The 61,537-nt window shown below is 38.1% G+C and overlaps 3 protein-coding genes across 3 annotated transcripts; 2 read left to right on the plus strand and 1 right to left on the minus strand.

The window, feature by feature from the left end:
* Positions 1-23,784: 23,784 nt before the first annotated feature.
* LOC122017437 (calcium-dependent protein kinase 2-like) lies at positions 23,785-26,737 on the plus strand. Its single transcript, XM_042575059.1, has 8 exons — positions 23,785-24,613; positions 24,940-25,083; positions 25,164-25,316; positions 25,422-25,537; positions 25,655-25,822; positions 25,905-26,032; positions 26,114-26,213; positions 26,318-26,737. The coding sequence occupies exons 1-8, from the start codon at positions 23,965-23,967 to the stop codon at positions 26,408-26,410; spliced, it is 1,551 nt and encodes a 516-aa protein (XP_042430993.1). The 5' UTR covers positions 23,785-23,964; the 3' UTR covers positions 26,411-26,737.
* Positions 26,738-40,152: 13,415 nt separating this feature from the next.
* On the minus strand, positions 40,153-40,836 carry LOC122013543 (transcription repressor OFP1-like). Its single transcript, XM_042569808.1, has one exon. The coding sequence runs from the start codon at positions 40,834-40,836 to the stop codon at positions 40,153-40,155; it is 684 nt and encodes a 227-aa protein (XP_042425742.1).
* Positions 40,837-43,384: 2,548 nt separating this feature from the next.
* LOC122015829 (5-amino-6-(5-phospho-D-ribitylamino)uracil phosphatase, chloroplastic-like) lies at positions 43,385-51,462 on the plus strand. The gene is made up of 11 exons (XM_042572885.1): positions 43,385-43,545; positions 43,644-43,760; positions 45,455-45,523; positions 45,611-45,715; positions 46,298-46,352; positions 46,898-46,971; positions 49,328-49,411; positions 49,489-49,629; positions 49,722-49,787; positions 49,979-50,088; positions 51,122-51,462. The coding sequence occupies exons 1-11, from the start codon at positions 43,453-43,455 to the stop codon at positions 51,288-51,290; spliced, it is 1,083 nt and encodes a 360-aa protein (XP_042428819.1). The 5' UTR covers positions 43,385-43,452; the 3' UTR covers positions 51,291-51,462.
* The last annotated feature ends 10,075 nt before the right edge of the window (positions 51,463-61,537 follow it).

Raw genomic sequence — 61,537 nt, forward strand, 5'->3', positions numbered from 1 at the left:
ATTGATATTGTATTGGTGTTTAGCCATGTGACTACTTTATTGTCCTTTTTGGTATTTTATTATGTTTAAGTTGTGTCGGCACGTATTGTATCTTTTTGACTACATGGTTATGTTCTTTCTATTCCAGGTCGTGTGAACTGTGTATATAACTGTGTGGTTATGTATGTTCCAGCTGTGTCGACTGTAGCCTTATGACATTGTATACATGTTTCATTTGTCATTGTTACATGAGACAAAATGTCATCATAATCCAAAGTAGAAGCATACTGTTGGTGCAGTTGCCACCAATGGTCAAATCTGTGTTTTGATGAATGACAAATAGGTTAAAGTTAGACGTGTTATGATCTAACCTTGCAATCGAGTGTACATGGTTGACTAACCCTAGTCAGGATGTTTGATTCCTGATGGGTTGAAGTCTAGATATGGGATTCTAGCAAGGGTTGGGATGTACGATTTTCGATGAGTGACGACCAGATGTGTGATTATGGTAAATCGGGATGTTTGATTCCCGATAGGTTGAAGTCTAGATGTGGCATTTTGACAAGGGTCGAGATGTGTGATTTTGGTAGGTCGGATGTGTGATTCCCGATTGGAGAAGACTGGATGTGTGATTCTGGTAGGTCAGGACGTTTAATTCCCGAAGTCCAGATGTGTGATTCTTGAAGTAACTCTACACCTAGTAAGTAGAGATAAGTCACTGGAGAAGAGTGACTAAGTGAGGGTGCATCCCCGTTCGAAGGGGCAGTGCGCATTGGTTCAATTTAGGTTTATTTTAGAAACCTAAATTGAGACCCTGATTAGATCATGGTCTCAGGGAGACAGAGTCTAATTACTACTCCTTATTAGTATTATGCTAATATTATCTTGCAGATTGTTGAACTTGTTGGTTGCTACTGGAATATCGTATCGGTTCCCCTGTACAAAAATTTTGTACAAGTCCTGAACCATTCCTAACAACCTATTATGTTCTTTAGAAATTAAATTTGGAATCGCAAACGAAACTTAACATTATTGATTCCAAATTTAACTTATATGTTTTTAGTGATTTAGACTTGGATCGCAAACGATGTTTAACATTATTGACCCAAATCCACCCATGTTGCAAATTCAATTAAATATTAATTTTAGAGATTAGCTTCCAGGTTAAACATGGCGAGGCACTAGGCCTTCTTGGGTATGGGAGTATCTACCACTTCCTAGAAAAAGCCTTTCAACGAAATTTAATATTTAATTTCCTTATAGTAACCCTAGGTTTAACCAAAAAGAACAATTGAATCACAAATTCGAAAAACAAAAGAAACACAAAATCGATAACCTAGATTCATTAGCCTCTTGTGTTTGGTATTTCAAGATCTAAATAAAAGGATGAACTAGTTATGATACGAAAATTAATAACTAGTTATACCTTTTATAGCTTATAGACCTCATGATCTTCTGCTGTATTCCTCTTCTTATCTCGGACGTCGTGTGGGCGACAATCTATCGAGACGAGAATCCATCCAAGCTTTCTTCTTCTCCAAGCAAGTTTCGGCCACCACAAGAACTCCAAGAGATGAGGTTCGGCCACCACCACCAAGCTCCAATGGATGCTAGAAACAAAGCCTCCTATCTCTCCTTCTTCCTCTAACAAGATCCGACCACCACCAAGCTCCTTGAGATGAGATGACACCAACCACCAAGGAAGAAGAATAGGAGAAGATGAAGGATGAGAGGGTCGGCCACACCACCAAGGAATAGAAGAGGGGAATACTAGATTATGTGTTATAAGGTGAGGCACCTCTACCCTCTCTTTTATATTCCTTGGTCTTGGTAAATAAGGAAAGTTTTATAAATAAAATTTCCTTATATTCCTTGCCAATGTTTAAGAAGGAAAATTTAATTAAAATTTCCTTATCAAACTTCTAATGGTCGGCCCCTACAATCTCCTCCAAACAAGGAAAGTTTTAAACACAAAATTAAAACTTCCTAATTTATTTCTGAAAATTTTTAAAATAAAATTTATCTTTTTAAAAATTCCCTTCATGGTTGGTTATAAAAGGAAACTTTTATAAATTAAAATCTCTCTATTAAAACATGTGGATGATTACAAAAAGGAAAGTTTTCTCCAAAATTAAAATTTTCCTTTTAATATACAAATAAGGAAAGATATCAAATCTTTTCTTAATCTTTTGTAGAAACTATAAAAGGAAAGATTTAAAATTTTAAAACTCTCTTTTAAAATCATGAGGATGGTTAAAAAGGAAAGTTTTATAAAAATTAAAATCTTTCTTTTAACTACAAATAAGGAAAGATTTCAAACCTTTCACTTAATCTTTTGTAGAAAGCTATAAAAGGAAAGATTTAAATTTTAAACTCTCTTTTAAAACCATGACTTCTACATAAGAAAGATTTTTAAAAAATAAAATCTTTTTTAATTTATTTTGGCCAGCCACCTAAGCTTGGGTTCAAGCTAGGGTCGGCCACCAACTCACCTTGGTTTGGTCGACCCTAGCTTGGGCTCCAAGCTAGGCTTTGTCGGCCACCTTAAGGTGGGTAAGAAGGTGGGTATGGGTGGGTACAAGACTTTATAAATAAGAGGCTACGACAGGGACCGAGAGGAGGAATTGGTTTTGGTCTCCCGATGAATTTGAGCTTCTCGTGTTCGTCCTGAACATCTAACTCAAGTTCATCAATAATATCTCATTCTACTAAAGAGTTATTATTGAACTACGGTACTAATCCCATATTACTATATGGGCTCCTTCTTATCATGAGTGTGTTAATCTCCCTGTGTTTAAGATATCGAATGTTCACTAATTAAATGAGTTACTGACAACTCACTTAATTAATATCTAGCTCCAAGAGTAGTACCACTCAACCTTATCATCATGTCGGACTAAATCCACCTGCAGGGTTTACATGACAATCCTTATGAGCTCCTCTTGGGGACATTATTAACCTAGATTACTAGGACACAGTTTCCTTCTATAATCAACAACACACACTATAAATAATATCATTTCCCAACTTATCGGGCCTATTGATTTATCGAACTAAATTACACCCTTTGATAAATTAAAGAAATAAATATTAAGTATATGTGCTTGTTATTATATTAGGATTAAGAGCACACACTTCCATAATAACAGAGGTCTTGTTCTTTTATTCAGTCAGTATAAAAAGAACTTACCTTAAATGGTCATGCTCAATACACTCAGAGTGTACTAATGTAATTTTTATAGTTAAGATAAACTAATACCAAATTACACTACAACTATTCCAATGGTTTGTTCCTTTCCATCTTAGTCGTGAGCTACTGTTTATAATTTATAAGGAATTGATAACATTATCTTCTGTGTGTGACACCACACACCATGTTATCTACAATATAAATTAATTGAATAACTACACTTAGCATATAAATGTAGATATTTGACCAATGTGATTCTTTATTTTAAAATAAATGTTTACAAAAGGCTAGACTTTTAGTATACACTCCAACAGAACTAACACTTTTTGCAGGGTAAAAGAAGCACAAAAGGCCTTGGGTGAACAGTGCCCAAGGCGCCTTCCATACTATGGAAGGCGCCTTTAGTGCCATGGAAGGCGCCTTCCGCAGGATAAAATTTCAAACTTCATCACAGATAAGGAGCGAATGGTTCGGGATTAGATTCCTCACATTGGAGGTGCCTTCAAGGTTATGGAAGACGCCTTCCATGCTCAATAAAAGGATGTTTTGCCCAAGGCTTCAACAATAACTTCCTTACGAGTTTCTATGCATCCGAACGGCTTTCTGACTGCTCAGCTTGCTGCTACTGCCCTGCTATGGCTCTGCTGTTAGGACCTTGATGCCCGCTAAAGGGGGGGGGGGGAGGGGGTGAATAGCGTCTCACCCAAAACGTAGCTTCTTACAATGGTTAGTGTGCACAGCGGAAATACAAGACAAACATTAACAAAAGAAGGCAAACCTAACACGTTGTTTAACGTAGTTCGGTGATGAAGCTCCTACTTCACGGTTGTCTGTAAGGTGGACGATCCCGATCCGTTCGATGGATGACTCCTCAGAAAACCTCTGGCTAGCTCGAGTAGCTCCTTGTGGGCGGAGAAAGCTCGCCACAAACTCGCACAAGCTCTTGATCACTCAAGAAGACTTTGGAGACTCTAATAAGGGTTAACCACCTCTAATTTCATCAACCATGACCAAGCACCCTGAGCTCTCTTAAATAGAGCTCGGGAGGAAACACCTAGCTGTGTTTCCCACCACCAGTCGACTGGTACTAAGTGGAATTCAACCGTTATAAGCTAACGGTCAGCTACCAGTAGACTGATGAAAACACCAGTTGACTGCTATAGTAATGCTACAATATTACTGCAGTAACGCTACAGTGCTGCTATAGTACACACTGGAATTTTACCTTGAGTACAGTCTCTCATACACTCATCCTTGGCCACATAACCTAGACCTAGCCTTCTAGCCTCCTCCATCAGCCTTGAGTTCCTCGGATACCTCTCCATCCTTTACGCATTGCCTTCTAGAGCTTCCATTAGCCTTATCATCATTGTCGGGTCTTCACTGCCAAGAGCCACACTCCGGGACTTCATCCTTTGCCAAGTCACACTTGGACTTATATTGCCAAGACTACATACTTGGACTTACACTACCAAGACTCATCCTTGGACTTTCCTCCTTTGCCAAGATTACCCTTGGACTCTCCTTATTGTACCTATATCATGCACACTCACAATGCAAGTTGTACGCATTGCTTTTTTCGAGGTTTCGAAAAAAAGAGTCTTAGTGGATTGCCCATTAGTGCAATCAAGGATCGCAGGCCTTGGAGTAGAAGTCGATCTAGGCTCCGAACCAAGTAACCGAACCTGTTCTCTACTTTTTCGCTGCAAGACTTTGATTTAAACGAGTAAAAGAAAAGTTTTTAAACGCGCGATAATCACTCCCCCCCTATCGCACTCTTACGATCCTACAAAATTAAATTAAATTAAACTAACGAAGGATAAATTAAATTAACAAAAGTTAAATTAAATTAAATTAAACTTAAACGTAAAATTTAAGTTTACACCTAAATTTAAAATTAACTTAAAAATTAAAATCATATTAAAAATTAACCTAAAATTAAAATAAATTACAATAAATTAAAATTAATATAAATTAACTAAAATAAAGATTAAATTAAATTAAATTAATTATAATTAATCAATAATCAATTACTTCTACTTTTCTATCTTAATTAATATCAATTTGATAACCAAATCCAAAAAGTAATAACTTAATTAATTAATAATTAATTTAAACTTAATTAATTAATAATTAATTAAAACTTAATTAATTAATAATTAATTAAAACTTAATTAATTAATAATTAATTAAAACTTAATTAATTAAAATTAATTAACTCTAAATAATTTTTAACTAAAATAATACCAATGAAATAATCAAATTCAGAATTAAACAATAATTTATTTCACAATAACACTAATAAATATAAAAGAGTCATTATCTCAATAATTAATTTTTTTGAACTTATTAATCTATCACATCTACAAATAATTATAAGCATATTGTTCCTGAAACTAAAACCTTAGGTTAGGGGGAGGATATTTCTTTAAATAATTTTCAAATTATAAGCTAATTTTTTACTTATATTTTCTAAAAATTCTTATCTTCTTAGTACTTAAAAATTTATTTTGGCCTTAGCCCCGAGAAAGCATGATCTCATAGATCTAGGTAACGAGTATTTCACAAATACACTAGGGCTATCTTGATTGTATTTTCAAAAAAACTTAGAATGACGTGAGATACGTAAGCATTTTTCCTGAACTTCAGATGCTTATATCAGTGCATCAACATAAGTCTGGGTGGAAAATACAATAATACATTAATTAAGTTAAGTAGTCATTTTTCAACAAATTTCTAACTGGACATTATTACTTCACTTGACTAACCCAGTGAACACTACAATCTTCTGATAGTTAGGTAGTAACTAACAACTAGACATTTAAAGATAATTTTTAGATGAATATTATTTTTTAAATATCAGGTTCAGGGGAAGGATATTTGAAAACTACTCTCAAAAGAGTTTTATTTCAAATTTTACTTTTTTATTTTTGCAAAGTGTTGGTTTAAAGATTCTTTTGAAACCTTACTGAAATTTACTTTGCAAATGGTTAAAAATAATATCAGTTTCAAAAAATAAAATGAAAATATTTTGAAAATTGCATTGAAAACTGCTTAAAAATACTTTGAAAAATATTTTGAAAGAGGTTTTCGAAATAACTTTGAAAACTTTTGAAAAGTTTTATCAAATGCTTGTAAAGTTTATCTTTGCAAAATGTTTTATTTTTGCAAAATCTAATTTTCAAAATTTTAAAATTTTCCTTTCAAATTACTTTACCTTTGTGAAAATATTACTTGCAATTTTTTCAAAAGATAGCACTTTCTATTTAAAGTGGTTGGTTTTCAAAAACTTATTTTCAAAATTACTATTCAAAAACTTGAAATCATTATTTGAAAACTTGTTTGAAAAACTTAGTTTGCAAAATCTATTCAGTTTGCTAATACTTTATTTAAGTTGTTAAAAAATTTCCAAACATTAGTCAAACAATTGGTTGAAATATTTGTAACTTTTATTTTAAATATTTTGAAAGTTAAGTTGTCAACTTTTATAAACAATAGGAAATTTATGCTTAATGCATTGTATTATTTTTTGATGTATGCCAAAGGGGGAGGATAGTAGGTTAGGTTATAAAAATTAACTCACTTTAATGCCTATTTGTATGTTTTTTTCTAACTTTAATCTAGATTGTCATTACTTCAAAAAGGGGGAGATTGTTGGTGAGGTTGCACTGATAATCAGGTTTTGATGTATGACAGATATGTTAAAGTTAGATGTGTTATTTGTTTAAATCTTTTTACCAAGTGTGCAGGACTTGATGGATTTAGAGGACCGAAACACTAGGCTAAAGTCCAGCTAGGTTGATAGCTAACATGAAGTATAGATTGGTTAAGATCTGACAGAAGGAAGTTCAGATTAGTTGAGATCTAGTAGGGGGTTGACAACTGGCTGAAGTCCATATTGGTTGAAATCTGGCAAAAAGTTCTAGTGGGTCAAGGGGCTTGACATTAAGAAAGTCTGCAAATGATAAGTGAGGTAAGTCACTAGAGGAGAGAGATCCAGTGAGGATATGTCTCGGTGGCACTATAAGCGTGGTCCAGCTTAGAGCCATTTGGGAAGTTTAAGCTGAGACCATGACTAAATCTTAGTCTTGGGAAGACAAGATCTAAGTAATAATTTGATCATATTTTTAATGTGCTAACCTTGTTTTGTAGGATAATTTTTGTGCATGGACTAAGTTTTTGTTGCGGGAAAGAGAAAGGAAAAAAGTGGTCCGGGCGCTCGGAGTTGGGTCGGGCGCTCGGGAAAGGTTCGACGAGGAGCGCCCTAGGTAAGTACCGGGCCAGGCACCCGAGCGGTCCAAGCACCCAAAGTTGCTCCAGGTGCTCGAACCAGTGAAAATTCATCTAGAAGCTGAGTTGGAGCACGAGGAGTGGTCGACCCACGTCAGCGGTCCATACGTCTGGAGGTGGTTCGGGCACCTAGACATGGATAAACTTCAGGAATGAAGTTTTGACGAGAGTTCACCACGTCAGCACAGTCCAGACACCTAGGAGGGGATCCAAGCGCCCGGACAGAGCTATAAAAGGAGACTTCGACCATCAGCTTGAAGACATCAAGCTCTATGACTTTCGTACTCGTGCGTTGCTTCGAAAAGATCTCCAGTATACCTAAAAGGTGCACCAACAACCTACGCTCAAATTTTCAAAGTTGTATTGTCAGTATAATTTAATTCCTGCAATTGTACTTAAGTTTTGTAATTACTTCATGATTATAGTGATTGCCCAACGAAACTACTCAGCGAGTGCGGACCTTGAAATAGGAGTTGTCGAAGGCTCCAAACCAAATAAAACTGCCTGTGGTAGCATTCGCTTTTCTTCTCTGTTCTTTTCTGCCACGTTTATCTTAACTAGTGATTTTTGAAAAGGTGAAGAACGCTATTCACCTCCCCCCCCTAAAATGTCTTTACGATCCAACAAGAGCCTCCCCCTGAATCATATAATTTTTGTTTTGTTTAATTAAGCTTAATCAATTTTTAGTTAAGGTTTAACTAATATATAATTAATTGTAATTTATGTTCACGTTTATAATTTTGAATTAATTAAGTTGGTTAAATTATCCTTCTTTAAAGGAGTGTACTTAAGATTATCTTTAATATTTAACTTTTTATTAATTTTTTATTTCAAATTTTTTAAATTGGTTAAGTTATCTTTGTTTAAAAGATTATTTAAATTTTTATTAGTTTTTAATTTTGAATTAGTATGATTTAATTTTGATTTTATCAATTAGTTTTATCTATAGATTTATCCTTAAGATTTAAATTTTTATTTATTAAATTATTTTTATTTTGGATATAAATTTTTAGATTGACATTATCTAGATTATCAAATATTTTATTAAAAAATTTATTAATTTTATCTAGATACTTCGTCATTTTTATTTAAGTTTAAATTTTTAACATTTTTATTAATTAATTTATGCAAATTTAGATTTGGTGAATTAATTTTATTAGATTTTTTTATTAATTAATCTGTTTAATTTTGAATTTATTAAATTGTTTGAATTGATTTGGTCTATGTTATATTTGACCAAGTCAAAATTGATATCAATCTCATCGAGGTCTTGGTTGACTTGATCAAAATCTAGATTACTTTTTAGTTTTAAATTTTTAATTAATTTTGAATTATACAAATCTAGATTATTATGCATCATACTAAGGTTAATTTCATAATTAACTAAATTATCATACAGATTATTTAAATTACTACTGACAGGAGTATTTTGGTAACTTATACTAACTTTAAGTACAACCCCTAATTTAATAAACTTTTCCGTTGGGTTGGACTAGGGTCTAGATTCGCTTTTGACTTGATCTTATAGTTTTAACAGCTCCTCATGAAGCTTGATCAACTGGGTCAAAAGCTCGTATGCATTCTCAAACTTTTCTAATCTATATAATACATTATTAGGTAAAAAAAGACAAATTAATTCAGTTACCTTTTTGTTCAATTCTGAATCCCAAGAAGCCTTTTTCAATATCAACAAATAGTCAATATTTTTTGCTTCCCAAGAAGCACTCAATTTCTTGTCTCCAGTAGTTGAAAACTTCTTGATCATATGGTGGTGGTTTATTGACATTTCACCCGAGCATTTCTTTGTTCACCATTTTTCAATACTAAAAGGAAAAACTTATAAAGATTCCAAGACTATGTATTGAGGTAAGTAGTATGAGAGATAAAGAAAAATACTTGAATGATGTTGTACCAATTTCAAGAAAAATAATAAAATAAAAAAAATATTATAACAAATTTGTCAAAAAAAGATGATTGTACCCATTCTGACTAATGGTAAAAAATTGAAAAAGGGAAAAAGACATAAGAATATTTTTTAATCAAAAATTATATATATATATATATATAAACTCTGCTCGATTGGTGGTTACACCAATTTAGAGTAAATCTGCTGTGATTCCACTTATAGGATGAGAGAGAGAGAGAGAGAGGAGGGGTGAATCATGTGGTTTTAAACATAGAGTCCTTTTTAAAACTTAATAAGAGTGCAGCTGAAAAAACACGAAAATAGAACAAGCACACAAACTAGGTTGGTTACTTAGTTCGGAGTCTTCGACGACTCTTACTCCAAGACCCAAGTCTCGCGGACTTATTGACGAGTAATCCACTAATGACTTCTTCCAAAACCGCTGGAAGAAGAAATCGAGTACAATAAAAATAAGGATAAGTGTAACAAGCTACCATTTCCTTTAAGCAGTAATTAAGTACAAAAATAAACTTTCGTTACCCAACACTTTTGAAGATAGTCGAATCGAACTTGGCGTTAGACAGCTCTTCAGCAGTTGTCGGGCGTCACAGCGTCATAAAATCTTGTAGAAGAGATGCTTTTGAAGAAAAGGTCGAGCAACCCTTTTAAAGAGGACCGGAGGTGCCTTCAACCTCAAAATATATCCCAAGAACTCCGCTTCTTATCATTGTCGAGGTCTTCTGCGTTATCCGACCGAAGACACCTTCAAAGCCTTCTGAAGCACCTTTAACGCTCAGCTTCAAGGCACCTTCCTAAGCATGGAAGGTGCCTCGGCGCCGTTTTGCACGGGCCTTCGACCAACGCTTCCGAGGCGCTTCTAGCAGCAAAGGAGGAGCCTCAAGTACTGTTAACCCGAAGTTTTTTTGTCCCTTTTTGATCATGTAAAATATGTTAGGCTAATAGTAAAGTATCTAACCTGCAAAACAAGGTTCGTACAATCATAAAATGATAGTATTAATTAGTTTCTGTCTTTCCAAGACTAGGAACTAGTTATGGTCTCAGTTTAGGTTTCTAAAATGGACATAAATTGGACCTAAGCCTAAAACCCTTAATTAGGACTCGTCCTCACTGGAACACTCTCCTCCAGTGACTTACCTTACTTACCATACAGAATTACTTGATTCTGTTTTAGTCCACCAGGTCTTCCTACCAGTTATCAGGTACGTAGATCTAACTGAATTTTAGCTAGCTGTCAGGTCCTACGGACCTAGCCAGACTTTTTGCCAGATATTAGGTCTAGAGCCGTCAATTTGGGTTGGGCCCGTCGGGTTGGCCCGTCCCGCCAAACAATTTAAGCGGGTTGGGTTGGAATTTTATTAACCTAAGTCCGTCGTGGGCCGACCCGCCTAGGCCCGCGACCTCGTGGGTCGGCCCGCTCGGGCTTGGGTTGCCCCGCAGGTTGAAAAACACATGTATGCTAAGTTTTAGGCTAATTTATTATCTTTCTTTGTTATAATTTTGAAATAAAAATAGTATTTTTCATCCAATATAAGTACTCGTTTGTGTTCATTTATATTTAAAATACATGTTTATGTATACATTTAATTGTAGGAAACTTTTTCGAAGTAAAATGTTGAAGATATGAAATATTTTTAATTTTTTTTTAAAATTTTTGATGGGCCCACGGGTTGGCTCGCCAAACCCGCAACCCGCCTTAGAATGGGTTGGGTTGGAAATTTCCCAACCCGTCAAGTTGGCGGGTTGGCCCGCCCCGCCCCGCCAAATGGTTAGCCCGCCACGGGCCGACCCGCCCCGCCATGAGTTGACCCGTTTGACAGCTCTAATCAGGTCACTCTATGATCTATCTGGACTTCTACACCAGCTATCGGGTCCTCCAATCCAACCAGTCAAGTCCTGCACACTTAGTAGAAAGGTTAGATCACACATCACATCTAACTTTAATCCACTTATCATTAATCAAAACTTAAGTTTGACCCAGCCAGTTGTATCCACAAATCCAACTGAATTTCGGCCAGCTGTCAGGTCTCGCGGACCTAGCCAGACTTTTCGCCAGATATCAAGTCACTCCATGATTTATCTGGACTTTTACACCAGCTATCGGGTCCTCTAATCTAGCCTAGTGTCAGACTAGTCAAGTCCTGCACACTTGGTAGAAAGGTTAGATCACACAATATATCTAACTTTAATTTACTTATAATTAATCAAAACTTAGGTTTGACTATTTGTGTCAAAATCACCAACATTAAGAGCGTATCAGAGAGAATCTCGATTTGTTATCACTTCTCCGAGATTGGTGATTCCGGTGATCAATTCCTTGAGTTTGGCATGTAGCTAATCAACTATTTCCCCTTCTTCAAGCTAGAGGTTGCTAAGTCAGTTTCAGAGCAGATCTCATCTTACGAGTTTGGTCTTTGAGGTTCCTTCGTATAGATCCAGAAATTTCTTCCAGAGTTCTTTGGTAGATTTATAGGTGTCAATCCAGTTTACTTCTTGTGGCGGTAGTACGTTAAGCAGATGGAACTTTGCTTTTCTGTTGGCCACAAAGTCGGTCTGTTCCTTCTTGCTCTAGAGATGTTCTTCTTTTTCGTCACTGTGCTGATTTCTGGGTGCTACAATACCATATTTGATAATTAATAAGATATTAAAATTTGTTTTAAAAAATACCTCCATTTTCTTTTTTCAAATGACGAAATCCCCCTTAAACTTTGGTGTATAAATGCTCTCTCCGACCATCTTGTTGCTTCAGTTGGCGATTAGTCTGTCTAAAGCGTACTTTACTTTGAACCACTTATAGATCTCATGTAGGCCAGCTAGAGGGGAGGAGGGGGGTGAATAACCTGCAAATTAGAAATAAAACTTCTCTTGTCATCGATCTTAGCAAGGACACACTTAGTTAAATAAAAAAAAAATACAAACATAAATTAATGAAAAAGGCTAGAATTACTTGGTTATAACTTAAGTTGTTGTTAATCCAAGTTGATAAAAAGCTCCACTAACATTCTCTCTTAAAGTAGGCAGAGTAGTCTCTTACAGTTGTTGAAAGAGCAGAAATAAAGAAAAGAGTTCGAGTATAGTTGTATGTCTTAAACTTCGAAGACCAAAACTCTATTTATAGTCCACTGGTCGCAACTAGCCTTTTTCTAATGTGACACTTACCAAGCGCCTGGACTTGGTCGACTTGATCCACTCTGTAATGACTCTTCAATAGTTTATCGGTTCCCCACCACCTAGACTCGGCCCGAGCATCTAGAGTTTGCTGACTTGGATTCCAGTTCTAATCCTTGCTGCAATGGCGCGAACGACTCACTAACTTTGCTGGTAAAGCTTCGAGCGCTTGGACTTGGTCCGGGCACTTGGACCAAGTGGTCCAGGCGCCTGGATGGAGTCAACTTCTGATGTTGACTTTATCCAGTTGCTTGGGTGATCCTCTGATCGTCTACATTTGTGCTCACCCAAACCCAACTCCGACCTTCTCCTCAAGCAGCTTTTCTCTCCAACTTCTAGTCCCTTGAAAGCATTGTGCACATCCTTCTCGTCTATCGATGTACTTTTCGTCAACTCCTCATACCTCAGATATACCGAGCTCATCAACTCACCTCGTGCCATCCTTCTTGCTCGCTGTGTCTTCCACTCGACTTCTTATATTCCTAAGTCTCTGCACACTTAGACACAAGACATAAAAAATACAAAGCATAACTTAACTTTGTTGATCACATCAAAGCCAACCCGGGGTGCTTACAGTATCTTCATATCTATAGGAGTTTGGGGTGATGACAGGTCTTCGAGTCAATCTCTAGAAATCAAACATATTTCTAGCCAGAGTGGATGACATGACACACATATAGGTCCCGGTTGATTGACTAGAAGGGAGGTGAATAGCCTAAAGAGAATGTTAATAACTTAAAAAGTAAGAAGGCTCATAAATTTAGTTGGTTACAACCTAGGTGATTGTTAATCTAAGACAATTGAAAAGCTCTACTAAAAGACTCCTTCGTGAAGGAGGAGTAGCCTCTTGTAGACTTTGAAAGCTCAGGAATTGCTTAAGCAATAAGTATAAGAGTTGATTTTTAATTTCTAGCTCAAGGGGGGGTTTTATAACCTCATGGATGTTGTTACAGTTATACTGACGTGGCTTGAAGGCGCTTCAGATAAGGTGGAGGTGCCTTCAGTGTGGATAAACCTTTATTCAAACTCTAACAGTCAACTAACGACTTTGGTCGATGGGAGGTGTTGGTGTAATCGACCTAAGTTTGATCGGTATAATCATAGTTTTGATGTGTGTGTGCCAAAGAGTTTAAGTTAGACTTTCATATTGATTTGATATGTGTATTTGAGTCATGAAGGACTTGGTGAAACACACATAGGAGCTTAGTGCGGCTAAGCTTGGGAAACTCATCCTAGGGCTCAGGTCCTTGAGGCGGTGAAGGATGATGTGAAAGGCATCCGAGGGACCACCGAACGAGGAGTAATAGAGTGAAGCCAAGGGAAGCAGACTTCAAGGCAACGCAAAGGATGCATGGAGAGGAGCCGTGGGCTCGAGTGCATCTGAGGGACGAAGGCCGAGGAAGAGAGGTTCATAGGGCAACTCCGGAGATCGAGGATGAGTGTGAGTGTATAATTGGGACCAATCGACTGATGAAAGTTGCAGTTGACTGGTCCAGTCGACTAGGAGTGAACAGAAATATTCTGTTCATTCAGCTAGCATAACCAGTCGACTGGTAAGTGACCGTTGGTATTCTGTGAAGTAGTTGTTGGTTACATCCAACGGTAGCACCAGTCGACTGATGAAAGTGCCAGTCAACTGGTGCACAGGAAATGAGTTAATTAGTGATCAACTCTTTCAACCTATATATAGGAAGCTGGGGCATTGAAGGAGACTACTAATCTTATTGTATACTTCTAGTCTTAGCCTCCAAGCTTCCAAAGCTTATACTTTTCTTCCAAAGCTTATTCTCAACCTTGTAAAGAAGAAGGGTGCCTTGTGAGAGATTTATTAGTGTGTGCACTTATGTGCCAAGACACTCCTTATGTATTTTGTGGATAATTATTTAATAAAGGCAAAAATTTATCATTAATTATTTACTTTTCTGTACGTATATGATTAATGATAAACTCCCACAAATTAATGGGTATATTAATCTGAAAATAGTCCTTGATCGGATAGATATCTAGAGGGGACATGGATATCTAGATCAACGTTGAGTATGACTAGGTCGAGATAGACCGGAGGGATGGATATCCAAGTTGTACTTGGGGGTACCTTGAGTTTAGAGGTACACTGGACACGACCCGCTCAAGAGGAGACCACATATTAAGCATCATTGGTTATTCCTCTTATGAACGAGTGTAACTAATCTTTTGACTTGAGACCTTCATTTATTCTATGCGTGGAGTTATATGCTTTGACGCCGTTAAAAGCAGTCTTTAATCGGATTGTGATTAATACGGTAGTTGGGTGTATGACAAAACGTAGAGAGAATAGTGTTGAGTCAATAGAGGATTCATCGCTCTCTTGGATTAGGAGTTAATATCCTGGCCGCTTGATAGAGATATTAGTGACTCAAAATCCATGGCCATGGGAGGAATGATTTATCATTCAAGAGGAGTCTATTATATCTTGGAAATCAAGTAAAACAATTAATTTGGTAATGATGCATAATGTATCGAATTAATTGGGATGTAGTCTTTAGATGAAGAGATTGAATTACACAGTAATCGGTTCATAGTGGTTTACAGTTTATGACTGATATTAATTTGATCGCGTTGGGTGGCTAAAAACTGTTGCTAGACGGTTACCTTAGTCTGTGTATGGATTTACACTACCTTCGTGTATAAAACCTAGAGGGTCGCACGCATAGCACGTAGACATGAACAATGGTATCGGAAGCTAGTCGAGATCAAGATCAAATATGGATTTATTTGATATAAAGAAGAGAGAATTCGAATAGCCATAATCATGATGATTAATGGAGAATTCGAAGAGTCATCATAATGATAATTAATGAAGAATTTGAAGAGTTATCATAATGAAGGTTATAAATGAAGAATTTATGGAGCATATAACTCTTCATCTTTCTTATTAATGAAGATCATAAATGATGAATTAATTGAAAGCTTAACTCTTCATATTCCTTGGAAGCTATAAATAGTCATCCTCGGAAAGATTCAAGGTAAGGATTTCATTCTCTCCGTTTCTCCTTCGTCAACTTCGTCTTCCACCGGAAGAGATCGGTAGTGCTTCCAAGACTTTGTCGATCCAAGTGGCTCGCACCTAATGGATCGTGTCAAGTTTGTGATCTAGTGCGCGTGGATACCGCTAGAGGAGTCACACGTGGGACTCTTATCTATCTTATTTGTCTGTGATATTATTCACACCTATCGAGGTCTCGAGGTATGTTTTATATAATTTTGTGCAAAACTATATGTACCACGAAAGATCCATGATTAATTATATGTCTTCCGCTGTGCTCCGAACCCAACAGTGGTATCAGAGCGAGGTTCATGGTTGGATCATATAGTACGAAGCCGATTCTTCAAAATTTATTTGAAGAATCAGTGTTTCAAGAGATTTCAAAGAAATCTTAATTTCTTTATTGCAAATTATATGCCGTAACATTTCATGATAGAAATGAATTTTGTCTAAAACCTGTAAAGTAATACGTGTTGCAATTTAGATATAAATTCCTTATGGCATAAGTAGATTAACATGTTAACATCTCCGAGACCTATTTGTCTTAAAAGACTAAGAGGATTAATGGAGATAAATCTCATAATGAGATTGTGCAAATGCACAAGAAGTTAATTATGGTGAGACATTTTTAATAATTATAAAATCCCTTAAATATATTAAAGTCAAGATTTGTTAAATGCCCTCCGCTAATAACTATGATGATAGTTAGAGTTTTTACATAAGTCGGTACAGCTCAACTGTGGGCTCGTGTCAAAACATCTATAATTTATCATGATTATTAGTGGGTTGACTTAACTCAAATTCGTTGACTTGTTTAGCTCAGCTAAGGTTAACTGATTTGAGGGGCAAGTGTTGAGAATATAAGGCTCAACAAGAATATACCGAAAGTCACATAGATTTGTGATTGGCAAGTTAAGGCCTACTTGATGAATGTAGCATGTAGGTACAGCTCAGCTGTGTGCATTTTATATGATTCAGGGTTTCGGTCCTATTAGGAATTGTTACTAACTAATTCCCGATTCTGATAGTGAGGGCTATTGGACTTGAATAAAATAATAGGAGTTATAAAAGACCTTTATTAAATAATTCCACAAATACTAAAACTCTGCTTTAAATTTTAGATGACAAACACAAGTACCTTATCACTACGAAGCATTCTCGAGAAAGAGAATATCCTCCTCGATTCCAACTACCTAGATTGGTATAGGAAACTGAAAATCGTCTTAAGACATGAGAGAAAAGTTTATGTGCTAGAAGACGAACCACTGAAAGAGCCTACACCCGATGCTTCAGAAGAAGATCGGTCATATTATTCACAATATATGGAAGATGCACTGGATGTGCAATGCATCATACTGTCTTCTATGTCTCCCGAGTTGCAGAGACAGCATGAGAACATGAGTGCTAGGGAGATTGATCAACACTTGCGTGAGCTCTTCCAAGAGAGTACGAGAGTAGAGAGGTATGAAACCTCTCGAGCACTATTTCGTACCATGCTGGAGGAAGGAAACCAAGTTGGGTCTCATGTACTCAGGATGATCGGGTACATAGAGAGGCTCGAGAGCTTAGGTTCCAAGTTGGACCAAGACTTGGCTGTTGACCTAATCTTGTCGTCATTACCTCCATCATTTTCTCAGTTTGTGTTGAATTTCAACATGAACAGCATGGACAAGAGTTTGACTGATCTGATGGTAATGTTGAAAACCACTGAGAAGGATATGAAGGTAAATCCTTCACTACATGCAATGATGGTCAGAAAGACCAACAAGCGCTCTGGCACTGGGAAGTTTAATCCTAAGGCTAATGCAGTGAAGAATCCTAAATATCAAGCTCAAAAGAAGCTTAAGAAAGGGATGCAGGTACCCCAATCCGATGAGAAGGAGACCATGTGCTTCCATTGTGGCAAGAAAGGTCACTGGAAGAAAAACTGCTATATTTTCATGAAGAAGAAGGCCAGTGGAGCGGATGCTTCAGGTATTTTTATGATAGAGTGCAATCTTTCTGTTTCTTCATCATGGGTCATAGATTCTGGAAGTAGTTCTCACATTTGTGCGAACATGCAGGGTCTAAGTGACTGCAGACGGTTGTCCAAGGGCGAAATGGACCTACGAGTAGCTAATGGAGCGAGAGTTGCTGCGTTAGCTGTAGGAACATATTCAATAAATTTGCCTAGCGGACTTGTTTTGAACTTAGAAAATTATTATTTTGTTCCTAGTTTCTCAAAGAATATCATTTCGGTGTCAAGTTTAGACACCAAGGGATTTGTATTTCAATTCAATGACAAGTTATGTTCCTTTTATTTGAATAATATATTCTATGGGAATGGTTCATTGAATAATGGTCTTTATGTTCTTAACTTAGATGAACCGATCTATTGTATTGAAAGTAAGAAATAGAAATTACATGACTCAAACTTAACATACCTCTGGCACTGTAGACTTGGTCATATAACCCAGAAACGCATCGCTAGACTACTCAATAATGGGTATTTGGACTCTTTTGAATTAAAGCCCATAGATACATACGAAGCGTGTTTACAAGGAAAAATGACCAAGAAGCCATTCACCAAGATAGGTGAACGGGCAAAGGAACCACTAAAACTCATACATAGTGATGTTTGTGGACCATTGCAAGTTCAGGCTAGAGGAGCGTATACCTACTTCGTGACTTTTATTGACGATTTAAGTAGATATGGATATGTCTACTTAATGAGACATAAGTCTGAAACTCTAGACAAGTTTAAGGAGTTCAAGAATGAGGTAGAAAATCAACTTGGTAAGAAGATTAAGGCCCTTCGGAGTGATCGAGGTGGCGAGTATCTAAGCCAAGAGTTCATTGATTACCTAAAAGAGTGTGGGATAATTTCCCAACTTACACCTCCTAGGACGCCAGAGTGGAATGATGTTTCGGAAAGGAGAAATCGCACACTCATGGATATGGTTAGATCAATGATGAGTCATGCAAGTCTTCTAATGTCATTTTGGGGTTATGCCTTAGAAACAACAGCATACACACTTAACCGAGTTCCTACCAAGACAATAGATAAGACTCCTTATGAGTTATGGTTTGGAAAGAAACCAAATTTGTCTTATCTAAAGATATGGGGTTGTGATGCTTATGTGAAGAATGAAAATTCTAATAAGCTTGCAGCAAGATCCATAAAATGTATGTTTGTAGGTTATCCCAAAGCTACAATGGGATATTATTTTTATCTCCCAAATGAGCACAAAGTTATTGTTGCTCGGTATGCTACTTTCTTGGAAAAGAATTTATTTCTAAAGAAAATAGTGGGAGTAAAGTAAGTCTTGAAGAAATTATAGACTCTACAAACAGGTTGGAAGATGAACAGTTGGACAATGAGACAGTGCCACAAGCATAAGTGTCTCCTTCATCCGGGACTGCTCAAGAAACGCGAGATCAACGTAAGTCTACAAGAATTCACCGAGAGCCAAACAGATATGGTTGGCTGGTAACCCAAGATGAGGAAGTGCTACTCATCGAAGATGATGAACCGTTGACTTACGAGGAAGCAGTTGCTTCAAATGATTCTAAGAAATGGATGGAAGCCATGAAATCTGAAATGGACTCCATGTACACCAACCAAGTTTGAGAGTTGGTTGATGTGCTAATTGGGGTAAAACCCATAGGGTGCAAATGGATCTTCAAGAAAAAGATTGACATGGATAGGAACATAAGTACCTATAAAGCTAGGCTTGTGGCAAAGGGTTTCAATCAACGTCATGGAATTGACTATGATGAAACATTTTCGCCTGTTGCAATGCTTAAGTCCATTAGAATTTTGCTAGCTATAGCAGCTTACAAGGACTACGAGATTTGACAAATGGATGTTAAAACTGCTTTCCTAAATGGAAGGTTACAGGAGGAAGTATATATGGTACAACCTCCCGGTTTTATAAAATTTGAGAACGCCAATAAAGTATGTAAGCTCAAGAAGTCTATTTATGGACTAAAGCAAGCATCTCGGAGTTGGAATCTGCGATTTGACGAAGCCATTAAAGATTTTTCTTTTGTCAAGAATCCAGAAGAACCTTGCGTTTACAAGAAGGTTAGTGGGAGCAAGATTACGTTCCTAGTGTTGTATGTTGATGACATACTTCTTATAGGCAATGACATCCCTAGCCTAAAATCTACCAAGACTTGGTTGGGAGAGTGTTTTTCAATGAAAGATCTTGGAGATGCAACCTATGTCTTAGGTATTAGAATATACCGAGATAGACAAAGCAGGCTACTAGGGTTGAGTCAAGATGTATACATTGATAAAATGTTGAATAGATTTGGTATGCAAGACTCCAAAAGAGGATATTTACCAGTGTCACATGGTGTGCATCTTTCCAAAGCTATGTGTCCAGGAACACATGAGGAAAGAAGTAGAATGGACAAGATACCTTATGCTTCGGCTATAGGGTCCATAATGTATGCTATGATATTCACTCGACCAGATGTCTCGTATGCATTAAGCATGACGAGTAGATATCAGTCAGATCCTGGAGAGGGTCATTGGACTGCGGTAAAGACTATCCTCAAGTATCTTAGAAGAATAAAGAACATGTTTTTAATTTTTGGAGGAGACGAGGAATTAGTCGTCAGAGGATATACTGACGCAAGTTTTCAAACAGATCGAGATGATCTGAAGTCGCAACAAGGATATGTGTTTTGTCTGAATGGTGCAGCTGTTTGCTGGAGGAGTTCCAAGCAGGAGACAGTTGCAGATTCAACAACTGAGTCCGAGTACATAGCAACTTCAGAGATAGCAAAGGAAGCTGTGTGGATCAAGAACTTCATAGCGGAGCTTGAAGTGGTTCCTAGCATTGTTGATCCAGTTGTGTTATACTGTGATAATAATGCGGCCATAGCGCAGGCAAAGGAGCCAAGGTCTCACCAACGATCCAAGCATGTACTAAGGAAGTATCACCTCCTTAGGGAGATTGTTCAAAGGGGTAATGTGTTGGTTAGCAGAGTAGATATCAGCGAGAATATCGTAGACCCATTCACAAAGGCCTTACCTCTACAAAAACATGAGACCCATGTGAGAAGCCTAGGACTGAGAGTCCGTAGTGTTTGGCAATAGTGCAAGTGGGAGATTGTTAGTGTGTGCACTTATGTGCCAAGACACTCCTTATGTATTTTGTGGATAATTATTTAATAAAGGCAAAAATTTATCATTAATTATTTACTTTTCTGTACGTATATGATTAATGATAAACTCCCACAGATTAATGGGTATATTAATCTGAAAATAGTCCTTGATCGGATAGATATCTAGAGGGGACATGGATATCTAGATCAACGTTGAGTATGACTAGGTCGAGATAGACCGGAGGGATGGATATCCAAGTTGTACTTGGGGGTACCTTGAGTTTAGAGGTACACTGGACACGACCCGCTCAAGAGGAGACCACATATTAAGCATCATTGGTTATTCCTCTTATGAACGAGTGTAACTAATCTTTTGACTTGAGACCTTCATTTATTCTATGCGTGGAGTTATATGCTTTGACGCCGTTAAAAGCAGTCTTTAATCGGATTGTGATTAATACGGTAGTTGGGTGTATGACAAAACGTAGAGAGAATAGTGTTGAGTCAATAGAGGATTCATCGCTCTCTTGGATTAGGAGTTAACATCCTGGCCGCTTGATAGAGATATTCGTGACTCAAAATCCATGGCCATGCGAGGAATGATTTATCATTCAAGAGAAGTCTATTATATCTTGGAAATCAAGTAAAACAATTAATTTGGTAATGATGCATAATGTATCGAATTAATTGGGATGTAGGCTTTAGATGAAGAGATTGAATTACACAGTAATCGGTTCATAATGGTTTACAGTTTATGACTGATATTAATTTTATCGCGTTGGGTGGCTAAAAACTGTTGCTAGACGGTTACCTTAGTCTGTGTATGGATCTACACTGCCTTCGTGTATAAAACCTAGAGGGTCGCACGCATAGCACGTAGACATGAACAATGGTATCAGAAGCTAGTCGAGATCAAGATCAAATATGGATTTATTTGATATAAAGAAGAGAGAATTCGAATAGCCATAATCATGATGATTAATGGAGAATTCGAAGAGTCATCATAATGATAATTAATGAAGAATTTGAAGAGTTATCATAATGAATGTTATAAATGAAGAATTTATGGAGCCTATAACTCTTCATCTTTCTTATTAATGAAGATCATAAATGATGAATTAATTGAAAGCTTAACTCTTCGTATTCCTTGGAAGCTATAAATAGTCATCCTCGGAAAGATTCAAGGTAAGGATTTCATTCTCTCCGTTTCTCCTTCGTCAACTTCGTCTTCCACCGAAAGAGATCGGTAGTGCTTCCAAGACTTTGTCGATCCAAGTGGCTCGCACCTAATGGATCGTGTCAAGTTTGTGATCTAGTGCGCGTGGATACTACTAGAGGAGTCACACGTGGGACTCTTATCTATCTTATTTGTCCGTGATATTATTCACACCTATCGAGGTCTCGAGGTATGTTTTATATAATTTTGTGCAAAACTATATGTACCACGAAAGATTCATGATTAATTATATGTCTTTCGCTGCGCTCCGAACCCAACAAGATTTACTCCACCGAGAAGGAGAAAGCTCTAGCCGGTGACGATAAAGGGTTCGTCCACCTCAAGGACAAGCTGTGGAGTAGGAGCAAGCAATCTCTAAACCACGTAAAAGGAAACGTGTTAGAGTTTGTGCTCTTTCCTTGTTGCTTTCATTAGTTAGTTTTATTTCCGCTTGCACAACTAACAATTTGTAGAGAAGCGAAAGTTTGAGGTACCGTCTATTCAACTCTTCTTCTAGCCAGCCAACAATCTCCCAACAAGAGGCACCTCAGTCGATCTAGGGTGCCTCCAAAGGAGGTGCGAGGGTCATGTGGTGGCAAATACACAAGTGTACAGAGACATCATCAAGTAATAAAAGATATCAATTACACGAGTACTAGTTGATTTCACACATTGAATTATCTAGATGTTTGGAGATAGGTTCACAAGCGCTTGGAAACTAGGAATTAAGAGAAGAGAGGGAGAATGAAAGGGAGAGAGAGAGATAGTAGTCAATAGAGAGAGAAGTTAAAGGGAAAGAGTGTGAGTGCAAGTGAACGGAGGGAGAAAGTGAAGTTTAGTTTGGGATAAATCTAGGATCATTAGGATGCTAGTTAATGTCCCTATATATTGATCATCCAACTGACTCCATGCTTATATTCTTGTAGGGTTTCTAACTAAAGTTCAGCATAATCCTATGAAGATCATTCTGGAGAGTTTACTTTCTAACATCATTAAGTAAAGAAGAAACTTTAGAAAGTCTAGTTAAAGGGTTACCCTAGACCCCCCAGTCATACAATTTCTAGAGTTATCTAACGTACTTTTTAATAGCAGATTAATGATATTAAGTAGAAAAAGTAATCCAGAAAGTCTGGTTAAAGGGTTACCCTTTGTTACTAAGAGCTTGTCGGTCATACAATCACTAGATTACATAAATTACTTCTTAATGTTAATATGGGGAACACTCGCAAACTATAATTAACTTCCCTTGTAGGGAATTAATTACCTTCTGTTTCAAGAGGATGACGTAGAAAGTAAGGATACTCTTTGCCATTGAGTTCTCCATTTATATAATCCAAAACACCTTCTCTACGTAGTGAACAAAACTCTACATCTACATGAGTGACCTCACATACATTTCGTCAAACACATACAAGACATAACACACATAGAACATACAAATAACCATATTATAGCACAAGAAAATATTCAAATACATAATTTATATATCACATTATATTATAACTACTTCATACTCCTAGAATCGAATCATCGACTCCATTGAGAAGAATTTACAAATCAAAAATATAATATAAAATATTTTTACAATTCAACATGAGATAGAGAAAAAAAAATACTTATCAAGAGGATTGCCAGTATTTTAGAGTATAATGAAGGTGATAGACTCTGAGATTTCTCTAAGGGGAAAAAATCCTCTTCCTTATCCCCACATCCTAAAACCCCTGGACCGATGGATCCCCTTCATAGGGACTGAAAATGATTGCACGACATGGCTCGTGTCACTGGACACGGGCGTTCGAGAATGTAATAAAAAGTCGTATTGGATTCGGACTCGAGTCGAGTATCCCTGTGGTGCCACCTCAGCAAGCAACGAAGAAGAAGACCAATCCCAGTCCCTTGCTTTTTGTAGAGTTGGTTCCCGTCAATCTCTCCCCGCCTCTGCTCCAACTCACCTCTCTTCCAATCCCATCCATGGCGCCTCTTCTCCCATCAAAATCCTCCCTCTCCCTCTCTTTCCCTCCGCCATGCCTCATCTTCTCCCACCCCTGTAGCCGAGGCGGGCCACCACCCTCCTCATGGGCAATTGCTTCACCAAGGAGCCGGCCGACCAGGCCGCCCCCGAGGTCGTCGCTGCCACCGCGGACTCCGAATCCGAGGTCGCCTCCGCCATCCAGAAGCCCCCCGCCATTCCCCAGGCGAAGCCCGCCGCCCCGATCGGCCCCGTGCTCGGCCGCCCCATGGAGGACGTCCGCACCACCTACTCCCTCGGCAAGGAGCTCGGTCGCGGTCAGTTCGGCGTCACCCACCTCTGCACCCACAAGGCCACCGGAGAGAGGCTAGCCTGCAAGACCATCGCCAAGCGGAAGCTGACCAACAAGGAGGACATCGAGGACGTGAGGAGGGAGGTGCAGATCATGTATCACCTATCCGGCCAGCCCAACATCGTTGAGCTCAAGGGCGCCTACGAGGACAAGCAATCGGTGCACCTCGTCATGGAACTCTGCTCCGGAGGCGAGCTCTTCGATCGCATCATCGCCAAGGGGCACTACACCGAGCGGGCAGCGGCGTCGCTTCTGAGGGTCATCGTCCAGATCGTGCATACCTTCCATTCCATGGGGGTCATCCACAGGGACCTCAAGCCGGAGAACTTCCTCTTGCTCAGCAAGGACGAGGACGCGCCGCTCAAGGCCACCGATTTCGGTCTCTCCGTCTTCTTCAAGCAAGGTTCCATTCCATTTCCGGCCTCTTTGTCCTCTTTTAGTATTTTATCACAATAGGGCCGGCATGTAGACCCCTTCAAGCGTGATCTCTGGATAGGACTGTCAGGCCACCTTCACGCCAAAAACTTGCAGGCCCTTGATGCTTGATCTCTCGAAGTTGCACAAAAGGGTGTCTTTTTTGTTTACATACTAATCTTACGAATTTGTCGATAAATCTTAAGACACAAAGTTTGAATGTTGTATTCATATCCCCCGATTGGCATGTAGGCCTTCTTCATACATTGTAGATCACACGTGAAGGAGCTGATCTGACTTTTATTTCCTGAACAGGAGAGGTGTTCAAAGACATTGTCGGCAGTGCATATTACATAGCACCTGAAGTCCTCAAGCGAAGGTATGGACCAGAAGCTGATATTTGGAGCATAGGAGTGATGCTCTACATTTTCCTCTGTGGCGTCCCACCTTTTTGGGCTGGTATTTCTTCCTTCATTTAACAATTTACAATTTTTTCCCCTTGAGAAAACAAAAGATAATGCCAATATTTGTTCCGACAGAATCTGAACAAGGGATCTTCAATGCTATTCTAAGGGGGCAGATTGATTTCACAAGTGATCCATGGCCTAAGATTTCACCTAGTGCTAAGGATCTTGTCAGGAAGATGTTGAACTTGGATCCCAAGCAGAGGCTAACAGCAGTTGAAGTCCTCAGTATGATTTCTTCTCTCATTTATATTGATGTTATTCTTTCCTTTCTCAAGGAATGAGCATATTTATTTTTGGACTGTCTTAACGGATCATGAACTTGCAATGCAGATCATCCTTGGATCAAAGAAGACGGAGAAGCACCTGACACGCCACTTGATAATGCTGTTATCAACAGACTGAAACAATTCAGAGCAATGAACCAGTTTAAGAAGGCTGCTTTAAGGGTAACCCTACAGTTAACACATTGTATTAACTTAAGGTCCACAGAGTTGCTAGCTAGAATCGCTTTAAAATTGGCATAACTTTTACCTTTTCATGAATTTCTATTACATCACTTGCAGGTGATAGCCGGTTGCTTATCTGAAGAGGAGATACAAGGTTTAAAGGAAATGTTCAAGAGTATGGACTCTGATAATAGTGGAACTATCACTTTTGAAGAACTCAAACAAGGTCTTGCTAAGCAAGGAACAAAGTTGTCTGAATATGAAGTCAAGCAATTAATGGAAGCTGTGAGCTTTACAGGGGACTCAAATGTCAATTAATTTGTCTTCAAGGAAACGTCATTTATGCTAAACCTTTGGTGTGTTGCAGGCTGATGCAGATGGCAACGGAACGATTGACTACGAGGAGTTCATAACAGCAACAGTGCATATGAACAGAATGGACAGAGAAGAGCATCTTTACACAGCATTCCAATACTTTGATAAAGATAACAGTGGGTAAGTTAGTGCAACAATATGTTTCTTAACGTGCATCCAACCTTTTTATAATCTAATTGTTGTATGTTTACTTTTTTTTAGCTATATTACGAGAGAAGAACTCGAGCAAGCTTTGAAAGAAAAAGGAATGTATGATGAAGCAGAAATCAAGTGTGTCATCGACGAAGCTGATGTTGACAATGTAAGTAAAAACAGCACATGAAGTTGAAGGAAATTAGTTGTTCATACTTAGAAATGATTAAAATTACGAATGTAACTTCTTTTATTTTCTCTTACGATGCACAGGACGGTAACATCAATTATGATGAGTTTGTAGCGATGATGAGAAAGGGGACTCCTGAACCGAATATGAAGAAGAGAAGGGATGTGGTTATTTAACCATCAAAGTGGTCGGAGCATGTGAATGTGATCAATACTTTTATATGGTTTTCGAATGTTGCTTTCTTCCCAAAAGATCTACAATTCTTGTTTGTGGGGATGAGTAGGAGAAGAGTTCAGCCATGTTGTCATTTGAGGGGGTTGTCTTTTTTGTTCAACAGAGTAAATCAGTTTTACGTGATAAAATACCCATTGAAAAACTTCACATGTGCCAATTGATGTTAAAATCTGTCGTCACATCCATATCAACAAATCCTAATGTGATATATCTTTGTAATGATAATGAAATAGGGTAAAAGTTTGCGTGTCATTATCATCTCATTCTAAGTTTGGTACAATGCAATGGAATGCAGTTAAACAAAGTAAGAATGGCTTCATTATTAGTATTACTTGTTTAACCTTTTGTTCAAGTGTTTATTCTTGATTTCATATGAATGGCTTATTCTATTCGTTGTACAAATACTAAAATTATAGTAGTTTTTATTTATATTTTGATTTGTCTGAAGGCGTGAAGCTGGAAAGTCGGAGATGTGACAGTTTCGTTGACTGAATGAAGACATTGTGTATATTTGCAAAATAAAATCAAATCAGGGAAGGGGTCCCTGACGTTGACCCTTTGACGCTCAAGTTAGAAGCAGGAGAGGAAAAAACGTGAGAGTACTAAGGATAAAGATTTTTCTTATCTTTCTTCATATCTAGCATGTTCTTTTTATATCTTTTCTGGTGACCATCCATTTCTCCTATTTAATGATATTGATTACCGACAGAGAATATCTTTATCTTGTTTCTTCTCATTTAATGATAAATGAAGTGTTTTATTTGGTTTTATCTTTCCTTTATTAATTATTCATCTTTTCCTCTTTTATCATTTTATCGATTCATTATGTGTATAATGCCAACGTCATTCTTCGAGCTAGACGAGTGGCCCGCTCGACTCGGGCTCCCGACCTGCTTAGCTTACTATCCTGCTGACCAGGTTAACTATACTTGTTCACTCAGATGACCGATCGAACAAGGATCCCAACGATCATCCGATAAACTGCTTCCCGATCGGGTGTATCTGAGCCTTGCTTAAGCCTTGGTGTTGACCGCCTTGACTTTGACCTACATTGTGGCAATTGACTTGTGTCAGGTAGGCTCTTCCTTATCGCTGCATCACAAGCCTCCCCTTCAAGTCTAGTCGATGGAAGCTGCAAGTCCGACTGACTGGACAAGGTGTTGTTGGCGACTCTGAAGCCCATTCGACCCGAATGCTATAGTGTCCGATTGGACTGTGCTCAATATGTAATCACTGGTTGGCCCACAAGCCAACGTCGCTCAACTGCATTTTGTCGTTGTCGGGTTCAGTCCTGTGGTTAGTTCCTTGCGCCGATCGGGAAGATGAACAACAACACTTGGCAAATTGTCTTCCGTTATGTGTTTCCTAAGGCGAGTCCGTTTACGACTGACGTCATCCAAATTTCTTGAAGACTATGCAAATCCTTGCTAATTATGTCTGAGTACGCGGTCATACCCTTTTAATTAAGTTCATTAAATGTTATCCGGTGACCGTAGGACGCGTGTCCCTTACTGTCACCGCACCCTCGATATGACAGGCGGACATCCACTTTTGACGAGACGTGCGCCTTTTCAAAATCAACGGTTGGATTTGTTTCTAGATTTTGTAACCTTGGATCACACGGCTGAGGTTGATCGATTGCGAGGTTTATAAACCTCGCATGCTTCGCCATCTTCCTTACTTTGCGTCTTCGTCTTCGTCGGTGAGCATCTCCTCGACACTGCGTTCTTCACCTTTTCCTACAATCTCAATGATCTCCCTAGTAAGCCATCGTCTCCTCTCAATCGAATCCGTTCATTGTTCTTAGCGTCCTCCTTTTCAGTCAAATTTCTTCGTTGTTTCCCGTCGACTTTTATTTCCGATGGCAAGCTCATCTCAACCTCCTATCTCCGCCCCTGGCCTCTGATATACGTCCATTAAGTCTAGGTTCGACGGAGGTGATGCAGAGAGTTTGAGAGTCTTCTTTGAAATTACCTCCGATTATCAAATCAGTCTTCCCTCGACTTTTGACCGCTCGAACGAGCCGCCTCCAGGTTTTGTATGCCTTTTAGGGACCAATTTACCACCAGTCTGTGGTTCCCTGTCCACCCCTTCTTCTCTGCAGTTTGCAAATACTTTCGTATTTCTCTCCATCAGCTTGTGCCCAACTCTTTTCGATTGTTGTGCGATGTTGTAGTCCTTTTTCATTTGCACGACATTCCTCTGTCTGCCCGGCTCTTTCACTACTTCTATTATCTAAAACTGTCCTAGCTAGGGACTTTCCTATTCCAAGCCCGAGTGGACTTGGTCTTTTTCGATAAGATGACGTCCTTTAATAAATATTGAAAGGAATACTATTTTTTTTTGTCAAATTCCTCGATCGGCCCGATTTTCCGACAGCTGGAAGCTAGAGGTTGCGAATCCACCATCGCTCGGCAAGTACAAGGGCCGATCAAACTACCTTCAGACGGCTTCCATCTTGGCTGGTTAGAAATATGATATCCACAAGCTACTGCTGGAGGGTGTTCTCTACGTATTTGGCTTGAGTCTGATCCGCACAAGGTTTTCATTCAGCCTAGGTATACTCCTTCTTAGTCTAATTTTTGAATCTAATTGATTTCTCTTTTTCTTTTGCAGCTCAAGTCATGTTGCGCGCACGCCTGGTCGAAAAATCCAAACTTGCGGACGTAGAGATCAATGTTGCGGCCGTGGCTGAGTTGAAGAGCCGCGGTTTGCAGTCGATCAGCTCTCATGAGGATCCACTCGGAGAGAGCATAGGAGCCCCAACCCAAGGGAGCGACGGAGTAGCCAGCCATGTACAGTTGGTGGTGAAGTGAATGTCGTAGTGGATCCCTTGCTCGAGCATCTTCCGGTTATTCCAATCGCCGATGCCTTCGAATCGGTTTCTTCTGGGGAGCTATTAGTAATCCGAAAGAGGCGCTGCGCGAAGATTGTCGCTCGATCTACTGGCTCCGCAACACAAAGGCTGACCAAGACCAATCCACATCTCTCATCCGAGCAGGGTGAGACCTCCACCCCTGCACCCGAGCTCGCGACAACCGTCCCACATACCTCCCGTTCATCCGATCGGACGTCGTCTTTATCCGTACAATCGCAAGGGATAATCTGTGTGTCGTTGGTCGCTTTCATACCTCCTCCATCTCCGAACATTCGAAAGTCCAGCATCCGGCCGGCGTCAACATCTAGGTCGACTGGCAGAGCAACCTCAGCCCTGTCCACCCCGAGTGGCCAGTGCCGCATAACGACGGTCATTCATTTGCCCATGAACGAGTGGTACGACTCTAACAGCGTTAAATCTCAAGCCCCGGGGCACCAAATAATCATCCAGGGATCGCTAGTACAGAAATGGGCCGACGCCCAAGCCCATGCGACAGTTATTCCTCTAAGGGTGCTTGCCGACAGTCATACCAAGATGTCCTCTCGGGTAAGTATTTTACAAGTTACTTTTTGTCGCTGCTCAACCTTAAAAGGTTTATTATTTCCTCACAGTATTGGGTAGAGAGCCTGGTTATGTGCCAAAGACTCACATTTTTAGAGCAGAAAGTCAAGCAGCTGCGAGTCCCAAGCGACCAATCATCTGCTTCCCAGGCGCAGTTGGAGCAGATGAGTGCTGAGATGGTTCAACTAAGAGCCGATCTGAATAAGAGCTTTGAGTAGCTGGAGGTGGAGAAGAGCAAAGGCGCCGAGCAAGCCGATCAATTTGGCTTAGTTTGTTAAACAGGTCATCTCCTTTGAGTCCAAGCTCAATTTGGCCAACACTAAAAAACTCTGTGCCATCGAGGACTTGGAGATCAAAAATAAGGAGTCCCGGGTGTTGGCCCAAAACCTAAAGGAGGTGAGGCCACATTGAAGGTCGAGTGGGATGGACGATCTGCTGACCAGACTGCAGCGAAGACCCAGCTCACTGAAAAAGATGAAGAGCCGGCCAAGTTGAAGGAAGAGCTGAAAGCTTCCCGAGTGGCCTTAGAGACTTACCAAGGAGCCGAGTCAAGCAGGTTCGACCTCATGAAGCAGGCTTACATCCACTTGGATGCTTTTAATGATAAGGTCGCTGATCGAGCACTCCGTCTATTCGACCTTGCTATCGACGAGACTTTTAATCAACTGAAGGAAGGTGGCTACCTCCCAATCGCTTTGACAAGCAAGATCATTAGCCAGGACAAGCTGATTAAGTCGCTGCCCGATGATATTTTAGATTATCTTGAGTGAACGTTACTATCAAAACTCACGAGTGCTCCATGGGTGGCTACCTTGAACGTGTATTTTTTTTCAACGGTTAGGATCATTTGACCGTTTTTTGATCAATGCTATGATTTAGTGTCCGTTACTATCAAAACTCTATAAATAGAGAGTTTATTTCATCATTTTTCACACACATCTTCTCTACTCTTAATCTCATTTTCGTATTCTCTAATCTCTACACGCTTTCGTTTTCAATTTTCAATTACAATGGAAGGAGGCCGCAGAGGTGCATCATCTCGAGCTCTGAAGGGAAAGCAAATAATGAATCCGCGGGAGGAGGACCCCAACATTCAATCCACCGATGATGAGATCGAGCATCTTCCGAATCCGACACCCGACACACAAGGAAGTACCGATGCAATTACTTCTAAGGTTCGGGAACTTCCTCCTCTAAAGTCTTCTATTTTTACTAAACATTTTGAGAAGATCACTCTTCCGTCGGGAGAAATGCGTGCAAAATGTAACACTGCAATGCTTCCTACAAATTCCAAGTCGGCGGCGGCTATGGGTCGTTGAAACGACATGTAGAAACGAAGCACCCGACGGAATATGGACTCGACCGTTCTCAAACACAATTATCAAGATTTTCTTCAACTAGCGGTAGTACCGATTCCGATTTATTTTTATATTCGGATAATAAATTAAAAGAATCATTAGCGAAATTTGTTTCGGTAGAACATCTTTCTTTTAGTTTTGGATCTAAATGCACATTTGAAGATTTTTGTAAAGAATCTCTTAATCCATGTGCTAAACGTGTTCCTAGGACTACACTTACTCGTACAATTAAAAAATTAGTAAAACAAGGAAAAAAGAATTTAATTGATGAATTTAGTAAATTAGATAATAAAGTATTTTTATGTTCCGATATTTGGAGTTATCATTGGCAAACACATTCGTATATGAGTGTGACTTGCCATTGGATCGATAATTCTTGGAACCTCCAAAAAAGATTATTAGCTTATAGAGTTTTTGATGAATCACATAATGCTCATAATATCGCACAATTATTATGTTTAATTTTAGAAGAATATGGTTTAACTCATAAAATATTTTCAATATCATTAGATAATGCTAGTTCTAATACCGCTTGTATAGATGATCTAAAATTTGTTTGTCAACCTATTATTGGAGGTTTATTTTTTCATATTCGTTGTGTATGCCATGTTTTAAATTTATGTGTTCAAGATGGTTTAAAAATTTTAGAAAGTTATATTAAACCAATTAGAATTGCAATTTCTTATTTATGGTCTCATCCATCTATAATGAAACAATGGGGTAGGTTTTGTAAAATTAATGGAATGAGACCTAAAAAATTTCCACGTGATGTACCAACACGTTGGAATTCAACATACCAATTATTACAAGATTCATTTCAATATAAAGAATTATTATGTTCATTTTTTGCACAAAACACGAATACTGATATATATTTATTTTCACAACAATGGAATATTTGTAGTAGTATTTGTGAAATTTTAAAAGTATTTAATGATGCAATCGAACAACTTTCCGGTGTTTATTATCCCACTGCTCAATTAGTTTTAGAATATTTTTCTAATATAGTATTAGTTTTAAATGAACATATTAATAATGAATCTTTATCTCCGTGCATCTTAGCTATGAAAACTAAATGGGAAAAATATTTTTATTTAATTCCTAAAATTTATTTAATTGCATTTGCTTTAGATCCTAGATTTAAATTAGAAGTTTTACAAGAAATGTTAACTTTATATTATGATGCTTTAATTCCAATTAAAGATTCTTCTTCCCCTAATCCAGCTAATATTATATATAATGTTAGAATTTATTTATATGATATTTATAATCAATATTATGTAAAATATGGAACACAAACTAATATTTCTGAAATTCAACAAACTACTAGTAGTAATTTAAAACTTACAAAAGCACAACTCTTATTAAAAGAACGGACAAAACGTCCACGGGGATCCTCAAGTTCCACGAGAATTATTTTACGACTTCTTTTGATTTTAATGAAGCAGATAGCGAAAACTTCGATATCTTAAAGTGGTGGTCACAGAAGGCTCAAAGCTTTCCCGTTATCTCCGTGATCGCAAAAGAAATTTTAGCTTGTCCAGTGTCAACTGTTGCTGTGGAGCAGACGTTTAGTGCCGGCGGCAACATATTAGATGAACGACGATCAACTTTGTCTCCCGACTCATTGGAAGCCCAAGCATTACTGGACGATTGGACCAGAGCGGAGAAAAGAATCCAAGGAATGCAACTTTCAGATGACGAAGTTGAAGATTTTGATACTGAAGGAACAAATACGACAGGAACAGGAAATGGAAGTGAATGAAAATGTAAAAGGATAAAAATGTAAAAGAACTACGTGGGCTTTGATTCCCCTAAAGGGATACGTAGGCAACTTAATAAGTGCAAGCCCTTTTTTTTAATAAATTTTAATTTCTAATTTTTAATGTTTAATGTTTAATTTTTAATTTTTATTTTTTTTAACATATTAATCTTGAACCGTGACGAACCGTGAACCGAACCGTGACGAACCGTGAACCGAACCGTGAACCGGCGGTTCTGAACCGTGAACCGTAACCGTTTTGGGCAGTTAAGGTTAAGGGTCGACCTGCTTGGAACCGTTGAACCGGCGATTCCGAACCGTCGGTTCTGAACCGTGGTCAGGTCTAATTCCTCTCCTTTTCTTGGACGTCGTGTGGGCGAATATCTACCAAGACAAAAACCACCCTTCCACTCTTTGTTTCCAAATCTCCGACCACCAAGAGAAGCTCTAGGATGAAGCACCTTCTTATCTTCTTCCTTCTCCTCCTCCTCTTCTTCTTCTCCAATGGTCGTCGACCCTTAGCAAGGAGGAAGGGGACACCGGCCCTTGGCAAGGAGGAGGAGGGGTGGCGGTAACACTAGAAGAAGAGAGGGTGGCGCCGACCCTAGGAGAAGATAGGGTGGTGCCAACCCTAGGAGGAAGTGGAGAAAAACCAAAAACAAAAACTCAAACCGGATGGGTGGATGCGAGGTTTTATATAGAGGCTACAACAAGGACCTAGAGGAGGAATTGGTTTAGGCCTCCTGATGGACTTGAGCTTCTTGTGTTCGGCCCGAACATCCAACTCAAGTCCATCAATAATAACTCATACAACTAAAGAGTTATTATTGAACTACTGCATCAATGTCATATTACAATATGGGATCTTTCTTATCATAAGTGTGTTAATCTCCCCGTGTTTAAGATATCGTATATCCGTTAATTACATGAGTTACTGACAACTCAATTAATTAACATCTGATTCCAAGAGTAGTACCACTCAACTTTATTATCATACCCACCTGTAGGGTTTACATGATAATCCTTATGAGCTCCTCAAGGGGACATCATCAGTCTAAATAATTAGGACACAGATTCCTTCTATAATCAACAACACACCATATAAATAGTACTATTTCCCAACTCATCGGGCCTATTGATTTAACGAATAAATCTCACCCATTGATAAGTTAAAAAAATAAATACTAAGTATACGTGCTTGTTATTATATAGAGATTAAGAGGACGCACATCCATAATAACAGAGGTTATGTTCTTTTATGTAGTTAGTACAAATCGAACAACCTCAAATGGTCCTGCTCAATACACACATAGTGTACTAGTGTAATTTTATAGTCAAGACAAACTAATATCGAATTACACTACAATCGTTCCAATGGTTTGTCTAAATCCATCTTGGTTGTGAGCTACTATTTATAATTTATAAGGAACCGATAACATGATCTTTTGTATGGCACCACACACCATGTTATCTATAATATAAATTAAATGGACAACTGCATTGATATATATATAAATATAAAATGCAAACATTTGACCAAAGTGATTCTCATTTCAAAATATTTCAAAACAGATGTTCATACAAAAGCTAGGCTTATAGTATACATCCCAACAGGTCGAACGGGCAAGACACTGTGGATGCTTTCATCTCCTTGGTTGGTCGATGTGGGATGTTATGATACCTTTGGCAGGACATACAGGTAGCTATTGTCCGAGCGGCATCCTTTTGGAGAGTTGGCCAAAAATATCCGACCAGGAGGATCTTTCGAGCCAGCGAACGGCCGCCCGGATGACTTTCGTAGGAGTCTTGGTGTACTTCTTGTAAGATATACTCTACGTCCTCTGGTCCAATACACTTAAGTAAAGGTCTGGAGAAAGTTCTTTTATACAGCTGATCTCCGACCAAGGTGAACCGTCCGACCCTCTTCTTTAATAGCCGTGCTACCTCTCGGTCGGCCGGTGTGATACCCGATCAGAGGAATTCGATCAGTGGCGTCCTCCAGTCGCTCAAGCAGACCACTCCTTCCATTCGATCGATGTGCACCACCAGCGAGACCTGTTCGATCGGCTGGCTGATCATGACTGGTAATAATGAACTAGCTAACTTAGCCAGCTCATCAGCCGCTTGATTGTCTGATCAGGGGATCTTCTGTATAGTGACCTCTTGAAAATTTGCTTTTAACTTCTCGAAGGCTTCTGCATATAACTTGAGTCGGGAGCTGCTAATCTCGAATGTCCCTGATAGTTGTTGGGCGACCAACTGAGAATTTAAGTGAATGAGGACTTTTGTGGCTTCGACATGTCGTGCTGCCTGTAAGTCAGCTATCAAGGCTTCATACTCAGTTTTGTTGTTGATGACCTGATAATCCAACCTAATGGAAAGTTGCATCCGATCTTCTTATGATGAAATGAGCAAAATGCTGACATTGCTGCCTTGTCGAGTGGATGAACCATCGACATATATTCTCCAAGTTGTTGTCGGCTAGGCGTTCTGGACCTCTATAACAAAATCAGCCAAGGTCTGAGCTTGGATCGCCATTCCAGGTTGATATTGGATATCAAACTTACTTAGTTTGGTTGTCCATTTGATTAGCCGCCCAGACGTTTCTGGGTTGAGGAGGACTTTTCCCAGGGTACAGTTGGTTATGACAATGATCGGGTGAGCAAGAAAGTATGGACGGAGTCTCCGAGCGACAAGCACCAGAGCATAAGCTAACTTTTCCAGACCAGTGTAGCGAGATTCAACATCTTTCAATATATAGCTTAAAAAATACACAGGCTGCTATTCATGGCCATTCTCCTTGACCAATGTCTATCCGACCGCATGCTCGGCGGATGACAAATAGATCAAAAGAGGCTCTCCAGCATTTGGCTTAGCTAGCACAGGCAAGGAATTAAGATACTCCTTGAGTTCTTCCAACACCCGATCACATTCTGCATCCCATTGGAAGATTGTAGCTCGGTGTAGTACTTTGAAGAATGGCAGACTCCGATCGGACGTCTTAGAGATGAACCTTGAAAGTGTAGTGATCTATCCGGTCAGTCGTTGGGTCTCCTTCAAATTGTGAGGCGGAGGCGTGTCTTGTAGGGCTTTTACTTTACTCGGATTTGCCTTGATCCCCCGCTCAACCACGATATACCTGAGAAAACGACCGCTCCTTGCATCGAACAGACACTTACTGGGATTCAACTTTATTCCATAGGTTCTCAAAGTTTGGCGTGTCTCCTCAACGTCTACACAGAGCGGCCAGAGGGATTTTATTAATATGTCATCGACATAGACCTCCATGTTTCGGCCGATCTGCCTACGGAATACTTTATTCATCAACCTTTGGTAGGTTGCTCCAACGTTCTTTAGTCCGAACGGCATGACGTTGTAGCAATAGGTTTCGTCGGCTGTGATGAAACTGATCTTTTCTTCATATTCTCAGGCAAGCGGCACTTAGTGGTAGCCTTGGTATGCATCGAGCATACATATTAATTCGTAGTCTGCTGTGGAGTCCCCATTTGGTCTATTCGAGGCAACGGATAGAAGTCCTTCGAACATGCCATATTTAGGTTGCGGAAGTCGTTGCAGACTCACCATTTATTGCCTGGCTTGGAGACTAGTACCACGTTAGTGAGCTAACTCGGGAATTGGAGTTCCCGTATATGGCCGACCTCCAGTAATTTTTCTATCTCCGCCTAGATAATCAAATTCTACTCCGAGATGAAGTCTCTCTTCTTCTGTTTAACTGGCTGGGAGCCTGGTTGGACATGTAGCTTATGTTGAGCCACGCTCGGAGAAATGTGAGACAATTCATGTGTCGCCCAGGCGAACACGTCATAGTTTCATCTGAGGCAGGCGACCAACTCTGCTTTTTTCTTTCTCTCTAGATCAGCTATGATAAAGGTTGTCACCTCCGATCGATTTGGATGGATCTGGACCTCCTCCTTCTCATTGTAGACCAGAGCAGAAGGCTTCTCCATGATAATACTCACCTCTAAGTGCGGTGTCTTCCGGGTGGCTCATGCTTCTATTTTGATCATCTCGACGTAGCAACGCCGAGCGGCCAATTGATCGCCTTTGACCTCGGCCACCTCAACTCCTACCGGGAACTTGATCTTCTGATAGAAAGTGGATACCACCGCTCGGAACTCATTTAGTGTCGGGCGGCCCAAAATGATGTTGTAGGCTAATGGCGCATCCACCACGATGAAATTGGTCATCCATGTCCTCTTCAACAGCTCATCGCCAAGGGAGACGGCCAAACATAGTTGGCCGATCGGCAACACTTGGTTGTCGGTGAACCCATAGAGTGAAGTCGCCATGGGCAGTTAATCGCCTCGGTTGATTTGCAGCTGATCGAACGTCTTTTTGAATGTAATGTTCACCAAGCTTCCTGTGTCAACAAAGGTACGGTGAATAACATAACTAGCTATTACCGCTCGGATAATCAGGGCATCATCATGGGGGATCTCTATCCCCTCCAAATCATTCAGGCCGAAGATGATCTTAGGTCCTTTGGCCTTCTCCTTACTGCAACTGGCTGCGTGAATTTCAAGCCGCCGAGCATGCAACTTCCTTGGTCGATTGAAATCACCGTCGGTCGACCCCCCCGACGATCATTCCTATCTCACCTCGAGTGGCGTTGCTCATATTTTCTTCCTCTTGAGCTGAGGGTCATCTCCGTTCGGCTTGCTCCCGAAGACTTGGATTGTTCCGTTGTTGAGATTGATTGTAGCGTGATTTGACCTTTGTCCTTTCGGCTTCCCTTCGCCCAGCTGATCGGCGCCTATATCTCCGATCGGGCGATGATGACTGACGATACTATCTTCTTGGGGTTGGTCTGTTAGCCAGGTAGCAGTCCCGAGTATTATGAGTCGTCAACTGATGGAAAGAGTAAAACATCAGCGTCCATATTTTGCCCCTGGAGGCTTTTGGGCGTCCAACCCCAACATGCTGCACGACATGCGTCCTAGGCTCGTGTTGTGATTGAGTTCTTCTCGATTAGGGTCCTTTAGGAGGATGATGGCTACTCGGTTGACGTCGCTCGGATGCCACCGCTGGTTCGATGGGTGCCTCTTTTTTCCTAGCCGCCTGGACTTCTTCTACATTGATGTATTCATTGGCCCTTTTCTGTAGATGACCAAAGTTCTTTGGCGATTTCTGGATGAGTGACTGGAAGAATTCTCCTTCAGTGAGACCCCGAGTGAAAGTGTTTACCAATACGTCTGAGGAGACCGCCAGAATGTCAATTGCCCCCTGATTCAAGCATTGGATATATGCCCTTAAGGCCTCTCGGGGCCCTTGCTTCAGTGAAAACAAATTTACGCTCGTCTTCTGGTGGTGACGACTGCTTGTAAAGTGATGTAGGAAGGCCGCTCGAAAGTCTTTGAAGCTGTGGATCGAGACGCTCGGCAAATGCTTGAACCAACGTTGTGCCGATCCAGATAATGTGGTAAGGAAGACTCGATATTTTACCCCGTCCGTGTATTGGTGGGTGCAGCGTGGCCACGTTGTCAAACTTGGCCAGGTTGTCGTCGGGGTCGGTCATCCCATTATATTCCCCGATCATCAATAGGGTGTAATACTTCGACAGAGGATCATTTAGAATCCCCTCTGAAAACTGTTGATTGACCTGTTCGGGTGAGTCGTCCTCCCTGGATTTTCTTTTTTTGGTATTTCGAATGGGTGCCTCATTAGAGGATGATCCCCGATCTTTATCCGCACGGCCCCTCTCTGCTGGATCCCATAACAGGGCCTGCGCATTAGGGGTTTCCCTATAGGTGTTGATTGACATCTTGTTCAGCTCCCAAGCGGAGTGTTGTTCAGCCTGCCGCCCCACTATTGAGGCTGCAGGTTCCTGCACTTGACGATCGACCAGTTCTTGTTGTTGTTGCTTCACTATCTTTGCCGCTCGAGCTTGTATCAGCACGTCGAGCTCCTCTTGCATCAGCGTACCATCGTGAATTGTCTAGCGTCTTCCATCTTCTTGTTCGAATGCAAGCTACGTTCCCACAGACGACGCTAAAATGATCCTATCCGAAGGCGTGAAGTTGGAAAGCCGAGGAGGTGACAGTTCCGCTGACTGGATGAAGACCTCGCGTCTATCTGCAAAACAAAACCAAAGCAGGGAAGGGGTCCCCGACGTTGGCCCTCCGACGCTCAAGTTAGAAGCAGGAGAGGAAAAAACGTGAGAGTACTAAGGATAAAAAATTTTCTTGCCTTTCTTCATACCTAGTATGCTCTTTTTAAACCTTTTCTGGTGGCCCTCCATCTTCCCCTGTTTAATGATATTGATTACCGACAGAGGATATCTTTGTCGTGTTTTCTTCTCATTTAATGATAGATGGAGTGCTCTATTTGGTTTTCTCTTTCCTTTATTAATTATCCGTCTTTTCCTATTTTATCATTTTATCGATTCATTATGTGTATAATGTCAACGTCATTCTTCGAGCCAGACGGGTGGCCCGCTCGGCTCAGGCTACCGGCCTGCTTAGCTTGCTATTCTGCCGACCAGGTTAACTATACTTGTTTACTCAGATGATCGATCAGATAAGGATCCCTCCGATCGGTCAATAAACCGCTTCCCGTTCGGATGTAACCGAATCTTACTTAAGTTCTGATGTTGTCCATCTTAACTTTAATCTATACTATGATAATTAATTTGTGTAAGGTAGACACTTCTTTATCATAGCTAAGTTTGATGCTAAACTTGTTTATATATATATATATATATATATATATATATTAATAACGTGCTGACTACGATGATGAGGTTCGACCATGACTTCGAAACAGGGGCGGATCCAGAAGGGGGGCGGCATCGGCGGTCGCCCCCCCCCCCCCCCCCTTGCCGGTAATGGAACCCTTAATAGTATAGGATTTTATCAGTGGAGATAAGAGATATCGCCCATTGTTCCACGTAAAAATCGTCCCTCCATACATAAATTTCTGGATTCGCCACTGCTTCGAAATGCACCTTTGTACGTCCACTAAAACTCAAGAAACACACGCCATTCCTTATTTTTCATGTAGCACAATTCCATACCATTTCCACACAGCTTGCATGATGTTGGAAAGGGAAACAGAAAACAACACCAAATAAATCTTTTCAAAAATCTTCACACAACAGAGAAGTCCTCAGAGATGTAATTCATGCTGAACGAGCACAACCCAGATTTTCTTGAACTCTTTGAGAATGATCCCGTGATACTTCCTTGAATTCAAGGACAAATAGCACATGAGCAGCTCCTCCAGCTCCTTAGGCCTTCTGAGATCTTTCTCCATCACCATTTCCACCATTGATTCCCTGAAATCCTTCTGTGGATCAGCCGATGACTTCACCACCACCAAGCTCTCAGCTAGAAATGTCTCCCTCTGCTTTGCCCCGAGCCTCGGGGACCTCGGTTCCACCTGTTCAGTTTCTTTTTCACCGTGATCCTCGACCGGCTTTGTCAAAATTGGAGGAAGCCTGAGCTCGAGCAATTCTTCCGATCCCTCGAATTTCCCTGACTTGTCGCGAACCGAGGGGGACGTTGTTGGAATGGTGGCCTTCCTTGGGGTGTTTGGCGAGGACTTCCTCGGGGAGCCAACGGGGAAGTAAGTGTCTGAAGCCTTGTGGTTGATGGGTGAGTGAGGGACTAATCTTTCTGTTCTTTCTCTAGTGGAGATGTAGCTGGAAGCTCTCCTGGGAAGTGGCAACGGCGGTGGCAATGATGGTGATGATTGAAATTGACACCTCCTCAGTTTCATGGCGTTTTGGATGGTGTGGCTTCGGTTGGATTTGGGTGCATCCTTGAGCTTGTAGAACCAGAAGCTCGGCATCATGTCGCTTACTCTGAACCTATGATTACCCATCTGAAATCTCAACTTGACGATCAATCGCAGAAGAATAAGCAATCTGCAGCTTTGGAAGGAGCCACTTGATCAAGAAGATGAAGTGTGGTGGTTCATGAGTGGTGTGAAGTGGAAAGATCTGTAGGCAATTTGTTTATCTCCCATAGGGACTTTATTGCTGGTTGTTGCATGAAAAAGGCTTACTGTGTGGAGATTAGTGGGAGACAGAGAAAGAAAAGAGGGAGGTTGGAAGGAGGAAGAAAAGATTGCTTTTGTGCCTAAAGATACGATTTGTAGGGACGACTTGGAGAAAATCTTTCTGGCAAGGCAAGAGATGGTAAGAAAACAAAACAAAAGCTGCTTTTTTGAAGAAACATCAAGTGTTTTTTTTTTTTTTTTGCTACTTGAATTATTTTTTGGGTTAAAACATTTTCAATATAAAGGTTAGCACAAAAGAGATTATTCATATGGATCGATATCAAATTTGTATAGTTTACCAGAATGATAAATTCGATAGTACATAGACCACATTTACAACCTCCTAATTAGTAGCTATGATTGAAGCAGGAGAAGTAATAATTCTGCACTTAATTTAACAGACACCCTGTTCCTGTCTTTAAAAGGAGTTTTACCCGTAAAACAGAGGGCCACAGTTCTAATTAAGATCATCTGTCCACTTCTGCTCGAGCTTCGTTAAAGAAGCATTAGGGTTGCCACAAAAACAAACATGCGAGGAGGCCTTTGTAGGCAGTTTTACAGGCATGCGTGAGGTTTTAGAGCTCTGCGTCTCTAGGCCATTGCAAATGCAGTTTCCATGGAGTGCAGTGCAGCTTTTGGAGGTAGGTCACAGCAGTTGCAGAAGAGGACGAGGAAGATTAAACCCACTTTGCATGCTTGCAGGGAGGCATGCAGATCATGCAGTCAAAAAGGAAACAAGAGAAAGAGGAGACGTCCATGTCAAATGGCGTCTCCAGCGTTGCAAATTGCAGTTAATTGATATCTATGTCTAAGATCCGATCAACACTTTTTAAAAAAGTGAAGTTGCTTTTGTTCCTCCTGCCAGGCTCTTCACTCTTTTGTATGAGGATATGTTTTCCACCATGTTTGGTTTCTTAAAAAAACAAAGATACGTTGAAAGGAAGCCAGAGGACACCAGCAAAGAGAAGAGACTAGGGAGTGGAGACCGGAGAGGAAGAAAAAAACGAGGGTGCTTTGTTTACACAGCTTTGCAAACTGACTAGAGGAGGGCAGTAGAGAGGGCTAGAGGTGAGAATGAAGATATTCATAAAAGAAAAAGACGTAATTTCTTTTTAAATAATGAAAAATATTTTTAAAAAGTGATTAAGAAAACATTTTGATTGTTATTACTACAGTCTTCACCAATTCTCTTTTTTTTTTTGTCTTTATATTGGCATGGTAGTGGACGTGTTGGGTTGTCCACCAAACGCGAGGATCTCTTTGACCTTGAAAATTTGATCTACGTTTTTTCTCTTTGGCCACGTCATCAGGATAAACATCATTTTCAGCCAAACAAAAAAGGAAATATAATTTATTTAATAAGAAATCGATCAAAATAAGTCGAGTTTTAAATAAGTTAAATTATTAAAATAATTATTTAAATTTGATTTAATTTCTTTTTTTAATGAATTTGAATTTAGTTTGAGCTTGGTTTGAATTTTGTTCATTTAGAGGGTGTTTGATTGATGGATTTAACAATGATGGAATTGAATGATAAGAAAAAGATAATGTTTGGATTATGAATTTGGGAATAATTTCCCAATTTATGAGAATTAACTAAATCTATATAACTAGATGGATTTTATTCTCATTCTCATTCTCATTCCATCTTCCTATCAAACTCATAGTCATAGTCATTTTCATTATTTAACTAAATATCACTTTATCAAACTCTCAATTTAAACTTATTTCATTATTTAAAACTTTTATATTTTATTGAGTTTGATAATATAAATTTATTTATTTATTTAAAAAGTTTATTTATTTAGATAATAATTTTATTGATAAACATGATTCATAATTATATATTGATATATATATTCTCAAACATTAACAAACTGAATACGTATATTAACTGTTTAAGATTATTCATTTAGTTAAATAAATTTACATAATTAATGTCTTATTAAATAAAAGACTAAACTTAAAACTTAACGTTTGATTAATGTACTACCTTAATAATCGTAGACAAAACAAAATTAACCATTTAGATTTCATCCCATTTTTTTGCTTACCAAACCAAATCTTCAAAGTGATGATATTTATTATTATTTTTAAACATCATTTACTTTGGAAAAAAATATTTCATCTTATTCTTTTAGTTTTCAAATTCTGTTTTTTGCCCCCACCGCCAGAAAAAGAAGTTCCTTCTTGCTTTATTTGCAATCTCCAAGTTATAGGGACCAATTTGCAAGTCTAAGAATCTTATGAAATAATAGGGCTTTATCTGTTAATAATTTGGACGTTTTTGTAATTCTGACCACACGATGAACACAAATACAGCGGAAAAATAAATATGCCAATGAAAGCCCTGCAGTAGCCACTATCGTTGGGCCCCCTTCACCTTCTCGGCTCCTCGCGAAGCCCATGGAGTGTAGCATCCGGAGTTCGTCTCTGGTGCCACCGAGACCGTTGTCTGGCCATGGAGTTCCCTCGATTACGGCGAGGTTTCGACTGCCGGTTGATGCTTCTTTCCCTGCTTTTTTTTTTTGTTTGGTGTTCTCTTGTTTCCCTTGATTCGTGTGTTTTTCCCTGATTTTTCGTGTTAATTGTTGTAGAGATTGAAGGCCTCAATCAAACGGAGCGGTGTTGTTTTCTGCCAAGCGACGGGATCTTGGGACAAGGGTTTTGGAAATGGGATCCCGAGAGTCCCCGGCCAGGTTTTTGTTGAAGAGGTGATTTCAATCTGATTCATGAATTATTATCCATGGATTAATGTAATTTAGTGGTCTTCACCATCCCATCTCTGATATGCGAATGAATTCTGGGGGAAAACACTTGGATTTAAACGTTTTGTTTTGTGTTGTGTGATTGTCGTGCCAGGAATTTAAGCTATTAGGGTTCAGTTTCTAATCCTTGTAGGGAGTAAACGATGGTCATTTTTTTTTAATTTAATAAATTTGTGGTAGTAAAAAAGCAAAATCGAGGAATTTGTCAATAGTTTAATGTAGAAGTGATGATATCTTTTATGCCCAAACTTAGTTCTTCCTTGTGCAGCCATACCTCATTGAAAGCTTATGTTTCCTTCTTGGATAGATGCCTGAATACATCCGATAACTAAAATATCTAAATTCCCACCAAACAATGAGTTTTAAATAAAAACATTGATTGCAAAGGTAAAGATGAGATTGTTCCTTCCATGGATCTTTGTTTGTGGTCTTAAATAAAATCAGACTTAGTGATGCTTATGTTGTTTATGCAACCATGTTAGAAGAAAATATTGTTGTAGAAATGACATTGAGATTGTTGCTTTCATTGGCCCTTGATGTGGTTTCTGAAAGTGAGGGACTTGTTTGGGTGTTTACTCTTCAGCTATTCCATCATGCATAGGTCATTTGTCTCTATTATTATCATCATTAAGCTATGTTTGTCCTAACTTTGTGGTTGGCTATATTTTGTGCTATCATATCAACTTTTTTCCCTTTCATTTTATCATATATCGTAATTACATCTAGATACTCATATTTTAACTATATTCTTTCTAGTATATCCATATTCCGTATGTATTTCTTCCTAATTATCCAATGCTTTGATACTTATTTGTCCATGTAGTTTATTAATATACTTCATAGTTTATCTCCATTTGGTTTTCATCTTTTGTAAAATTAATATTTACCTAAATATTTGTCACTTTCTTTTCTTCTACATATTGCTAAATGCCTACTGCAATCCTTAATTAATGAATAGATAGAAAATACCATATGCTTTGAATTTGCCTACACATGGAAATTTCTTTTCATCTGTAGCTATTTTATATCCATAAAGAATTTACTTTTACAATTTCCCTGATTTTTGGAGCATGCATTTTTAAACTAATGATCTCTGAATGTCATCACATGACTTCTCATTATAAGTGATGCCTTTGAACCCTCTGAGATTTGACTTCTATATATCCATTTGCTATCAAAGTCCACATGATATCAATATTATCAATATCTACACTCTAAATTTCATTCTCCATTCTATTTTTAGAATGTATTACCATATTGTCTTTAAGATTTTACCATCTAGATATTTAATCTGAAGCTAATCTGGAGATTATGAGAATAGTAAGCATCTGTGATCATTTTATGTTCTCTCCTGACATCCAAGCTTAAATAATTCAATCAATTGTTTTTTCTTTAAAAAATAATCATTTAGAATTTAATTGATTCTATTCTGATTAACTAAGAAATTCAGTTCTAATTAAGATAGAGGCATTTTGATGCTAAGTCCAATTTCTATTATACGGAACTGTTATCATTTCATTTTGCTGTCAAGCTTTGTATTTGTTTGATGAATTCATCTGTGAAATATGTTATCTCATTTTGCTCACCTCTGTTTACTTATTTATGAAACTAAGTTCATGAATGCATCATATTGGTTTCAGGCAATTGGAGCTGAATATGGAGAAGGTTTTGAAACATTCAGAATGGATGGGCCGCTAAAGGTTGATGTGGTATGAATTCTAATCTATTTGTTTAGGCACATTGTTGTGAAATATATTGAGTCTAGCTTACAAGAATTGAAATGCTAATGTTTCTAGGATTACCTAAATGATAGACTACAAGAGTGTTTTCTCCAACGAGTAAGACATTCTATGAAGCCAGATGAAGCTTTTGGTCTTATCTTCTCATGGGACAATGTCATGGTAATAATTGAAGCTTTTTGGCATCATTCTAGTTGGTTATGGTTTTTAAGTCTAAGTGTCTAACAATCTATTAAGTGATCACAATATTTGCCAATTGCTAATGTGCATGTTGTTGTTTCAAAGACTATCTAGCTTGTGGAGGAGACAATGTGTTCTTCATGATTCACCCTTGAAATCTAGGTGCAACTGCAAAGACAATAAAATGTGAGATATTGAACTAGAATAATCTCTGAAAGTTGGAAACTTAGCTGGCATAAAATTTCATCAAAGAATTATACATTGCTGCTAGAATAGTAGTTAGACGAAGAATCTTTTAATGATTAACTTTTGAAGTTCTTCAATCTTCAATATGCCCAGATTTTGAACTGGATATAACTCTAGTTAGTGATTAAGACTTGACAACGACGTCTATGTCTTGCAAATTAGCTTCAGGCTTGTAATAGATAACTGGAAATTATATATGCAAGAAACTTTTATATGTTTTAGATCACTTGTCAAGTGGGTTGTAACTTTCTTCATTTGTTCTTCCTTCCATCTGTTCTCTGTATTGGATGCCATGAATGGGACCTTGTTTTTGTTCAGGTGGACACACGGTCTTTGAAATTAAATGTTTGGAAACAGCTTGCTTCAGAAGAGGGTATGTTTCAAAAAGACCATTTCATTATGTTTTGGCTTTTCCATGAATGTGTTCTTGAAGTTAATGTTTCCCACCATTTCTATAATGCTGACCCTACATACTCAGATATTCCCTTCTGTGCCAAACTCCATATCTGGAATTTCCTTCTTTTTTCATCTTATTTTGGCAATTGATCTTCAATGTCTGCTATTATTGCCACTAAATTATTGAACTGACCTATGAGAGGTATCAAGCTACATGTTAATCAAGGTTATCATTCTAGTCTATGAAAAACATCCGGGTTATGTGATGCAATATTGCTTTAGATAATCCATTCTTCCCCCTTATGTGATGAAAAACACCCAAGCTTCCGTTCTTAAGAACATATTGCAAATCAAAATATCTTATCCCCAAGATATTTCACTCTTTATCCCCAAGAGGTTGGACATACATTTTCATAGCAAATCAAAATTTCTCTTGGTTTTTCATGTTTGCATTTGACTAAAACTTAAAACTTATGGGAAAACTTATGTAATAGTTGTCTCCTTATACCATGCTCAAAATAGGAAAAGAACTTCCAGAGGATATGCATACACGCAAGCTCATTCTTCATGCAGCTGCTGATCATGTTCTGAGAAAGGTAAAGATCTATGCTTGGATTACTGTGTTTCAGCCACTATAGAATCATAATTATATTTCCTATTCTGTTATGTCTTCCTAAATAAATTAAATAACTGCATATAAAATTGTTGCACTCAAAGTATCTTGCCATTTTCAATTTATTTTAAATATTTTCCCTTAAGAAGCTGGCGGATTGTTTTTGTGCAAATATCTCTAGTGTATACACCCTATAAATAACTTATTCTCCATTTAAGCTGGGCACAAAATTTGTGTATCACTGTGCTGGGGCATTCTCCTGGGTGTATATCTAAGACAAACCACTTAAAACATGTATACCAATAGATTAGCATGCAATTTTTGCTTCATTTGACACAATCCAGGATGATGACAGATACATTAATGATGACTTGATGATTAGTAGATCTAATTGATGTCCCACGGTGATAGAGACCTGGTCTTTGAAAACATGGCTCATTCCACTCAAATATACATTGTCTGTCAGCACTATTTTGTGAATTAAGAAGTAATTTGCTTAGTGAATTTACAGCTTAATTTGATGTCACTAACGGGGGTGTATTCAATCAAGAGATTGAATGACTTTTCATTGATTTTTTTTTTAATGATAGACTTTTGTGGAGTTGATAAATTTTTATTGACTTTTAAAGAATTTCATATAGTTGTGAAAAGAATTTCATGGAGTTCTATAGACTTTTTTACAAGACTTTTACAAATATTTGTATATTTCACTGAAACTTCTGGATTTAAGGGGGTGTATTCAATCTTGGAAAAGCGTAGGCAGTCATGGTCTCGCACGATATTTATTTTCAAACAAAACCTAAAATACCTAATTAAATTTATTTTTTTAATAAAGTAATAAATAGCATACTTGTCCATAAAAAACTTTTTCAACTTTTTATAGTTTTATCTTGTTTTGGCTAAAAACAAAGAGAAGATAATGTCTCACTTAAAAAAAAAAACTTTAATAATATAATTTTAAATCCAACAATATTATAATAATTTTAAATATTTTTATTTATAATTTTGATCCAAATTAACCTGAAATGTTGGTCAACCTTTTAATTTGGTCAAACTTTTAATAAAATGTTAAATTGATAAATTTGATTAGTAATAAAATTAATAATATTATTATTAATTTGATTAGTAATAATATTATTAAAATAAATAAATATAAATTTTTAAAATTTAATAAATTTTATAGAATATTTTTAGGTCGAATTTCATTAGACTTTATTAAATTATATATTAATTAAGTTGAGAATTAATTTGACTTATTAATATATATTTTATATCTCGCAAGTAGTCGACGAAAGCATCACCAGCCGTCTCAAACAATTTTTCTATTTGTTTTCCTCCTTATCGACGCACCGCAAGCTTCACCGGATGACACTCATTGTTTTCCATCACGAGCATTCGGAGAAAAAATCTCCGCTTGCAGCTCGCCACCCGCCACCGTGAGTCGCCGCCGGAGAAAAGGTTGCAAGCGGCTGCTGTTCTGTTCCAGCCGTTCCAATCCTTTCTTTTGCCGTTATAACGTCGGAGAACGACATTTCAGAGGACTCTCAGCTTCACATAAAATGCATGTTGAGAGGTTGATGCAGGCCACCGAGAGGTTGAACAAGGACAGGGCTTTTAAGATCAAAGAAATAATCAAAATCGAAGAGCGGGAAGAGAAAGAACTTATTTGTAAAAAGTTAAAGCGATTTGAAGTCTATAGAAATCTCAAGGATGAGGAGAAGACTTTTTATTTTATTTTTAAAATTGTACCAAGTGTTTTGGAGAGCTTTTATTGGTTAAAATTTATATTCAAAGATTTCTAAAAGAAACCATGAAAATCTATTGAAACTTTGGATACCAAAAGATTTTCATAGAATTTTAAAAAGTCAAGTTTGAATACCACATGACTTTTTAAAACACTATAAAAATCTAATTTGGATACCACTAGATTTCTATAAAGTTTATAAAAGTCTAGATTGAATATACCTAGACTTTTAAAATCCACAAAAGTCATTCAAAGTAATTAAAAGCCCACTACTTTGTCATGTATGGCCAAGTGGTCCTTGTGTTAAGGATCACATTCACTGTGGCTATGGAATTAGTATATTAGCTTTCAGAATTTTCTTTTAGCTTTTAGTACAAACGGTTGACAAATAGCACAAACATAGCTCAACAAATAATGCAATTATATTTTGCTCGTTGGTCTAAGTACATGTAAATATCTGATTTCCAATTGAAGTGATAAAGGTTTAGATATTTGGTATAAACCTTTATTCCCTCTTTTTTTTTCTGTCCATAATTGAATTGGTTGTAATCTTCTAGGCATCAAAAAATAAATGTTACTTGGATTTTCTTTGCAGGTTTTATGCTGGGCAGAAGAAGAAAGTGAATTGGAAAGACTGAAGTCGCGGTTGTTAAAGTTATATTATGAGAACCTTCTAAAGGTTGTTTCTCCATGTTACATGGATAATCAACAAAATCAGTTCTATATAAACTACTTAACAACTTTGTTTTATTGCAGCTAGATAAACCAATTGAAGGATTAAAAGTGTGGCTAGATGCAATTTATACAGCAGGCATTCCTTGTGCCATTGTATCAAGCCTAGATCGTATGCATATGCATGAATGCTTGCAGAAGATGGGCTTGAAGAAGTATTTCCAGGTGAGTAATCATTTTTTCATTAACCTTTTACATGCTTTGTTAATGCAGCATCTTTGTCCAGGTGACTCATGATTGCATATTATTATATCTAGGCTTTTGTCACTTTAGAAGATGGGATGGAGTCCATAGCTCATCGATTTCTCTCAGCTGCCCTGAAAGTAAGAATTTGGATAGGCCTGATAGCAGTTCAATATTCCATCACCTCTTATTTTGTTTAATTTTTCTACGCTGCATCAATGTGTTTTAGGCTGTGAGAGAATCTGGAGTAAATTGAAACAATAGTCAGAAATTCTGTATGCAAATTTCTGTAAATATTAAGTTGCTTGGTGTTATTAATTTTCTTTGGCAGATGGACAGGAAGCCCTCCAAGTGTGTAGTATTTGAGGATGATCCAAGAGCCATTACTGCTGCTCATAACTGCACAATGATGGCTGTAGGTCTGATTGGTGCTCATCCTGCGTAAGTTTCTTTACATCATGCTTAAAGTTAGATCTATCTTACAGACTTGGAAATACAACCATCAATAATGGATCTAAATAACTATTCCTCATCTAAGTTGCTTATACCTATGTTGGACTTGCACTTAGCAAATTGCTTAAAGTCAGATTCATCTTCCAGCACCTGGAAATACTACTATCATGATAAATCTAAATAGCTATTCCTTATCTAAGTTGCTTATTCCTATGTTGGACTGGCACTTAGCAAATTGATTGCAAGCTATGTTAATAAAGCATTACTTATCAGCAAATAACTTCAGTTTGTTTAAGCCAAATGTCTATAGAGGTATTAAAAATTCTAGTTTAGGTTGGTTGCGGCATCTGTCAAACCTGGATGTAGAGGTTTTTCTTCATTGTGAAAAGGTGTTGAATCTGGTTTGTCAATGTTCCTTGCACTTGAATTGTTAAATTTGATTCATGTCCACTGATTGTGCTGTCAGCAGCAGGAATTAGAATCAGAATCAGGATCCTTGCTATGCTACTATGTTAAGTTCTTACTTCCACATAAAAATGCTTTAGTGTGTATACACATTCAGAAATCATGACACCAATTCTTCGAACTGTTTAATCACATTTGAGAACTGCACCCTAATATTTATGGAAATGTTGGGTGGCTACACTCATCTATCTTGAGTTGAAAAGTTCCTAACTGTTTGATGTCTCATTGTATTATCTGGGCAAACGCATTATGTAGGTTGACAGAATTTTGACATATTGACCGAGATCTGACAATTCATGCTAGCATTAACTTATGCATGGCTCTGACTCGTACAAACAACTCTTAATACTCCTTTCTTATTCAGGTTACTTTCCAGAAATTGTTTGAATCTCTCATACTGATCATGTTTATTGGCGGGGCCATCGATTCCATGTTTCATTTGTTTCTTTTGCTTTGGATTGTTGTTGTTTTCATATGGCTTTTCATTCCACGGTTGACATTTGTTCGCTCACACATCTCTTGTCAAAAATGACCGGATCTTTGTGATTCACTGTAGGTACGAGTTGGATCAGGCTGATCTGGCTGTTGCTAGTTACAGCGAACTCTCTGTGATCAACCTTAGAAGATTATTTGCTCACAAAGGATCACACTTCATGGACTTACAGAAGCAGATCATAGATAAGTCACCACCTAAAAGAAAGCTGATGACTGACACAATCTACTAGTCTCACTGTTTTTCTCCCCTTCTTTTTAGTTCATATAAACAGGTTAAGCCCCGTACATATATCACCTTCCTTGGTTCCCCAATCACAGGCTATGTCCTGTGGCTGGAGTTTTTGCCGTTTTGCAATTTAAAAACAAATTAAAATGTAATCCATTTTGCTTTGCTTTTTTTTTTTTTTGGTTTCTTTTTTATATTTTCTTCATACACTAAAAGCTTCCACACTTATTTTTAGATGATACATGAAGTATAGAAGGAAGCTACCCAAATTAATTTTTCTGAATGTAGTCCTTCCCTTCCCTTTGCCACCGGTGGGAGGTTTAATGCTGCCCATCTTCACCATTGCCCTAGTAAAATCCCAGAAGAATTTGGGAGAATTTGTGGCGTATGAACTAACTCGATACTTGACTAAACTCACCCATTTAAGTAGAGTTGTTGGTTTGAGTTGAGAGCCGCCTCTCGTTCTTATAATCCAGGTATATTGGCTTTCGGCCCAACCAACGGATGGCCTGCTCATTCGGAAAATTTAACGGCTCGTCCTGTGGAAAAAGATTTTACAGTAGATCGTAACTTGTAAAAAGATTTTACAGTACATAGTTGGAATCAAATCATGAATAATTAAGTGATAATTTGACATCTTTGTACTATACCATAACTCCGAGAGCATGTCGTAACTTCTAAATAGCACACAATGTGGTGTGGGGCCAGGTTATTTCAACCGTATTTTCTTCCGTTAAATTTTTTTTGATCAACATTAAGTCAATCGGACTGATGTAAACCAAAATCTAATTGAATTAGATTTTTAATCTACCTACCTAGTTAATCGGATACAGATATTTTGATTTCATATAAAATATTATTATTATATCCATATAAATATTTTTTTTAAAATTTTGTAAAAACTCTTTAAAAAAATACTGAGGATTTTTTTTCTTTATAGAGAAAAATTTATAGATGATATTAAAAAAATAAAATAGCTTACAATCAATCTTAAAAACCAAAGGAATACAAGGTGACAATTAAAGGTGGAAGGGGCTCGCAGGTAAAAAGGGAGAGTCTCTGATTATCGAGGAGAGTGATACCGTAAATAAGATGGTTCCAAATCATTTTAAAGTTCAGGAGGTCGACTCTTAAAAAGAGAAGTAACATTCAGGGCTAGCATGGTCGATCGTCTCGGACAAACGATCATTCGATCAGACTCTTGGTTCGGTCAGAACCTGAATCCTACAGTATAGATGAAACCCGAGCTAAGCCAGTGCCATTCAGAGAAGAGTCATCTTCGTCACTCAAAGATAGCGTGAGCTATTGTCCCAACTAGATGATATAGCCGATCGGATCATACGACCGATAGAACGCATTGGACGCTTGATCCTACCAAATTCATTGACCAAACAGAGAAACCAGGCAAAGACCGAGTTCGTAATGATTTTTCTTAAATCTTATTTGACTACTCTTACATACGACAGCCAATTGGACTGTCGAAGGGAACCCAGTCGATTTGCCCACTAAGCATAATAAAAATCCCTCAATCTAACGGTCTCACATTCGTTCTTATCATCTTATGTAATAGCTGCTAGAGAATCAAGGGAATATTCTCTATGTTAGCTGTACAACAGAAACTTATACGTATAGATTGCGGGTCCAAAAATATTTTGCGAAAGGGGTGAGAACATTTTTGTGATCTGTCTTTTTTTTTTTAAACACTTTGAGATTTGTGCACAGATAAATAACAACACTATATAAGTAGTTTCCATCTACAGACATAGATATGTGATGCTACGTAATTTTATACATCCATAACTATTGTTCACTTTATTGTTTATCGCTCTCAACTGAATCACTAATTTGAGCGTTAAAGTATCTTCATAGGGACCCCCTGATCCGATCACTGACATTCCTTTTTACGCATATGACGGTTCGGAATTATTTTTTTAACTATGAGTCGCCCAGTTAACATCAAAACTATTTTACCCAATGTATAATCTTCTCTTCTGATAGAATAACTAGTGAAGGAGAGATTGCAGCAGACCATAAAGGATAAAGGGAGACTTATAAAGTATCAAGGAAGGATCGTGTGGAAGGAGAACTGGAGAAGGGTGAATAAATGAAATTACAATAAATAAATTAAAAATGGAAACATAAAATACTTGGGTGCGTTTGGTTTGTACCATTTTCATTTTCATTTTCTGAAAAATATACGTTTTCTAGAAAATAGAAAACGACTTTTTATCATTCTCTGTTTTTCTAGAAAACGATAGTCAATTTTTTAGAAAACGCGCGCGAAAAACGCAAACCAAACATCATTTTTCAAAAAACGCGTGTTTTCCAGAAAATGAAAATGAAAAACGCGCGTACCAAACGCCCCCTTAGACATTTAGTTGAGTGGTAAGATTCTCATTTAGGATGACGTGTAATTCTTGAAAATTCCTCTTTTTCTTGATTAGTTGAGAATAATAAAAAAATTATCCTTTTATAGTGGCTATATCGCCTATGCACATATCTCAAAGCATATGCATATTTTTTAAAATATATACATATTTTTTAAAGTATATGTACGTTTTCTAAAATATTTCTGAGAAAAGGTAAGTCGAAAAGATGTCTTTGACATATTTTCTTAAGCGAGCATGTAAATCTCTATGATGTAATAGGCTAGAAGTTTCTAAAGTACGATTTTTTCATAGGACATTCTCTATTGTTGACAGCACAAACTTCCAAAAGAGTACGACACTGTGAGTCCATAGGGCCCATGTTGAGCCGATTGACAACCACTCAGCAGGTGGATCGTCAACTCGGCGGTACGAAATGTGGGTCAGCTGTTTGTTCTTCACTCGGCCCTTTATTTATTGCGAAGTCATATGCCCGATCAACCCTTAGATCTGATCCGATGGGCGATCGGCGGGGTGAAACCTTGTCTGCTCATTGGGAAGGATGGCTGATCGGCCATACTCTCCGCTCGACTGAGACAATCAATCATGCTACTCGATGCCTGAGTCAAAATAGGAGGTGTGCCCAAGTGGGAGACTTAGGCGGGCACTCACGCCGAACCGACCCTATGTCCAATTCGACGCATCACAAATATTGTGAATATCTTTAACTTCTTCTTGACTTTAATTGCCACCTCAACCGTTCTTCCCTATCTTCACCTGTTCAGATTCATATTTATTACCGTATCAATATAAATCAGCATCAATTAGTAACAATAGTAATGTTGGTCTGTGCAAACCAACACCGGCATGATAAAAACTACTACCATTGCCATCTTACATGCAGAAACAGAAAATATATATATATAAAAGAGTAAAATCCCATCAGATCATCCCTGTTAGATGTCTCCATCGTTACTCCGGATAAATTATGCAGATATCAAATTCGTATATTTGTGTTTAAATTACTTGTTAAATATATTTATCTTTATAATTAGGATAAAATACTCATATAATAAATAAAACTTATAATTTTTATTTTTAATATTTAAATAATTTATCAGCGTGACTCTAGTTTCATTTACTATAAGCTACGATATCACTTGTTGACTTAGGAATATTAGCTTTGGCCCCTTAAAAAAAAATTATATATACGGATTATAATATATGCGCTAAAAATTGAAGGAGTGCACTTAATTTCTATAAAATGCGTTTTTTTTTTATTTTTTTCAAAACGTACTAAATTTTTTTTTAGAATTGTGATTAAATCAATGAATATGATTATTTTTTATTTTATGAAATTGGATAAGTAGATGATATTATTAAGTATTTTTTATGAATTAAAATCTAACATTTTATTTTCATCTGAGCATTTTTTATCATGTTAAATGCTTTATAAATATTATATATTATTTCTTCTAAGTTTTTTATTCAAACCATTCATCAAAGATAGAACATCATGTCTTTAAATACAATTTGACATAACCAACCATGGTAAGAACTTTTCCACATTCAAATGTCGAAGAAGAAAGGAAAACTTTTACTATGAGCTGACCTTTTCGTATGGACAAAGGAGATAAAATTTAAGATAGTAATTAAAGATTTAATTTCCATAACCGGCTAGCATACCATCGGGACCAAGATCCCTTGCAAATTGTGTTACTGTTTGAACCGTCTATAAGGAGTCTAAATAGATATAAACATTTTGAATACCCAAGTGAGTACATAAATCTATTCCATAGAGAATCATTGTCAACTCTGCACCCTTCACCGACCCCGAGTCTCGAATAGTTTCTGCTGTAGCACCAAAACTTATCTATGTGAATCTCAAACAATTGCTCCAACACAAAAAAAAGGTTCCTAATCTCATCATAGTTGGCATCCACATCCAGCTGAATCTGGATAGGATCCGGAGGTTTCCAAACTCACTCTGAGTTTACCTTCATCAAAGCGTATAGTACCTCTCCTGTCAAGTTATACTCCTAGAATACTTCTAGTATCATAAACACCCAATCTACCCTGATCTCAATTAATATGCTATCTGAATTATGATTCTATTTAGATATCTCTCCTCACAATGCTCAACACATCATTGCAAACCGTTTGAACTCATCATTTGAAACCATGATGGCTAAGTAGCCCAAAAAAAAGTCATACTAGCCTTGCTAAGATAGCTCTAGAATTGGGTGTGTTTCCATACACTTTGAATTATTGGACATAACAAAATACAGTGACTAGTGGACTCATCCTGGGACTTACATAAATGGAAAAACCCTCAATCGAAACATGCTTAGCTTTAAGACACTACAAAAAAAAAGCACTTTTTAACCACCCTTACATTTTTAGCACCGGTTTGAAAACCGCTCCTTTTATTGCCGTCCTTATATCCTATAGACGCGATTTTCATAACTGTTGTTAAAAGTTGAAAACCCACTGAAATTTATTGTTACTGGAACTTGAACCCTCAAGCGAAACATGCTTAGCTTTAAGACATTACAAAAAAAAAAAACACCTTTCAACCACCTCTACACTTTTACCACTAGTTTGAGACTTGAATCTAGGTCTCCTAAATTAGAATCTAATATCTTAACCAAATAGTCTACAACTATTAATATTTTTATATGTTAATTAATTATTTAATAACTAATTAATAATTTTTTTTGTTATATTGTTATTCTTAATAATTGGGAGAAGAGTAACAGAGATATTTATTAATTTATAACCATTTACCAATAAATAATTTCATATGTTAGTTAATTATTTAATAACTAATTAATAGTTTTCTTTTACTATATATTTATTCTTAACAAGTCCAACAATGTCGGGTTTCAGTAAACGATTTTGATTATCTATGGAAATATGAGATTAGGGTTACCTATGGAAAAGACTGTTGGTGCAACATCCCCTGAGTCAAGGTTGACCAGTTTGACTAAGCTTGAGTTGACTAAAGCTTGAGTTGACTAAAGCTTGAGTCCTGATGTTTGGGTTTCGATGTTTGATAATACATGAAGATTGCAGGTGCAATCGTTCGATTGGGGATATTGTTGGAGCAATTTCCCTCTGTTCAAGGTTTGACCAGGTTGATGTGAAGAAGAGTCAAGTAGGTCAAGGTTGACTGGAAACTTGACTAGAAAGCTTTGGTGAGTGAAGTCAGACAGATAGAAAGTCCTGGTGAGTGAAGCTAGACAAATTGAAAGACCTAGTGAGTGAAGCTAGGCAGTTGAAAATCCTGGTGAATGAAGTCAGGTGAAAGACCTAGTGAGTCAAGCTAGGTAGTTGGGAAATCTTGATGAGTGAAGCCAGGTGAAAGTCCTGGTGAGTGAAGCCAAGCAGGTAGAAGTCCCAGTGAGTGAAGTCGAACAGTGGAAAGACCTGGTGAGTGAAGTCAAGCACGTGGAAATCTAGGTGGGTCAAGGTTGATCGGACACCAGGTGTTGAAAAGTCCAAGTAGATCAAAGGTTGACCAGATAATTGGCACGTGGAAATCCAGGTGGGTCAAGGTTGACCGGACACTTGGTGTTAAGAAGTCCAAGTAGGTTAAAGGGTTGACTGGATACTTGGCTCAAGGAAATCCAGATGGGTCAAGGATGACCGAACATTTCATGGAAGGAAGTCTAAGTGGGTTATGGAGGAGCGGACACTTGACATGAGACGGTAAGTCCAAGTGGGTCAAGGTTGACCGAACACATGTCATGAGGAGAAAAGTCCAAGTGGGTCAAAGGATTGACCAGACACTTGGTGAAGAAGTCTCAACAGGTCAAGGTTGACCGGATGCTAACCATGAGGAGTTCCAATAGGTCACGGTTGACTGGATATTGGAATTGGGAACCTTGGACTTGAGTTAAGAAAGTCCAAGGGAGGCCAATCAATCAACCAATCGATTGGACTGTAGTCCAATCGATCAGTCGATCGATTGGCTATGTGCGTGATCGAAGGCTGGCCCAATTGATTGACCGATCGATTGGGAAGTGAAATCACACACACAGAAGCTTACCCAATCAATCAGCCGATCGATTGGGCACCACCAATCAATCGGTCGATCGATGGGCGATCAATTAGGCATCGCCAATCGATCGATTGAGGAGCTGAAAATCGCGCGAAGTCGTGATAGAGGCTGAATCGATCGGGTGATCAATTCAGGCCTTTTCCAACGAGCTCAGAGGCACTCTGAATCGATCAACAGATCGATTCAAGCCTCCCTAATCGATTGATCAATCGATTAGGATGAGGTCGTTGCGAAGGAAGCGTTGAGTTTAAAGCCGTCTTCCTCGCAGCGACTCCGGCAACTCTTCTCCACTATTTTCTCATGACTCTCACAGGTTTTCACTGCCAGTTCTTGAAGCGTCTTGGAGTCAAGTGTTGTTGCATTCTCCAAGGTCAAGAGACATTCCACAAGAAGAAGAAGCTAGGGTTAGAGTTTCATGTTGTAAATCTTGTAAGAGTTTACTTGTATTTGCTTCCCTTTTCTTTCTTCCTGTATTGAGAGTTTGTACAAGGCTTCTCCTCCTTCGGTAGTTACCAAAAAGGAGTGTTCTTCATAGTGGAGTGTGTATCGCGTATGGATCCTTGGATTAGTCACCTCTTCTTGAGGTGGATACCAAGTAAATCCTAGTGTTAGCGTTGTGAGTCTTGTTTCTTGTTCATTCTGCTGCACATCATCACCAAGAAGCAAGGAACCAGAGCGCGACGAGTTATTTACCCTTCCCCTCCCCCCTCTAGCACCAATCAACCCTAACAAGTGGCATTAGAGTAAGGTCGTTCTTCACCGGAATCATCGCCAAAAGGAGCAACGAGCTAGAGGGAGAAGAAGTTGAAGCAAATTTCAACAATCCAAAGAATTCATCAAAAGACTCAACTTTAAATGGAATTCCAAGATGGACTTGGATTCGACACAAGGGTGCCTCCACCATTCATGAGGATGAGTTTTGATTCTTGAAAATCAAGGCTTGAAAATTTTCTTATGATGGGCATAGAGCAATGGTTTTCTCTAATGAAAGGTTTTGAAGCTCTAACAAATTCAAAAGGTAAAATTCTCAAGAAGAGCAAGTGGAGCCAAGAGCAAATCCAAAGATGTGAGGCCAACGATAAAGTGACCAAGCTATTGGTCAATCTATTGCCAAGCAACATCTTGGAGCAAATTGGAGAATTTGAAGACGCCAAGGAGCTATGGAGCAAATTGGCTAACATCCATGAGGTTCCCTCCACTGTACCAAATCAAGAAAAATCCAAAGAGGGCAACTCATTGGATCAAGACCAAGCGGAAGAGGACTCAGAAGTTGATAAATGCTCAACATCCGAAGAAGAAGTCCAAGAAGATTCATCTTCAAAAGAATACAATGCAAAGGGTAAAGAGGGAGCATACTCTTTGTTCCATGTACAAGATGAAGATGAAGAAGTCTCCACCTCTACGATTGAGGGGGAGTGACATTTGATAACTCCGGACCAAGAAGAAGGAGAAGCTTCTACTTTCGGGTCAAGTGGAGAAAATGGGGCATCCTCTAAGAATCAAGAGACATCAAATGGAGGATCAAGTGTCATCCCTACACGTGAAGGTATAAGTAGTTTAATTAAAAATAAAAATCATATTGTATGTTTTGAGTGTAGGGAACATGGGCACTACAAGAGTAGGTGCCCTAAATTGGCCAAGAAGAAGGGTCAAATGACACTTAAGGGCAAGAAGAAGCCCAAGGAGACCATCCCCACAACAAAGAAGAGCAAGGAACACATTGTGGGTTTATTGTGCAAGAAAAATGGATATTATCGAAGCCAATGTCCAAAGGGAAAGAAGTTGGTCAAGCCCAAAAGAGGAAGCACAAGTCAAAGGGGAGCTCTTAAGAGCAAACCCAAGGTAACATTTATTAATACAATTCCTCTTAGAAATGGTAAAGAACATGCTAATTCTGGTTTATATCATTAAAGAAAAATATGTAGCTCTTCATGCCACAACCACTCGACCTGAGGCTAGAAAGATAGATAACAAATTAAGCAATAACTCTAAGAATTTTAGATATGTGCCTAAGAAAAGGAAAAATCAAGGCTTTAGTGAAAAATCTAAGGTTGAGGAATTATGGAAAGAAAATCAAATCTTGAGGTCAAGACTTGATAAAATAGAAAGGACCCTTAGAAAAATAACGAATGAAAAACAAAGGTCCAAGAACAAAAACCTAGGCATAGGAAACCAAAAGTCATCCAATGGTCATAAAGATTTGGAATACAAACCTAATGCTAAGAAGGATGTTCCTTCATACCATAGGGTTCCATATAGCTATGGAACCAAACCCAGGTCTAGGAGTCAAGTCAAAGATACAAGGGAAGTTATCCCTAGGAGTATTTTTACAATGACAAATGTGACTGAGACTTCTAAGAAATCTAAGAAAGTCACAAAGAATGTCACAAAGGAAGCTATCCCTAAAGTTGACTTAGAGAAAGTAACCAAGGCTTCTAAGAAGCCTAACAAGGTCATTAGGAAGGTATCAATGGAGATTATCCCTAGTGAATACCTTGAACTTCCAAGGAGCACAAATAGGTTTTGGATTCCTAGGAGCATCTTCTCTACCTCCTAGATGGGTTAGAGAGTGTCAATTCTAATTGGAAGGGTAGTTAGCCCAACCTTGATGAGTTTGACACTTGGAGGCATTTTCAAGGTTCTTATTGACCTTTAAAAATGAAATGAACTAATTATTTACTCTTTGGAAGAGTAAAATATGTCAAAATTTGAGGAATTATACTTAATTTAAATTAACATAAATTGAAAAAGGATAAGAAATGCCAAGTTGGGATTTTGGTATTTTCTTAGAGAGGTAAGGGAAATTTAGGCTTTAATTTAAAATGCTTACTCTTTGGAAGAGTAAAATGTGCTAAAATTTGAGGAATGTAACTTAATTTAAATTAGCATACTTGGGAAAAACATAAGAAATGTCAAATTGGGTTTTGACATTTTCTTGAGGAAAATTGGGCAATCTAGGATGAATTTTAGGTTTAGCTAAGGATTAAGGATACTTAGATAGAATATCTAAGTATATTTTATTTATGCTAAATTGCCATGATTGTTTTTCCATCATATGCCATGACATCATATTTTGCATTCATGTTTATTATGAAAAATACAAAAATATCATGTCATGTCATACATACATCATGTAGCAATAGTGTATTTTTTTTAAAAAATAATTTCTTTTTGATGTATATCATAAATCATCATGCATTATTTTTAATTTTCTTATGATTAAGGACAATATCATTTACTAACAAGTGACATCCTAGGTGGATGTTCATAATTCAAAATGCCTACATAGATATGCATAATCCCTAGTTTAGGGCAAAACCAAAGTCTACATCTCACAAAGACTATAAGATGACTTGTATGTGTTTTAGTGCACATTAGATACAAGTGAGATGTTAGGATGATGAACAAGACTCAAGATGTTGATTTAATGCATCTAGTTGAGTTTTGATTTCATCAAAACACATAGTTATGTGTATTCCAATCATTGGGAAAGCTAATGTACAAGTCATGTGCATTGAGGCCAAAGAACATGGTTGGAAATTGATTTTAAAAATGATTTTAAAATACTTTTGGAGAACCTTGGTGAAGGCTATCTTTTGATAGTAATCATCATTAAATAGTTAAGTACAAACTTGGAAGAAACATTGAAATTTTTGTAAGTTTCCAAATTTATATCAATATTTGAAAATATGAAGTATTTTTTTAGAAAAATATTTTTCCATGAAAGTATATATCCTAAATAATGTCTACATGAGTTTTTATAATTTTTAGAATTTTGTAGAATTTTTAAGGTATTTCTGAATTTCGCTAAAATTGGATTTC

Source organism: Zingiber officinale, chromosome 8B (genome assembly GCF_018446385.1).
Source record: "Zingiber officinale cultivar Zhangliang chromosome 8B, Zo_v1.1, whole genome shotgun sequence".
NCBI lineage: Eukaryota > Viridiplantae > Streptophyta > Magnoliopsida > Zingiberales > Zingiberaceae > Zingiber > Zingiber officinale.

Coding starts and splice junctions, on each gene's coding strand:
- LOC122017437 (XM_042575059.1), top strand. CDS start 23,965: ATGGGCAATTGCTTCACCAAGGAGCCGGCCGACCAGGCCGCCCCCGAG. Junction 25,317..25,421: donor AACAGCAGTTGAAGTCCTCA/GTATGATTTCTT, acceptor CTTGCAATGCAG/ATCATCCTTGGATCAAAGAA. Junction 25,823..25,904: donor TCAAGCAATTAATGGAAGCT/GTGAGCTTTACA, acceptor GGTGTGTTGCAG/GCTGATGCAGATGGCAACGG.
- LOC122013543 (XM_042569808.1), bottom strand. CDS start 40,836: ATGCCGAGCTTCTGGTTCTACAAGCTCAAGGATGCACCCAAATCCAAC.
- LOC122015829 (XM_042572885.1), top strand. CDS start 43,453: ATGGAGTGTAGCATCCGGAGTTCGTCTCTGGTGCCACCGAGACCGTTG. Junction 45,524..45,610: donor GGCCGCTAAAGGTTGATGTG/GTATGAATTCTA, acceptor TAATGTTTCTAG/GATTACCTAAATGATAGACT. Junction 46,353..46,897: donor ACAGCTTGCTTCAGAAGAGG/GTATGTTTCAAA, acceptor TGCTCAAAATAG/GAAAAGAACTTCCAGAGGAT.